The sequence below is a fragment of the Genypterus blacodes genome, unplaced genomic scaffold (assembly GCF_046128005.1).
Source record: "Genypterus blacodes isolate CSIRO-AG114 ecotype Tasmania unplaced genomic scaffold, CSIRO-AGI_Gbla_v1 ptg000156l_1, whole genome shotgun sequence".
In the NCBI taxonomy this organism is placed as follows: Eukaryota; Metazoa; Chordata; class Actinopteri; order Ophidiiformes; family Ophidiidae; genus Genypterus; species Genypterus blacodes.
The window spans coordinates 10214545-10281729 of record NW_027466957.1 but is presented as its reverse complement, the minus strand read 5'-3'; the positions used below and the strand labels follow the sequence as shown (position 1 = coordinate 10281729).

Genomic DNA, 67185 nt, shown 5'->3' with positions numbered 1-67185 from the left:
AATTCCATTATCAGCTCAGCCTTGGGGTTCATTATGTGTGTTCTTGATGAGAAAGAATTTGAAGCCGTTTCCAATGGTGAATTAAGGACTTAGGTACAAGGGCATACAGTATTTTCAAGCTTACAGCAAATTGTCATATTTTAATAAAGTATTCAGGCCGATCAATTGAAAACAAAAGAGTCCAATCAATCTGCCAAGGCAGTCCGATTGCTCTCAATCTCTTCGGTTAGTTTGTTCCTGTAATATTTAGCACGGTATTGCAAAAGAAAAGTATACAAATGTCAATGAAATAAGGAGGAATGTTTGCTCAAGCATCAGGGAAAATGCCTGCATCCAGAAGAATATGATACATTTCTGTTATTAGAATGGCATGTTTGTTTTTTGGGGGGTTTGGGGGATTGTGCATCATCTGTGAGGATTTAAATTCCAAAATCCAGCATCTGAATAACTGGGAGTTCACTCTTACAAAATAATTACAGGAAGGAAAGTGTGGCTCTGTATTCACAAGGATGTATTGTGTAACAGGTAGTGGTGGAAAAACAAAGCGCTTCAAAGCCTTTTTTGGTTCCCTGACAGACGAAACGGAGTCACCCGAGTGTGGCTGCGCCGCCGAGCTCCTCTGATGTGCGTTTCATGTTGCGTTGCGGTTGATGGAAGACGGTTTTCAGGCTCGCCATTAGCCGTCTTTCCCGCATTCCCCCAGTAGAGGATTGTTATTGATGGTTAGGGGGGGGAAACATACATAGTCAACAGAGAAAGAGAGAGAGAGAGAGAGAGTGAGGTTTGTGAGGTAAAAGTGGAGGCACGGCGAAAGATTGGAGACATGGCAGAGTCGTCTTTGCTGCCAATTAGCTGAACATCCCAGCTGGGGAGAAACAGTGCCAGAGGGTTGTATGAGGGAGTGAATGTGAACGCCTGTGCATGCTACATTGTGTGTGTATCTGTATTCTGCACTCTGTGTGTGTGTGTGTGTGTGTGTGTGTGTGTGTGTGTGTGTGTGTGTGTGTGTACATATAATCTGAGGAGTGGATTGAGCCACTCAATTAAAGTCTAGGTGTTTGGAGAGGCTCTCTCTGTAGTGTATGCAAAGGTCATGTACGGCCACAAAATGAATGAATTAACGCTGTCGTGATCAATGGAGGTACAGACACATACACACACACACACACCTACTCTCTCTCACTCACGCTTGCTCACACACATACATACACACTCTCAAAGGGGAGCTGGGAAAGGAGGTTTATACAGATTAATTTATTCCCCCGAGAGGCTAAACCTAACAATGAGACCAATCTAAGCACGTGTGCACACACATGGCCATGTGAACCTGTGTATGTGTGTGTGTGTGTGTGTGTGTGTGTGTGGAGAGACCTTTTCTGTATGTGTGTGTACGTGTGCGTGTGTGTTTGTGTTTTTGTGTTTTTGTAGAAGGCTGCACAGAATGGAGGGCTAGAGAATGGAGAGGGCTCTTTAGACAAGTACCTCAACAAAAAGAACACTCTTAAGCACACACACACACACACACACACACGCACACACACAGACACACACATTCAAATTAAGCTGTAAAAGTAGCATCATCCCTTGGCCCTGAAGGAGGTTGAACCTTAAGTCATCACTTATAAATTATTTCCCTTGTGTGTGTGTGTGTGTGTGTGTGTGTGTGTGTGTGTGTGTGTGTGTGTGTGTGTGTGTGTGTGTGTGTGTGTGTGAATTCGTGAGAGAGAGAGGATGAGAGAGAGAATGAATGATTGCATGTGTGTGTGTTTGCAATCAACTTTTCAATTGCTGCTTTCAGGCAAACATGACTGAGCCTCTGTTGACCTGAGAGAAACCCACAGTGTTTTAAAGAGGAGACATTGTGTTTCACGCCTCTTTCTCCTTCACCTCCCTATCACAGCTCCTCTCCCTCACTTCTGTCTCTCACACTCGCTGTCATTGATTTTATATTCTTTTTTTAGGTTCAACTTGAAGTAGAGGAAGCTTTGCCTTCACCCGACTTAGGCTGTATTTGTATTTGTTGTGTCTGTGTGTGTGTGTGCATATGTGTGTGTGTGTGCGCGTCCGTGAGTGTGTTTGTGTGCGTGTGTTTGTGTGTGTGAGTGAGTGCACACCAACTGGCCGGCACAGCTTTAGATTTAGTCACAAAGCCAGTATACACACACTCACACACGTACACACACGCACACATGCACACATGTATGCACACATACACCTTCTGTCTCACTTGGCACAGTTCCTTCAGTGTGTACATACTGTATACGTACTGTGTGTGTGTGTGTGTGTGTGTGTGTGTGTGTGTGTGTGTGTACCTGCAGGTCCTGCCACAGGCTATTTTGGTGTCTGAAAGAGCAAGTCTGTCAGCCAGAACATTGCATCATTGCTACGTGAGTCTCACACACAGACACACTGGCACACACACACACACACACACACACACACACACACACACACACTCACACAAATGTACACACTTTTTCTCGGGGAAAAAAAGGTGGCCCATTTCCCTGTGGACACACTTACTGTGCAGGCTCTCACAGACACACTCGCCTAATGAGGGGATAGGATATATAGTACAGATACACACACACACACACAAAGAGGGAGAAGGAATGATAGTTGAGAATGTATTTCTGACAGATTGTTGTGAGATTTAAATACAGGGACAGCATCACCTCGAATGTGTGTGTGTGTGTGTGTGCGTGTGTGTGTGTATGAGAGAGAGAGAGAGAGAGAGAGAATGTCCACATGGAACTGCTACAAGCTACAGCTACAACAATTTGGTGGGATTTATCTGTGAGCATCTGCAGTTAGAGTTGTGCTTCTCTCTGGGCAGATGTGATGAATTTTCATTAGAGCGTTTCCTTATTAAGCCTGTTTCTGGCCTTGTGTATGCCTTGTAGCCACACACACTCTCGATCTCTCTCACACTCTCTATGTATCACACACACACACACACACACACACACACACACACCAACACACAAACACACCGGTCTTGTGAGCAATAAGGAAACGAGTGTTTATAACAAGCTCAGAAAAGACCCCATGCTGTGAAGTCAGGAGAAGAAGCAAATGCAATGGGTATCAATGTACAGATCTCTCAACACTCATACACACACACACACACACACATTTGCAAGTTGTGTTGGTGTCTCCACATTTAGAATTATAATCCAATCATTCTCTATGTCACTCCAGTACCCTGTAGTGTGTTTGACTTTCACAAGCACAATATTACAGACAATTTCTCCTTTATCTCCTCTTCATCTCTCTCTCTCTCTCTCTCTCTCTCTCTCTCTCTCTCTCTCTCTCTCTCTCTCTCTCTCTCTCTCTCTCTCTCTCTCACACACACTCTCTCTCTCCTCTCACTTTGACTCGCAGCTCTTCTCTGCATATTCCACCATATCTGTGCAACTCCGCCGCCATTCATCTGTCCAAAATTTGACTTTTGAGTTCTACCTCGGGTCGCTCTGTGCTCCTCTCACCACGAGCAACACATGAATCGATGGCATTAAAGCCCCAGTTTCAGGTCATTACGCTCTTACAGGGAATGTGTTTTGTTGGGGAAATTGATATTAATGATAACATGAAAGTGCTCTCAGCGCCATCTAAAATATTTATTCTTATTATTTTCTAATTGCGGACTGCATAATTCTCACACAGCAGCTGTGCAAATGGAACAGGAAAGGCACCAACCTTTGCCCAAGTTCCAATCCAAAGACAGAGAGTAAAAAAGGGCATTTGGGTCGTGTTAACACGGTGTCAATCATAGAAGGGATTATGAATTGATCAATGATAGAAAGTGTGCAGCTGTCATGTCTTGTTACACACACACACACACACACACATACAGCAAAAGCAGGCTGAAACAAGTTGTAATTATCACTTATCTTATTCAGGCTGGGGAGCCTAATGGTGATGGTGGTCTCCTGTTCCCATTTGAGGGCTTTGGGGACTGTAGTACATTTCCTTCCCTCTCCTTGTTCAGACATGTGCGCTCGTCTGTGTCTGTCAAGAGTAAATATATTTAAAACATTTACTGTATTTTAGTGTAAAAATTGCTGTAGCTATAAGAGCAAGAGTCACATCTATCTCTCTCTATCTCTCTCTCTCTCTCTCTCTCTCTCTTTCTCTCTCTCTTTCTCTCTCTCTCTCTCTCTCACAGTGGGTTTAAGATGCAGCAATGATAAACACTTCCACATTCAGTTAAACAGTCCGTATCTGATGGACCGTCAGTATATCATAGGTAAAGCCCAATGTTCTCCTCTCCTGCTTCGCCATCGTTACGTAAACCCTCAGGAGCGGATTTCTGCTGTGACAGGCATGGAGAAGGGGAACAGCGTGAGATGAAAGCAGAGAAGAGGGGAAGTCAAACAGAGAGAGACTGAAAGATACAGAAGGACAAAGAGGCTTTTTAAGCGACGCTTTTTAACCCCCCTGTGTAGTTGAAAAGATAAGCATGTACATCCTGTAGCTTCACACACCTGCGCCCATGCTAGCGTGATAAGCCCAGGAGCATGCCATAGACTAATGAGGAACATATATGCGTCCCTGTCATGTAAGGACAGTCATGGGGGTGTTCACTGGGCCGTGTGATGTGTGAGAGGATGTTCATGTTCCGTGTGGGGGCTACACATTAGTGTGTATGTGTGTGTGTGTGTGTGTATGTGTGTAACTCAGGTGGTTAGTGCTCACATTGATTCTAACATGTGAGGCCTGTCATCTCTTGTTCACACGGGCAGAAGTAACAGGAAGTCAGCCATACACACCGCAATGCTCCGGCTCTTCTCTCGAGGCAAACGCACTCAGCCGTCAGACTTGTTCATATGCAATTTCTAAAAAAAAGCATCTCATCACTCCTGTCATGTCAAACATTCAATGTCCACCCAAGCAAAGCAAGTCAGGTCACGTCACGTAATCACGTTGTGTTTTTGATTTGCAAGGGAGTGTGTTCTAGTCTGTTTCGACAACACTCCTAACTTCACAGTAAGTGACAAAGCGGAAGTAATTTACAATTGCAACATGGCACATCAGTCTGTGAAATATTTACAACATGTACATTTGCAGTAATTATCAGCTTTCCTATTCATCAAAAGACACACAGAGGCTTGTCACACAATGCAGGAGGCCTATTTTCACTTAGCTTTAATACCATTTGCATATTTCATTGGGTGATGATCATCTTTTTAGTTGCTAAGTAGTGATACATTCCCTTAGAATTGGACAGAACATGCTCTGGGTTAAGAGGAAAGCGTTCTTAAAGAGATGAAATCCGGCGAAAATACTGACTTTCCTTCGAATAACCTTGACGCTGAGAGCCTCTTGAACAGTTTCCCTCCGCGCTGATAAAAAGATATTCTGTTCTATTCAATTCTCTTTGGAGCCTTGCTGCAGTCTAAACACAAAACCTGTGTATAAGCACAGACACTCAAACATGCACATATTTAAGTTGGCAAAGGTACGACGTGTGTGTTGGCGCCTGTGATTAATATACAATAAATCATGAAACTGTCAGGAACTTCTGAAGCAAGGCATGATTGCAAAATTCCTTTTTTTGTATTTATTGTAAAGGTGACATACACATTTTCATAATCCTCTTTACGTGTAGGTTCTACGTTGATGAGCAAAAACTCTTTTGATCTGATGCTCTCCCTTGCTGCAGCACCGTTGTCAATGCTGGGTGAAAACAGGCCTTTCTGATATTGTTTTTCAAGAAAAGTACAGCTGCTCTGATACTTGTTTGGTAGCCTTGCACTCTGTGTATGTGTGTCTTATCATGTACTGTATGTTCTGATTTGTTACATAGTCATGTCAGCATGTTACAGAAGTGAAGGACTAATCCAAAACAAAAGTCCTATGCATTTGGTTTACTTTGAAGTTGAAATTTCTAGCAAGTCTCTGAGCCAATCAGCTTCAACTTGCCTCAACTCCAATGAGACAAGATACACATACATGGGGAAGACTGAAAAATCTTAAAATATAACTGAAATATCTGAAAATGCTGAATGAGGGCCTGAAGTCTGAAGGCCAGAACAATGCTTGAATGGCTCCTTAGCCTGAAAGTATTAATACGTTTAAAGGGCCTGAAGAAAATTAAGGGAGAATTGAAGAGATGGGTTTAAGGATTTAAGCACAGCCACAGCTATACTAACAACAGGTACCGCCACACACAAAACACATGACTCATTTCATAAACATTGAACTCCCTTTAGGCTTAAATGTGATGAAAAAAAATGTGAAAAGCTCATTTTCCATCTGTGGGGTTTCTACCTTTCCATAATGTAGACACTTAACAACTTTACTTACAGAACATTTCCAAACGTATCCCAGATTGAGTGAAACAAACTTGACCTTCATTTTAATCTCTGTATAAAATTAAAATCAGTAATGTTTTTCTTAATTAAACTGTAAAACCTAATTAAAAATCTAAACAGTTCTTCATCAATCATATATTGTTATTCTCTTCATTCCCATGGTGGGTTGTGGTTAAATACTGAATAAATACTTGACTATTCTTGGAAATGAGCTTACTGTTCGATTGAGAACTGTTGATCGAGAGTCCCTAATCAATATCAAATCCTTCTCATCCCTCTATCAGCTGAGTGGCGTCTCATTTGATGTTTGGGGACAGCCCCTGGTGCTGATAAACAGGATTCACGTGACACACAGCTTGTTAACACACACAAACACTTGTACTTGCATGCACACAGAAGGACACACACTCACACACAGACATACTTGTGAAGCTGTGAGGTTGAGAGCTACCCTGCCTCTGTCGTGATGTGTCTTACACTTTTCTGCTGCTCACACATGCACTGTTTTGTCTGTGCAGCTATTTTATTTAGTCGCAGCTCTCCTCCCCTCTTTTCTCGCCATTTTACCCGCCTGACATCTTTTCCATTCCTACCCTCAGGGCTCCTCTCTTCTCAAATCCTCCCACATCGCCTCATATTCGCCCTCAAAGAAAGGAAGGTTCAGATTTTAACTTGACTCTCAGAACATCAGCAGTGACCTAACAGGGGGAAATTTTAGAAAGCTGTCTTGCAGGGTGCAAAGTTTGAGAACAAACAAAAACCAAAGTGGTTCAATGTCACAGTCTAAAAAAAGCATTAGTGTGGTGTGTGTGCTGACCCTTATTGATGAATGTTTGGTGCTTGGCAGGTTTTACTGTAATCCAGGAGTCTGTCCAAATCAAATGGGACAGCCTGGGTCCCTCAGGGATCAGCCTGCCCCATTCGCATCCAGCTACCACCTTTACTGTCCTGGATTCTGTTATGGGGATGTTGTTTTGCTTATGTAACCTTCTTGCAGAATGAGGCCTTTTCAATCCACCACCAGGATGCACACATACAAACAGAACACACATATGGAGTGTTGTGTACTCTAGCCCTTCTGTTTAGACTCTTATTTACACACGTGACATATTCACATCAACATTTTTATTTGATGCAGACACACAACTACACAAACACACACACACACACACACACACACACACAGTATCCTAGCAGCCTGGATTAGGGGTTCAGATTAGAGATTAGGGCCAGTGCTGGGATTACACAATTCTCTCCTGCCCCGCCTCCACCATAGACCAGAGGATCCTATGGCCATATCGTCTGTGATGGCACACACACACACACACACACACACACACACACACACACACACGTACACACACACACGTACACACACACAAATACACAAACGTATTTTGCATCAGTACTTGTGACTTCTCACCACTAAAGCAAAATCTATTCTAAATTTAAACTTGGATTCATTCAATATTCCTGTACTTCCTGGTGTGTTCCCCGGGATTCCATGACAAAACAAACAAAAATAATTTTGAGGCATCAGGTGGAGGGAAACACAACTTCAATGTGTGTGTGTGTGTGTGTGTGTGTGTATGTCGACCTTGTAAAAAGCAGAATTGTTTGCTAGCACAGCAGCAATTATAACATTATAAGACGATAATATTTCAGGGCTTTGTGTCAGTCAGCTGTTTTGGAGTTCTTCTACCACACAGTTGCCAAAAATTGCATCTTGGTCTTTAAAACCAAGTCTAACTAAAAGCCACCATCAGCAAAACTTTATTACTTTTATTACTTCTATTTTTATTCCACACATTATGCTGTCTGCTTCTCTCTACACCTCTCTTTCCCTCTCTTACACACACACACACAGCACAGGCCTGAGTTCGTCTATACAGTTGGATGTGGGAGTGAGCCGCCTCTAGCATCACTCACAGTAATCAAAGCCCCTCTCAAATGTCTCATTCGCTCCCATCACATCATTTCAGGACTGGGGTCATTTTCAGGGACTCCTCCTGCTGTGGTCTGAGAGACAGAGGACATACAGTAAGTAGAAATGTCTGCGGGAGATTTAAGAGGGACATAAGTAGTGAATTTTCCAGCTGGAGAGGGGAAGGCAGGTGTTTGGGAGCGGAGAGGAGCCTTGAGGATAGATTACTGAAGCAGTCGGGAATCTGTCTTCTACAGTAGATGGAGTGTTTAGAGGATGTGGGTGAGAATTGCCTGAGGACTGTGATGAGATGCTGGATCGATTGCTGATTCACTATCTACCATCTTGATTTTCTACCTGGGCGTTTGGAACCTCTGGTGGGGTCAGAAGCTGTTTTTAGGTGGACGTGAGTTGAGAAAGTAGCGGTAACATATGAACACATACTGTATGGATGTACACCAAACTATTGACTATTGAGGGGGATGTTTTACAGGCTCGTGGCTAATTGTTAAAAACTAAACGGGGGGAGAAGGGAAATTAAGAAGCATGCTGTGTGACCTGACAGCATGCTGCAAAAGGTCAAGATCACTGATTTAGAACAGTGGACTAAGCCAAATTCATGCACTGACACACACGCACAGAAGAGGAGACTGAAAGAGTCCCTTGGTGGTGAAGATAGCGGCTGCTGTAGGGACACAAGCATGCTGCCCTTTAGAAAAAAAAGTTTATCTTGAATTTGACAGACGTTAAGACAGAATCCACAGACTTTAGCAGAGTAGTGGGAAGCTTAGTGGCTAGCTTAGTATTTGTTGGTAGTACTGGCATGCAACCAGGCTGCCAGCATCAGGATTCATTTTGAGTTTGACTCTATCTGTACTTCTCCAATCTCTGTTTTTAACCACAGGAGTCTTTCATAATATTTCATCAGTAGCCCTCTTCGTCTTTAAAATGCTAGCCCACATTTCCCAGCCATCCCTTTATCCCTCTCTTGCCCCCGTTGGGAACCGTGGAAGTAATATGTGCTTTACGTTGTCTGCTTTGTAGGCTAGTGATTGACGTGGCTGTGTCTGTCTTTGTTCATCAGGTGAATGCCGTCATGCCATTTGGGTGCCTTGCCCTGCGAGATGGGCGGACGTACAGCAGCATAGCTGACATCACCGACAAATATGAGATTGGACAGGTCCTCAGAGCGTAAGTATGAGACATGCTCGCCTCCCGTATGGATTTCTGTTTTTCCCTCCTCGCTCGTTGGACATATTCCATCATTCCCAAATGGTCCTTTATTTTTTTCATCCACTTGGATCCTTTTCGCTCCGTCTTTGGTGTTGTTTCACAGTTTAGCTGAAGGAAGGACAGAAGGTAATACCATGAGTCTAGTGAATAACAGACTTAAGAGACACATTTTTCAGACAGTAGCCAAACGTTTGTCTGTATATTTTTGATCATCACAGTCGTCACAGTTCATGAAACACAGTGTCAGAAGTCTAGAATTTATTTAAATGCAATGGTTTGCCTCTTGCTATAAAGATCTTTTGGACGTATTTTCAAAGTGCAGTGAACAGTTTCCTCCGTCCTGACTGGATAAATACTGGCCTTCATCTTCACTTCTGTGTGCACTTGGAACCGGAGTACTTATTATTTTAGTCCTATACATCTGTGTGCTGAACAATAAACAATCTTCACTTTGACCTTGAACCTTCTTCTCGGTCAACACACACACAAGCACATGAACAATCTATAACACACGTGTGCCAATCAGTGCATGAGGCCATATGGTAACACCAGCATCTGGCCTCACACATTTCTCTTTGTCATTTATATAACATACACATCTACAGACGTTAATGCAAATGTTAATGCACACATACTTCATGTGTTGTTTACGGCGAAGAGGAATATAAAACCAGTAGGATGGAGGTCAAGGTCAGCTTTGAGTTTAGTGCTCTGTATTTTACATTCCGGGATCCATTGAATGTACCTGTGCATGGAATACATAAATATTTCCATGATTGCAATTATTTAAAGCAGGCACAAAGCCCTTGAATTTTCTTTGATGGTTGTTTTAATTAGAATGAATGCAAAAAAGTTGTACTTTAAAATGTGAATCACTTTAACCCCTCAGAACCCATTTGGGTGAAGTACACCCCACAGGCTCAATCAGCTGGAACTAGACGATGCCCAGCCAATAGCGGCAAAGGACCCGTTTCTGATTTGTTTTTTACGACCCCTTTTATTCTTCTTGTCTTATTTTTTTATTAGGTCCATTATTATGAATTTTGTTCGGCCTGAAGTACTGTACTTGAAATTCATTCCCCGCTGCTCGCCACGGCACCCAGGGTTCTTCATCTCTCTAATTTGAATATTCTGCTGTATGTTTCTCGGCCTCAGTATTGGATGCGATCGACTCTAAAAATCGCTAAATCGTGTTCTCCATCTTACTCTGCACTCTAACACATCTGTCTGACTTTCTGTCTATTTTTTCTCCCTGCGTAGGAAGGAGTTCTGCGAGCTGTGCCTGGCCAAGGACAGACAGACAGACAAGGTGTTTGTCTGTAAGAAATTCCTGAAGAAAGATGGAAGGAAAGTCCGCAAGGCTGCCAAGAACGAAATCATGATCCTGAAATTGTACGCAGTCAATCTGTAGACTGTAGATGGATATGTGGTGAATGAGGAATGGAGATTGAGAATGAGAATATATGAATTTATTGTAAATTATGCACAGATTCCCAACCATCCAATCCATTTTATAACTCTGCTTTTGAATTAACTAACAGGAATAAAGCCCGTATGATGTGAATGAACCAAAGCCCATGTAGTGTTTCGCTCTCATCTGCATGTACAAACCCCGTCTATTAAGTTAAAGCCTGTGAATCATTTTTGTCATTCCAGGGTCAACCACCCAAACATCCTCCAACTCATAGACACATATGAGACCCGAAAAGAATACTTCATCATCCAGGAGCTGTGAGTGTTTGCTGCACTCTCCCACTATTTATCTTTCCTGTGTAAGCATTCATATCGGTGTGTACATAACTGTGCGCGTGTCATAGTTGTGTGTGCGGCTTCATGTAACTTAACACAGGCAAATCCATCAGCTGGAGGGTCGTGGCTGAATCTATCCTCTTATTACTGTGTGCTCTGTTGCTCCCCAAAGCAACAAAGGATGGTGTTAGATTTGATGAGATATTTGCTCTTAGTAACACTCCACATTACTCAGTGCTTCTGAAGCGCTGCTTTGCCATAAGTGGGTCTCTACAGAGAGCGCAGGATCGATCCGCTGGAGCACGCCTCATCTGTACCACTTGTGACTTGTGCAAGTGCATTTGTCAGAGATTGCAACTTTATATCACAGAAAGACACAGGAAGAAACTCAACGAACTGAGTATTACGTATATATATCTCTGTCTACGTGTTTGTCTTTGTTCATATGTGTTGGTCCTTTATGGCCAATGTCTGTGCCAAGGCAATAATCCCCCTGCTGAGCATCATATATGATGATCACTCTAATCTGTTACACTCACAAAGTAAATCAAGTGTTTCAGAAGAGCAGAAGAGTGACACACACACTGCTATTTTTAATTGCTCAGCACTGTGTTAGCTTCAGGCCGGAACAACTTGATTGCTTCACTAAACTGAGGTCTGCAAAAAAACTGCAGCTCTGGGGTCTGGATAACTGTGTTACAGAGTGTCTAATGTGATTTACTGTGTCGCGACACATACTGTTGGTGACCGCAGAGCCAACTTGTAGAACTTCACGCTGATGCTGGCATGTGTTTGTGTGTGTGTGTGCCTGCGCTTTTCCAGTGCCACAGGAGGAGACGTGTTCGACTGGATTCTGGACCAAGGTAATTACACAGAGAGAGACGCGTCCAATGTGATCAGACAAGTCCTGGAGGCTGTGGCGTACCTGCACTCCCTCAACATAGTACACAGAAACCTGAAGGTATGCTCTCTCTTTCTCTTTCTCTCTCTCTTTCTCTCTCTCTCTCTCTCTCTCTCTCTCTCTCTCTCTCTGTCCTGTGTGATCCATGTGAGTCAAAAACAATTAAGCAAAACAAAATATAAATAAAGAATCCAAGAGAAATTTTATTGAGATGTAGTTGGCCTCTCCATCAAGAGATCTCTACTGCAGAAAGTAGGATTCATTATTTAGTCAATCAACAAACAGAATTTCTGCAGAGAGCCATCAAACCGTCGCAGTCCCATCTCAGGTAATGACTCAACTGTCTGTTTTTTAGCGAGGGAGCAAACACTGTCTTCATAGCCTAACGGAGTCTCCAGTGACAAACACAAGCACACTAATTCATATCTGAAGCTCATGATCAGTCCATTAGGGTGGGATCAAAGCGACACACAAGCTTCAGGCTCCCCCCTCTGGTGGAAAGTAGAACTTCTCTTGAAACTTTTTTCCCAACCCTCAGGGCTCTAGCAAACCTTTATAAATGAATTAAATAAGTATTAATGACACAGCAAGAATGCTTGTTGTCAAGGTGTGAGATTCGATTATTAATAACACAATATTACTTCTACTGCTACTCAATTTGAGGATTCATTTAAAAATGTGCTATGACCTTTTATCCAAAGTTCTGGATAAATCTGACCTCAGTCTGCTACTGACTACTGTAACACACCAAGAGAGCACTAGCTGAGAAAATCACTTCTGTGTGTGTGTGTGTGTGTGTGTGTGTGTGTGTGTGTGTGTGTGTGTGTGTGTGTGTGTGTGTGTGCCTGCGTGCGTGTGGCGTGCGTGCGTGTATTTGTGTGCACATGAATCATTTTTCAGTTGGAAAACCTGATGTACTACACAGAGAACAACCACAACAAAGTGGTCCTGCGGGATTTCTACTTGTCCAGGTTTGAGAATGGCCCCATCACAGAGCCCTGTGGAACGCCAGAGTACCTGGGTATGACAAATTTGACTGTGATTACAGCAAACTGGTTCTATTTTTTATCTCTCTCTCTCTCTGTCTCTCTCTCTCTCTATATATATATATATATATATATATATATACATATTTCTTTGTTCTTCTTCATGTCTCTTAACTCTTTTCCTATTAGGGTAACCTTCAATTGGGACTATGGTAATTTGATAGAGTTTGTAAGAGTTCTTAACTGCCATGTCATGCTTTTGAAGATGACAGAAATAAGTTGTTACAGGAAGAAATTTGAACCGTGAAACATATCTAGACTTGAAAGCACCCAACCCTCATCCTCCTCCTCCTCCCACCCCTGCTTTCATTTCATCTCAACTCATCTCCTGTGTACTCTCCGAGCGAGGTTCATGTGAGGGCATCTAGAAGTGCACAGCTCTGCTTAGGCCAGTTCATGCCAGTGAAAGGCCAGCAGAGTAATTCATAACGCTGTGGTGAGTAATTACACAAATAAATAAGGGAAAGGAGCCGATGCCCTGACAGAAAAGGAATTAGGAAAAGTCAGGGTGAAAAAATAGAGTAGGGAGGAATGAGAAATGGATTAGTAAATGAAAGCCTCCGTAATTTATCTCTCTCTCTCTCGCACTCTCTCTCTCACTCTGTCCTTCTTGACTCTTCACTTTGCTGTTTCTCAGCTCCAGAGGTTGTGGCCCGTCACCGGTATGGTCGCCCTGTGGACTGCTGGGCTGTGGGTGTCATTATGTACATACTGTGAGTCTCAATCGGTCATTACCAAAGTCAAACAGTTGTGGTAGTTATTTGCCTGGTTTCAACATGACTTGTGACATGACATGTCTTCTTCATTGTTCCCTTCCCATTCTTCAAGCTTATCAGGAAACCCTCCTTTTTACGATGAGACGGAGGAGGAGAATACAGATCTACATAATCGCATTATCTTCTGTCGTATTGTTGCTGGTGACTTTGAGTTTGACACACCTTACTGGGATGATATTTCCCCTGCAGGTACAGAGATCCACCACTTGATGGCAATAAATACTCAGTTGAAATTTCCATTCATGTTGGCCTTCATGTAGCCTCAGTTTAGGTGCAGTAATCAACATATTACCTGTCACATGCCACAAAATGACTCTCTTTTGATCCAGTATTTACAACTTCTTCTGTCCTTTGCGTTTCAGCCAAGGAGCTTGTCTGTCGACTTATGGAGGTAGACCAGATGCTGAGAATCACGGCACAAGATGCACTTTGGCATGAGTGGTAATTTTATGCACCCATACAGTGGACAGGAAACATTGTTGCACAGGTTAAGTGGTCACTTTTACGTCGTTTGTTTACTATGTTAGGATTTCCGGAAATGGTGCATCAGAGAAGAACCTAAAGGATGGTGTGTGTGCACAGTTTGAGAAGAACTTTGCCAAAGCCAAATGGCGGGTATGGACTATTTATTTATCCTTGATTATAAGTATATTTGTTGAATTTGAATGCATACTATAACGTGCTTCTTACTCAGCAAACAACTCTGCTGAGGTATGCTTATGATTTACAATATTATATTACTTGGGAAGTGCCATTGGGATGTTGTCTTGACGGTGGTGTGGATGTGAATGATGAAGACCGGGAAGGAGGAAGCCAAAATAAGTTAACAGTCTCAACACTCTTCTCTCTTTCTCCACGTGGTTCCCAGGATTTAAAGGTATTGTAGCTCATTGTGTGGGAGAGTGGAAGGACAGAGCGTTAGCAGGAGCTCCCATTTAACCTGGCATGACTCAATAACAAAGTATCGTTCACAGGGCTGGTTGTGCTCTTTTCTTTAAAAAGAGGGTTTACAGATGACTCATAATCAGTAATCGACAAACAAATGATACTATGGTTTGAGAGAGCCATGAGATGTTTTGGTCATGTTCGGGCTGGTGAAGCTCTCCTCATAAGCTCTGTTCCTGCCCACTGTCACTCCGCCTGTCCCAGAAGAGCTCCATCCAATCTGCCCTACTTTTTCTTCATTGGATTAGACTGAGATGTTCAGAGTGGCCTGCTCTTCCTTTCCTACTCCTCATCTGCACTCGTCTGTGAAAGCAGATCAGCAAAAACAAGATAATGATCAACAACTGGGAAGGGGGTTTGCTCATTACTTGTACATATTTTTGGATTGGTGTAGATAAGGAGAGGACGAAAGGGAAAGGATACAGGGGACGTAGGCCACTGTGAACTATTGAATTATTCAAATAACTGATCTGTCCCTTTCTCATTCCTTTTAATTGAATCCTGGCCCTTTGCCCCATACTGTACCTCAGTGTTACATTCAAGTCATACTTAGAGCCATACAGAAGCTGCTTAATCAGGCCATACTGTAAGTGTAGTGACATTTCTGTGTCCAAATGGCTTTCCACTTCCAGAGGATTGGTGCTGTGGTTTAGAAACAACTTCTGAGCTCAAAGGCTTTCCTTACTCCTTCAGTATTTGTAGATAAAATGAGTCAGATATGTGTAAGCCTGATGTCTTTCCCAAACTGACACGTATCTGTTCACCTGCCTCTTTCACTCAACAAATATTGAAGGGGTTGCTAGGGAACAATGAGTCTTGAGGTTGTTTTAAAGCAGGGTACAACATGCCACAGGCTCCTGGAAGTAAATTAAGGTCACTTGTCTCTCTGCAGTGGTCACAAGAATCACATCACAGCGCTTCGTGCGATGACGCAAAATCATGGTGTTTTGCCAAATGCTTGTCTTCAGAGCTTACTTTGATGCTTGCCAATAACCAACAATTACATGAAGTATTTTGTTTCTTTTAAGGAAATACATCAGTAGTGGCCTTTGTGGCAAGAAAACCACATGTAACTCACTTCCTTCACCCCTGTTACCGTTTCTGCTTTTTCTTTGCCTCTGTTTTGCAGAAAGCGATCCGTGTCACCACCTTCATGCAGCGGCTGAAGAATTCAGAAGCTTTAAATGACAGTTCATCAGAGGTACAGGGGGGTGGAGAGCTAGTAGAAGGGGAAGGAGGGGGTGCCCCCCAGGGCACAAAGGATGAGGCTCAGGGTGGAAGTGGGACAAGTGACGGAGGGGTGACTTCAAGCAGTGTGTCTCTAGAGGTCACTGTTGAAAATACACCAGCAGGTTTTGACCAGGAGGGGGGGAGGTTGAGTGCAGCTCCATCTTTGGGGATTTCCCCAACAGATATTCAAGAGCCTTTCTCTCAACACCCTCAGTTAAATGCAGCTCCTCGGCCTGCACACGTCGAGCCAGATAAGTTTGAGGCAACCAGGAAAATGGCTGCAAATTTCGGCCAAAATCAGTTTGCTACAGAATCAAAACCAACTCCAGTGGTGACTGCTGATCCGTCTAAGCTATCAGATCCTTCTTCATTTGCCTCCCCTGATACCAGCAGCAAACATAAGATGGCTACAACTCTCCGTGGCCCACCATCTGCAGCTTTGGCTGCCACAAAAGCCTCACCTGAGAGGAGAGCAACCACACAGAGGGAGGAAAATGGCAGGGCTGATGAAAGCTGGTGTCAGACCCAACTCCCAGAGGCAGTGGCAGAGAGGTCAGCTGGAGCATCAGTCGCATCAGAGATAGGGGCCGGAGATGGGATGGATGCAGAATTCAGGTTAAGGAGTAACGCTAGTCCCATTGTCAGAAGGGATAAAGATGAACAGAAAACAGACAGATACAGTGCTGAGTTGAGCATAGCCAGAGCATGCCCGACAACAGGACAAGGTTGTTATGCAATAGGCAGTTCACCTAGTCTGGGCCGTCATGCCACGCCATACAACCCAGAAATTGGGGCTGTAGGCTTGGGGGTTGCTGGGAGCTACGGTAGCCCCTACAGCACCCTGTACACAGGTGCAGGAGGGGTAGGGATGTATGGGACAGGGCTACCTCATGGAGCAGGTGGGAGCAGCACCACAAGCGACTGGCAAATGGACAGTGTGATAGAACAGATTGAAAAGCAAATGGCTGCTGTGCTGGAGAAGATCGAGGGAGACATGCCCTCCCTGCTAGAGCAAATCAGTGACTGCCCCCTTGAGGCACCACGCGCCCGGAGCACACACGCCTCACCTGCTACGTCCCGTGCAAGGTCTTCACACCACTCCTCAACCGCGACCTCCACCACACCTCCCCCTCTTCCTACCTCTCCTAGACCTGCACTTCCTGCTCTCCCTCACCTTAGCATCCCCCCACCTTCCTATCCCCCACCCTCCCCACCCACACAGGCCTCAGCCCAGGGCACAGGAGAGCACGAGGACAGGAATGGACAGAGGGGCGATGCTCGTTCCACTCAGTCACCCAGAGCTGGAATGGGCAGAGGTCTATGAAGCAGGAGTGTAATGTCTTGAACATTGGATATAAAGTTTTAACTTGAGGGATTAAAGACACCCATCAATATAAAATATGCCAATACACTTGATCCTTGCAAGAAAATTAAACACATCCTATTGTTTGATCTGGCTTTGTGGTCATATTGAGATGTCAGATACTTGTATGACTATGGGGGAGATGCTGATGCATTTCTCTGTACAACAAATGTCACAGAACAAAAATTTTGCTGAGACCGCAAATTGAGATTGTGTGCATGAAATGTTCACCACATAGCCTCCTTATTTTCCAAACTAAGCACTCAATGGTGATTCTGCCTATTCAGATTTTGCAGACAATTGTGAGAACGAAGATCTGAGCTGAGGAAGTGTTGTGATTTGCATTATTCCCTAGAAATTGTAAATACATTATAATTGATTTGGGTCCTCTGCCTTGCTCTACTTCCATGTTGTAAACCTCTCCATGTCCACACTGACATTAACTTATTTTAGATGAGCTCATTTCCTTTCGTTACTTTTCATTCCTTTTTATTTATGTAGCTAGTTATTTTTTTGTGATGGTCCAAAATCATTAACTCACAGCCACCACACAGTGATACAGAAGTCAAACTGAACTGAACATGTGAAAGACTTGGCACTGGCTGCAGCTGATTTGTTTAATACTGTATATTGTGTCTGTAAATGTGCACTGTCAAAATCTTGTAGGATGCTCTAATTTTGCGAGAGAGCTGGGGAGAAATATATAGATGCAAGATACTCTATTGTATAAAGGCTTTGCAATAAACACACACACAAGCATATATGCACAAGTTTTTCTCTCTTTTTCGCGACTTCTCAAAAGAAAATCTCACTGATTTTGTTTAAGATTTTCTTTGATTTTGTTAATGCGTCATTTGGTGCTGTTAAGTGGGCCGTGCTGTCTATTTGGTCTTTTTCAGCTTCAAGTCTGTAAAAAAGTGTTTCTGAGTTACATTCAGCTTTTGGATCAAATGAGGCAACAGGTTCTGTGCTTTTCTCCTGAATAAACTCTCCATTATTCTCGTGTCCCCATGTAAAATGTGCACTGTTTGCAAGTCTTTCAATAAAATAAAAGTGTAAAAGGAAGTAGCTTGTGTTGACTAAAACTCTTTTAACACTGATTAAAACTCTTGTAACACTGGTGTCATGTCTGGATAACACCGGCTCTGTGCTAAATAAACCGTTATTCAGAGCCTACATGTCCCATCTGGCCTTGCGTGCTATTTGGATTAATCCATCAACATGACAGCGTAGGAGGGGGGAAAGTTACCGTAATTATTAATAAGTATACATAACGACAACCCCATGTTGAAGCGTGGGGACAAACCGTATTTTTTTTAGTCATAATATCGCTGACAACTCAAGGCTGGTACATTTTATCAGCGGATACTATATATACTTCTTGGAGAGCTTTCAGCGAATCCTCCGGGCGGCACAATGGTTGCGCCTGTACCGTGCACATGTTGCTGCTTTGCTTTGCTTTGAGCTGATATAGAGTGAGGGGGAAACCGTGCGGGAAGAGCCGGCCAGGCAGCCGTCCAGCGGAAAAACTCACACAGAGCCCGCCACACTCACACACTTCTCAGTTGTCAAGTTGTTTGCCTGCTTTCTTGCTTCAATACAAGCCGCAATTTTGATACTACAGACCAGGCCGAGTAATATCGGATGTGGTAAGTTACGGCACACTCGTGTTAAGAGCTCACTATCGGTAACGTTAGCCTCAGTTAGTTGGCTAACGGTAGCTAGTTGGCTAACAGAGCGGCGCGAGAAAGGGAAAAAGTCGTTGGGGTGGCTACTAGCTGGGTAGCCTCACATGCTAGCTACACACAAGCTAACAACTACGCAGTCGTTTGATCTGCCATATCGGGCAGTCGTTCTGTGCCCTGGGTTAATGTCGGCCATCTGGAACGTTTGTGCTTTCAGTCTTGGCTAACCTACGTAGCTAACCGGCCCATGTCACGTAATAAGTTAGCATTTGTAGGTTTTATTGTGTGCGTAAAGGGGGCGATAATTGACGTTGTGTTCTACAAAATGTTAACTATCAATGGGGGATGTGATTTTGTACCAGCATGTAACAGGGCACAATGTTAAGGGGGCCAGAGTAATAAGTAAGTGTGGTCTATATTCTGGCAAGTGTTCTATCTGCTTCATGTTTTGCAAAGACAATTGATGTTCCCATAGTAATAGTGTCCAGTGTTTCCCCCTCTTCGCTAAGTTGGCTAAGCAGTTAGGTGACACTAACAATTTGCATACATTTTCGAGCCGCAGAACCCGGTGTTATACTACACACTCTTTGTGACCGTTCCTAATTAGAAGATGGTTCCCCCTCGACATGTGCACCCGAGTATATGCGGCCCACTTCTTTTTTTTCCTGGGCCTTTGTCATTTGCCAGACACCCCCTCCCCCAATACTCCTCTGCAAGGAATGCTCACCCCTAACCTCGGTACGCTCAGCATCACCTCGGCGAGCAAGTACACGAACTATCCTTCCAGCACTCATTGATCACTGCATTGCCGTTGATACTACGAATTGCTGAAATGGACATGAATTTGATTGCATCCCCCTGTGTTATCAATAGTTCTTGCAGCGAGGTATCAGTATCTTCTCTTTAGTTGTACCTTCAAGATCTAAGATATATGCACGAAACATCGCAGTTGTGGTTCTTTGATGGACGTCTTATAAATCGTAATGGTTTAAGCGTTGGCTGCTTTGTACGTTTGGCTGTCATGAAACAAAGATGCAGTTATCCCAGGATTGCACATCCCTTCCAAGCACGTAAAGACGCTTCTGTTCTGTTAATAGTCCCGTGATGCTTCGCGTTTCTGTTCTTTTCTCTCTCCTCGCAGTGTGGTGCTTTTGGTTGTCCTCCTTGTATGCTTTTAAGAAATATTAATATTAATGCGTGCTTTGCGTGGCTCGGTGGGACTCCCGTGGTTCATTGTACATGAGGAGTACACGGCACGCATCTTCTGGTCGTGCAGGGGGCGGAGTCTATGAACTGTAGTTTTTACTTCTCGGCCAATGAGCGTCGTCACCGGGCGGAGCCGCGCGCCGCCAGCCAGCCTCTCCTATTAAATAGCTCCGCTTCTGCGTCACAGTTGGCCCCGCCTCTTTCTCGCCATCTGCCATTTTGGTTTTGTTCCCGTCTGCAGTCGCAAAGCCAGCAACGAGATTACACAGAGACTCCGAGCATAACGGCATAGTGACTCGACATTATAGTGCAGACCATTTTGATCCCACATCGCTTTTCACTTTTTTCGAACACCGACGAATTTTACAATCTTCGTTACTGTTTACGGCTAGACATCACAGGACGCGGAGCGGGTTCGCTTTGGGGAAGGGACCGAGAAGGATTATTGGTAAGAAAAGACAAATCAATGGAGCACGAGTGTTATGCTAGTCTTTCGGTCGTACAAATTGCCTTTGGTGTGTGAAGTAAAGGGCTTTGGAGCTCGACTACCTAAGCGTTTAATGGATTTATGAAGGAATCTTTGTTACGGCCATCAAAATAAAGCCGCTGTCATCTGTAGAGCGCAGGTTGCAATAGCAGCTAGCTTGTAAAGTTGTTCCGCACTGGGTGTAAAACAGGCCTCGGCCGAGTGTGCTAATGTAGAGGCTGGTGTTCTCTTGCCTCCTAAGTTATTAATGTTCCGATCGTGTACACTTGCCAAAGAGCTCGCCTCAATTAGCGTTACACACCCCACTTGATGTCATCTCCGCGTTTAATTCTGATATCCATGTTCTCAGTTGAGTTCGCGGCGATAGGCGGAGGAGGAAACAGACCGGGATCCCAGGTGCTTTGCTGTATCATACCGGATGCCTTCATTTTCGTTTCATGCGAGAGCGGAGGTTGTTGGAAGTCGCAGTAACTTGGATGTCATTTTTTTCAGCCGTTATATTACTCGTTCATTCAAAGGGACGCTTGGTTTGACCTCGTTTTTTTGACGGGTGTACTCGATCCACGTTAACGATCATAAACGGGTAAGTTGGAGCTCGGGGGCGTAGGCAAGTTAGCTGCATTGGATGCGGAAATTGTGGTTAGCACTGCTCACCGTCCGCTGGGAATCCGAGTGTGCGGCCTGTTTTTTGTTACTGAAGTGGCTGACTGCCCCTTGACTTTGTCCCGATGAGAATCTAGTTGACGTCTTGTTATACAATAATAATCATGTTTTAACGTGTCTGTAGCTTTAGAGACATCGTAGTTTGGTGGCTCAGTCCGATCCGCGATCTACACCTGCTGACCGCTGTGGAGTGTCGCGCGGTTTACCGCAGTGAAGTTCTAATGATTCAGCTCTTTTAGTTCAAGCCAGTCTGGGTGCTTTTGCACGTGATATACAATGGCTTGCAGTACATAAACAAGCCAGGACTGTCTCTGGCTGTGAAAGGAGCAGATAATGCTGCTATTCATGGCTCTTCCCTGGCTCACTTGGTTTTCTAGCAGTTTGGTGTTTGGCCCACAGCCAGCCCAGCTGCTCCCAAGAATAGAAATCCTTCACCATCATGAACAGAACTTGGTAGCATTTCATTTGAATACGCATCAAAATCAAGCATAGGAGTGAATACATTTTATGCATTTGTTTGCGCTTGGTCATTTTTGTGCGTATCCCAATCCATTTCTATCTATGTAGTGCTTGGACACAATTCTATTATGTTAGCATACTCATGTCAGCATAGTTTCATTGAAGTTGTGAAACCTGATTTTTTTTCCCTTTTTTTTACAACAGCCAACCAAATATGATGCAGTGTAGACATTACATTAACCATTAGTTTAGTTGTAGTAATGGTATCGTTAATTATTTTAAGATATTAACGTTAATTCTTCACTGCCTAAATGTGGCAGCTTACTGATCTTTTGATTTATGATGACAGATGTCCAGCTCGCCGCTGTCCAAGAAGCGTCGCTTGTCAGGATCAGAGACGAAGACGGGATCCCACTGCTCCTCCTCTAACTCTGTCAGAACTGATCTGTCCCACGCACCTGCCAACGTAAGCATACTTGCATTCACTGTAATTTAGGCTGTATTCAAATCGAGCTCACTTGGAGCCGTTTTTTTTCCGAAACCTGGAACCCACCCCAGTTCGCTTGGGCATCTGTGAACACTGATGTGTTAGCCAGAGATGTACTGGGTGATTTCATGAAGTCCAATATGTACAATTTAGTAATGTATAGTGACACCATTATATCCGTTTGGATGTGGCATCATTGTTGTATCTGTTGGTTTGGATGCAACACCATTATTGTAACTTTTTTTTGGATGACCTCACATTGATGTATTTATGTAAGTAAGTCTATGCACTTTGATGTATTTATAAGTCTATGCTGAAGACGGCTGCAACATGCCACTAAATTTGGAGACCCGAATGTTTTTCAATTGCTGTTTTCCCCAGGGCATGGCGAAGAATGGTAATGATGCTGAGATCGATGAAGGCCTGTACTCCAGACAACTGTAAGTCTTCTGTTAGAATGCCTTTGTCCTTATCAACATAATCATCCTTAATTATTACAATGTATGTCATTGAGAATTAATGTTAAGTGTACTTTGTGTATTTCTGTAGTTATGTGCTGGGCCACGATGCTATGAAGCGCATGCAGAACTCCACTGTCCTCGTCTCTGGTATGAGAGGGCTGGGAGTGGAGATAGCCAAGAATGTCATTCTTGGAGGAGTCAGAAGTGTCGCTGTGCATGACCATGGAGTTGCTGAATGGAGAGACTTGTCCTCACAGGTGAGTGAGTGGGTGCATGCAAGCAGTGTGCCATTTCCCCTCTTCATTCAACTTTTAGACTCGCTGGTCACATGGTGATCTTTAACCCTTGAGCCAATGAGCAATATGGCACTCAAATGTACAAGTCCTTTTCTGGTTGTACTGTTGCCAGATTACCATGTTGGAACAGCCTTTTAATTGCTTTCATAGCTGTCAGTCATATTGGCACCTAGGTCTTGTTTGAGGACTTGCGCAAGGTTGAACTATTGCCTTAATCTGATATACTGAACACTGACTGCACAGTTTAAGGTCAAATAGATGTGTGGATAGATCGATTGGGTGTACTCGCTGTCGAAGCCTGCAGAGATCTTGAAACAATAGGAAACACGATCTACAGGAAGGGCTTCCATATCTGTGTTGGGTTCATTATAATTTGGAAAGCTTTCGAGGTTACAAAAGTAGCAAATGACTCTTCAGTCTTCACATCATGATGGTACAGGCTTCCATATTATAGGCACTACTAATTGAGTCAAGACTAAAAAAATATCAATAGAATAGTGGGTTAATAGAAAAAGACTGACTGTACAGTGGCGAAGACACCAGAATAATCTAAAGGTTAAAGCCACATACTGTATCATATAGCCAACATTGTCACGCTCGATTCAGTAGAGGTAAGCATAAACTTGTGTGACAGCTATTTGAAAGACATCTGTAACAGACAGCAAATAGATGTAAGATTCAGTTCTATTGCCTTCTGCCATGCATTTTCTTTTGTTATTGTTTGGCCTACTGTGTTTCCATTCTCCACTGACAAACCTCCTTCTGTTGTTAGTTTTACATTCGAGAGGAGGACCTTGGGAAGAACAGGGCAGAGGTGAGTCAGCCACGTTTGGCTGAACTCAACAGCTACGTTCCTGTGACTGCCTACACCGGCACACTCACTGAGGACTACCTAACCCAGTTCCAGGTAAAGCTTGGCAAGACACGAGTGCCCCTTTAGTGCCCATTATAGCCTATCTAATGATGCAAGCAAGTTAAATTATACCTCATGTGACATAGGTGGTAGTTCTGACAAACTCCAGTCTGGAAGAGCAGCATCGTCTGGGAGAGATCTGCCATGGCAAAGGAGTCAAGCTGGTTGTTGCAGACACGCGGGGGTTGTTTGGGTAAGACTCATCCCCTTATCTTGTCAGGACGACATCCCGCTTGTGCACTGCAAACAACAAAGAAATTTGATGTCACAAACCCGCCTCACTTCTGATCATGGCGTGTTGCCATAAATTGTGATCTGCGGTACCTTGGTACAGAGCAGGTTATGTTTGAGTTAAGTCCAGCTAAAATGTAAGCACTGCCCGATAAACAATCACCTCCTTTGGGAGAAAACAATCATCACCGTGCCTGCAGGATCCTTTTGAACTAAGCATGTATCATTACTCTCTGTAGGTCATGACAAGGATATTTGGATACTGGCAAAATCCACTTGATTTCCCTGAGGATACTCTTAACCAACGGCATACAGTATTTTTGTACTGTGTGTGTTCTTACTTGCTCTTCCGTCCATTTCATGCTGCCAAGATTTCAATTACATTTAGTAAAACGCTTAGTCCTTGGTTTTAATCACGGGTGATATTCAATCAACAAGATGCAGTAATGACACTGAAGACAGCTTTTTTGCGAATTAAATGAAATCAAGCTTTTTTTGAGTACACGGTTATGCTTCCTTTGTAGTACACCCCCGCCTGGCCCACCACTTTGTTGTTTGTCTAACAATTGTGTGCATTGTTTCTTTTTGTAGCCAGCTGTTCTGTGACTTTGGTGAGGAAATGGTTGTGTATGACACGAATGGCGAGCAGCCCCTCAGTGCTATGATTTCCATGATCACCAAGGTCAGTCTATATATCTGTGCCAATAGTTGAGAGATCAAGCTTTGAGGCGTTTCTTAATTTGACATGGAAAAATGTTGATCTTTTTGGCTATTTCAGGATGGTCCAGGTGTCGTGACATGTCTGGATGAAGCTCGCCATGGCTTTGAGAGTGGAGACCATGTCACCTTCTCAGAGGTTCAGGGTATGACCGACCTCAATGGCTGCCAGCCAGTGGAAATCAAAGTTCTAGGTAAAGCCTGCCATCATTTAAGAAATGTAATATATGTTTTGAATAGTCTGGAGATGGTATTTTCAATTGACATGTGTTTTTTCAGGTCCCTATACCTTCAGCATCTGTGACACAGCTGGCTTTACAGACTATGTAAGAGGAGGAATTGTCTCTCAGGTCAAGATGCCCAAGAAGATTGCATTTGTGAGTAGCTGCCATTTTGTACAATTTGGTATTATGGTCATTTGTATTTCAGGAGTCTTTCTAACTGTCACCAACAGAGCTAATTAGATCTGTGGGGAAAAAATTCTAGAGTCAATCATATAGTATAAACCATGTTGCGTTTTCTAAAGTTTGATGTATTTACGGGTGGGGCTGTTTTCATATTTCTGTAAACACGCAGCTCTCGGTCTTCAGATTTGAAGCATAAATAGAAATGCTGTTCTTTGGTAAATAAGGAACTAATGTTCAATGCTTTCAGTGAAAAATGCCCCATAAATCAAAGGCAGATGCACAGGTATTGCTGGTTGATGGGGTTAAGAAACATTAAAGAAAACTTATGCTGGAGTCCTTCCTGACTGTCGTGCGTCTTCCCCGTGCAGAAATCCATCTCTTCCTCCATGGCTGAGCCGGAGTTTGTGCTGACTGACTTTGCTAAGTTTGACCGTCCAGGACAACTGCATGTGGGTTTCCAGGCCATCCACACCTTCCAGAAGAAACACAGCCGCCTTCCCACACCTTGGAATCAGGTAATATACACTTGAAATGCTTTAAGTGTGCTGTCCCTGGAACGCAGCTCTCTATTTGGCTAAACTCCAGGTGATGAACAAATCCATCCACATTGTAGTACTGTTCTAGTCAATCATTTATCTGTTTTCAACCAGTGTAGGACTTCTAAATAAAAGGTCTGTTTTTAATCCATATAAACATAACCAGGGATAACTGTAACCATCTGTTACTGATTAGTGTGTCACCAAGTTTTATTGCATTTAATTGAAGATTTGAATATGCTGAGCTCTGTATTCCAGGCTGATGGTGACGAGCTGGCGACTTTGGCTAAGGAGCTGAACTCTGCCCTGACTGGATCAGCCAAAGTAGAGGAGCTGGATGAAGCTTTAATCAAAAAGCTGGCCTTTGTGTCTGCTGGAGACCTGGCACCCATCAACGCTTTCATTGGAGGTCTTGCCGCACAGGAAGTGATGAAGGTGAAATTTTGCAGTGGTGTTTTTGTCCTAAACTGATATAGTTGCCGTGTTGGTGAACAGGTATTAAGTCATGCAAGTAAAATCATTGGGTTATCAGTGTTTGTCTGCCTTACTCAGTCTAGACACGTTTGGACATGTATGCCTGCACGGCCTTGTGTTTAAACTACTCCAACTTGTTTTTATCTGCACTGTTAATGTGTTTACCATCTCTTTATTCCTTCAGGCGTGCACAGGAAAATTTATGCCCATAATGCAGTGGCTATACTTTGATGCCTTGGAGTGCCTGACCGAAGAGAATGGAGTCATACTCACAGAGGAAGAATGTGCTCCTGTAAGTGTTCAAGCTAAATGCATTCATGGTGATCAATGGGAATGAGAAACATGTGCATTCAACATCCCCCATTCTTTCTCCCAGAGGAACTGTAGATATGATGGCCAGATTGCAGTGTTTGGCACCAAGCTGCAGGATGCACTTGCCAAACAGCGTTACTTCCTGGTGAGTAGGCCAATCACAAACCTACTAGACAACTTCACTGTCATGACTGTGGAAATGTATAATGTACCATCTTTCTGACTTGCGATGCTCCGTCTTTGATCTCATAATTCCCAAGTCATGTATAGTCTTCCAACAGCGCACTAGATACTTGGATTACTCATGTGTAGTGTAAACGGGTGTTGAATAATTCCTGAACCATGAGCATGAAGTTCACTCGTTGACCTTGCCAGGTGGGAGCTGGTGCCATCGGCTGTGAACTGATGAAAAACTTTGCCATGATGGGACTCGCTAGTGGAGAGGGCGAGGTCATTGTGACAGACATGGACACCATTGAGAAGTCCAACCTCAACAGACAGTTCCTCTTCAGACCCTGGGATGTTACAGTCAGTATTGCTACCTTTGCATGCCTGTTTTGTGCTTTTAGTTTTTCCTATTTGAATCACTGTTGCCATTTGTTCAGAACTTGAGGGTGTTAATGTACCATCTGGTGCTTGTGTGTAAACAGAAAATGAAGAGTGAGACAGCTGCAGCAGCAGTGAAGCAGATGAACCCTTCAATGAAGATCACAGGTCACCAGAACAGGGTTGGACCCGACACAGAGAGGGTCTATGATGACGACTTCTTTGAAAGTCTTGATGGAGTGGCAAATGCACTGGACAATGTGGATGCACGTAAGAAACTTTGTTTATCAACACTTTGATCAATCGCTAAGTGAGGAATGTAATCCTTAGTTTAGCTCTTACAAAATACTTGCAATCATATTAGTATTGTCATTTCTCTTCTGCTGCTTCTGACCATTCATTGCCTTGTGTGTATGCTTATTGCATAGGTATGTACATGGATCGGAGATGCGTATATTACCGAAAACCCTTACTGGAGTCTGGTACTCTGGGTACCAAAGGCAACGTGCAGGTGGTCATCCCCTTCCTCACAGAGTCATACAGCTCCAGCCAAGACCCTCCTGAGAAGTCCATTCCCATCTGTACCCTCAAGAACTTCCCAAATGCTATTGAACACACACTACAAGTGAGTCTACACAAAAGTTTTTGTAAGGTTAAACACACAATTCACCCATTTCTAACGATTGGTTATTCTGGTCTGTCACTCTGTTTTGTTCAGTGGGCACGTGATGAGTTTGAGGGACTGTTCAAACAGCCACCAGAGAACGCCGTGCAGTACCTCACGTGAGTTGATTTGTTACCGGCCTCTGAAATTGAACTTTGCAAGTGACCTGTTTTGTTTTTTGTTTTTGTTTTTTAAACAGTTCCACCAAAAGTGAATTCCTTACACCTGCATGATGCTTTCCTGTCAAGGCTCACGTTCCTCTGCTAAACGTTTGATTTTTTTCCTCCAGAGACCCCAAGTTCATGGAGCGTACGCTGAAGCTTCCTGGAGCTCAGCCTGTTGAGGTGCTTGAAGCGGTCTTCAAGAGCCTTATCACAGATTGCCCTCACAGCTGGGCCGACTGCGTTGCCTGGGCGCGCAACCACTGGCAGTGCCAGTACAGCAACAACATTCGCCAGCTACTGCACAACTTCCCTCCAGATCAGGTACACGGGGACACTGCATGGCCCTTATGTAGAATTGTTTTGGTATGACTATCTAAATATTAGATAAAGAAAAAGACAATCAAATGTTTAATACTGTAAATGTTCATTTTAGCTCACCACCTCTGGCGCCCCCTTCTGGTCTGGCCCAAAGAGGTGTCCTCACCCCCTAGACTTCAGCACTAGCAATGTAAGTTTTGGTTCACTGTCTTTATGTGGCACTACTCTTTTCATATCTCAGTATGTCTCCAGTCTTTTGACAGAAGTATTTAATCCTTCATCTGTAGGAGCTGCACATGGACTACGTCGTGGCAGGCGCAAACCTGTTTGCTCAGACGTATGGTGTGCCTGGCAGCACTGACCGTGCAGGAGTGGTCAAGATCCTGCAGGAGGTCAATGTACCCGTGTTTACCCCCCGATCTGGAGTCAAAATCCATGTCTCTGATCAAGAGCTGCAGAACGCTAATTCCTCTGTTGGTAAGACGGACACACACACACGTGCTGATGTGAATAAAGATTCTTGATAACTTGTTGCGTGAAGTGAGGACATGGGGTCAATATTGATGAATTTGACTTGTCTCTTTGTATATAGATGACTCGAGGCTGGAGGAGCTGAAGTCCCAGTTGCCTAACTCTGAATCATCCCAGCAATTCAAACTCAGCACCATTGACTTTGAGAAGGTAAAAATAGTAATAATTTTTCAGATGTTTTTGCTTGCCATCACTTGTTATCCCACAATTGATACTGGATTAACTGTTGTGCTTATGTTTTCCAGGACGATGACTCAAACTTCCACATGGATTTCATTGTGGCAGCTTCCAACCTGCGAGCGGAAAATTATGACATTCCTCCTGCAGACAGACACAAGGTGTGACATATAAACTTATATTGTACAATACGTTGTGTGTGTGCGCCCTGGAAGGCTGTGAGGAGTATGCATGTTAAAAAAAGTGCTGCATGAACATTTGCTTATCTGACCCAAGGCAAGTCATTGTCTGATGTGCTTGATGGTCTTTCCAATTTCCTAAAAAATGACCTCCATTCTATTTCTCTTTGGTGCTACCGTCTTCCTGATCCCATCCAGAGCAAACTGATTGCTGGCAAGATCATTCCTGCCATCGCCACTACCACAGCCTCAGTGGTGGGTCTGGTGTGTCTTGAGCTCATCAAGATTGTCCAGGGACACAAGAAACTGGACACGTTCAAAAATGGCTTCATGAACCTGGCCTTACCTTTCTTCGCCTTCTCAGAGCCCATTGCTGCTCCCAGCCACAAGGTAAATGACTACATGTTTGTGTAAATGTCACATTTCTAGATAACAATCATTTGCACTGGAATATATTGTGTACTATACCATTGTTTCAAGTGTCCACTCCCAAAGTGTCCCTTAAAGGGTCAAGTGTAGTTGTTCCATTGTTCCATCTCCAATGATGATCCAGCCATGCTAATACTGATGCACCAGGCAGATGCAGAGCGTCTGCCTGGGTGCAAGTGAGTTCACTCACCTTCTCACGCTGACGTGATCAGCGTGTGCTGAGGAGAATGATGGGATTTCTGCTTGTTCTTCATAATGACATCTGCCCATTCTGACTGCATGCTGACGAGGGAAAGTTCTGTATGTCATGTCCTAACTGTTGACATCCCAAACCTGCTTTGGTCTACAGTACTACGAAATTGATTGGACGTTGTGGGATCGCTTCGAAGTCAAGGGAGTGCAGTCCAACGGGGAGGAGATGACACTCCAACAGTTCCTGGACTACTTTAAGGTACGTCACCACCAATTATTAATTACTCTTCAGTTTGCCACAGTGTTATTCTTGCCTGACGCCTGTTTGTTTTTCTCCTGTACGTTATCAGAACGAGCATAAGCTGGAGATCACCATGCTGTCTCAGGGAGTGTCCATGCTCTATTCCTTCTTCATGCCTGCTGCCAAACTCAAAGAGAGACTGGATCTGCCGTGAGTCTCATTCACACGCACACGCCTGCTTTTTAAAGTTCATTTGAATTCCAGCCCCGTAATCGTGTTCCTCTTTTGTGTCGTGCAGGATGACTGAGATTGTGACCAAGGTGTCCAAAAAGAAGCTCGGCAAGCACGTGAAAGCCCTGGTGTTTGAGCTCTGCTGTAACGACCTGTCAGACGAAGACGTTGAAGTGCCCTATGTCAGATACACCATCCGCTGAGCCCCACACTGAACCCACCCACCAGCAGGTGGGGATTTGCTGGGGTGGGTGTGGGTACGAGTAAGGAGTTGAGTTGGGGATTGGGTTGGGGTGGGGGGAGCGTTGATCCAAGTCAGCTATATGGGATCAATCAGTTTTCGGAGGCCTGTGGTGCGTTACCCTGTGCCTGATTGTACATAGCCCCAGCAAGCTGACTTAAGGATAACCTTTATGTGTGTTAGGGATACAGTTGGTTCTAGGCTGTAGGAATGGGGGTGTCTCTGGAGGAAGGGAGCATGTATACTGGACCTCTTATTCCCAGTAGCATAACCTCTCCCCTCAGTTTGGTTCTAAGCCTTAGTGTTTGTTATTGAAGCCCATTTCCCAGCTAGTTGTCTCTGAAAAGCTCTCTCACTTGCCTTCAGCACTAATGAAGGGGTCTTTAAATCCATCAAAGTCTCTCTTCCCCTCAACTTGCTCTCTTCCCTTCCACCACCCCTGTTTCTTGACACCTGGCCCCACATTGCATTTTATAACGGAACTGAGTCTTTAAAAAATATTCAACCAGCAATCCCCCCTCCACAAAAGCGATAAAGAAATCCATTTAGACCCAAGTCCATATCACAGCCTTTAAATACTCCCAGAGACTCCAAATTTTAACCCTTGGAAGCACCTGCAGGCGCATTTAAACCTGAAGTCACAGCCCTCTCCTGACTGTAAAATAACCCCACAGTGGTTCTCTGGGAGAGGGACACTGGAAGAATAAGTATCCTCCCCCGTTTGTGCAATGTTTAGGCAAGCTGACGCCCACCTCATCTCGCCCTCTGAGGCTTTGAAGGGGCGCTTGCACACGACATCAGTTTATATTCTTTATTTTTTTCCATTTGTTTTGTTTTCTATTTTATTTGAGGGGAAACCGAATTTTGGCACTCACACACAAACGCACACCTTGTCGTTCATAAACCTGTCTTCTTTCTACTTCCACTCCCAAATGTTATTACAGTGTAAGAGCGAAGCAACGAGTTGTATCCTGATCTGGGAGCACTTAGTGTTAGTGAATAAACATGTTCAAAATCTGGATTTGTGGGTTTCCTTTTTTGACATTGCCTGCTTAAAATGTACTGTTTTCATATTCTAGCTTTAAGAATTTCAGAATTAATACTATTAAACAATTTGGAGGTTAAACATTCATATTTGTCTGGTCTACTTCAGTATCCTTCAGAACTTTCTTTAATGTCTCCAGGAAGCAAAGCTTTCTGAATCAGCCATCACCACCTTTTACAATGTCAAAAACATACAATGTCAAAAACCTTATCAGATTGCCACGACTTAAATGAAAGGTGTCTTCAGCCATAGTTGTTTGCATAATGGTATGTTGCTCTCACTTCCTGTTTTGTCAAAGCACTTTAGTTTGAGAGGTCAGGATCTCATTATGAACTAATGGTTGAGTCATTTCAGAATGTTTCTGCTGCGATAGAGCAAACTCAACCTTGTCTACCTTCCAATGCAAAGAGAACGGATATACGAGTGTGTGCAACATTAAAGGATGTGGTCGGGTCTGAAACAAGAGGAAGAAGGTGTAGGGGAAGGACGGCACTGAACTTTTACAAGCTTGCTGCAAACAACTACGGGTAACAGACAAATACTTAATTTAGATTCTATTAAGGTTTCTTATTTGGGGAATGTGATTTTTGTGTGAAGATGCATTGACCAGGTGGGAGATGGAGATAGATGAGTCTGGTGAAGCGAGAACAAGGTATGTCTTTTACATTTCCTGACCTCGATATTATAAGCCTCAATTAAGGCACAAAGTTGAGTGCTTAAACTTAGTGAAAGAGTCTCTGTTCTTGGATAATTTTTGAATTTTCATTGTTTGAATTTTGTCATAATCCCAAAAGATCAAATGTGGAGCAAGACAAGTTGATGAATCTCAAAATTGTGGTATAGATAAAGCCTCATCATACTAAGGGCACAATTTAGTTTGAGCCGTTCCTGTTCCATGGTCCCACATCGATCGTTTTAGAGCAGGAAGAGCTCAAGTTAAGTGAGTGGTAAAGCACAAACTGACACCGTCGTGATATAGGAACTGCTGATCAATACTCGGATTGAAAGATGCAGTAGAAGCTTCACCTTGCTATCAATAATGCAAATGCTTTCTTATAGGACCACAATGTCATTTTTCATCTGCTGAATTCATTTCTCAACTGAAAAGCAAATACATAGTGTCTCCATGTCTGCTTGTTGTTCACTAACAGTTTTAACTTTTTAGGTCTTTATTTTCGGGGGACGTTCCCTCCATCCTCCATGACCATGCTGGGGTAGGTCGCTCTGTCTCTCTTACTTTCTCATCCGTCAAAACCCAAGCAACTCACATTTGCTCTTGTCTGCTTGCAGAAGAAGAGAAAACAAGATCCTTGCCGTGTGATAAGAATCGATGAAGTGAGTGATATCTGAGATGTGTTAGTGTGTTCCAGTGTCCCTTCTTCATTTTCACGTCTCTCACTCTTTCTTGTCTCTTGTAACTAGCGGATGTTAGTCAGCCATACCTATGTAACCACAATCTTCAGAGCAGTGTTGAAACTGGGTTAAGCTCTGCAGCCAGAGAAGAGCACAAACCACTTTTTTGTGTCACAGTTTGTCCTCATGTGGGTCGTCTCATACTGCTACAAATCATTTCTAAACTTCTTCTTGTACAAATCTTTAAATACTCTCAAGAATACTGATTCTAAATAAGCAACTGATGTGGCACACATCTTGTATTTTACGCTACGCAGACACAGTTTGAACCTTCTTCCTCTTTGAGAGTCACACAGGAAATGAGAGATCTGCACCATGCAACATCTCGCCCCACTCGTTTTCTCTCTTTCCACTCGCTGCATCTCTCTGTTTCACTTTATGTCCCTGTGTTTTGTGACTGCTTCTCTCGCATCAGGATGACGAGGAAGAGGAGGAGGGTGAAATGATGTCAAACCCCTCCAAGGATTCAGAGGTGATGGGAACTTGTTACTTTTTGAACACTTGTTTCATGTGCAGCCCTTTGATTGATGAGGATTCACTTGCATGAGTGTGACTCTCCTGTATACACATTGTCTTCTGTTTTAGGAGCCCAGCAATAAAAGGGTTAAGCCTGTGGTGAAGTCCAACAGCCTGACAGGCATGATAACCCCAGTGAAGACCCCCGCTCTGAAACGCATCGGACAGTCCATTTCGGTAACAAGCACACACAAACTCCTCTTGGTTACAGACAAATGAAACGTGCTGTTCCTTACCCGGACAAGCCGCTCTGCTCTGTTCACAGCGCTCCATTAGTTTTCGCACGGAGGCGCGACCTTTGCCCCCGGTGTCCTTGCTGAATCGCAACAAGGCCAAGTCGTTTCCACGGAGACGCAATAGCCAATGCTGGAGCGACACTGTGGAGAGCCACGACCTGACCGCCAAGGAGATCAAACGCCAAGAGGTAGCTTGTTCCGGAAATGAAAAACTCTCCAAAAATCTTAATGCAGTCTTATCAGATATAGGAATAGTCTAGCTTTTGGGTGATATATGGGTCAGCTATGAGGCCGTGGGTGTGGTGACGGGTATCTACTCTTCATTTCTCTGAAGCAGCCCGGCAGAACATTACGAAAGAGGATGTGAGTGGGCACTAGTGGCTCTGCTTCCTATTTTAAACAATCAGCTGTGAAACCTCACAGCGTGCATCTGTGTGTTTTTTTACGAGCGTGAGATTGCATGCAACACGTCTGCACCAGTCTTTTCCTGCCCAAGTGTGATCTTTAATTAATTAAAAATGTAAACCCCTTGTCTTGCTCTAGGTAATATATGAGCTGACGCAGGGAGAGAGACAACTTATAGATGATCTCGTCCTGGTGAAAAAGGTGATTATCAGCAAAACACATCTACCAAACCACACTGAATCTCCCCACAGCCCCACTTTTGATTTTCCTCTGTCTGAATCTAATGCTGTTCTTCCCTAACCATCATCCCCGTAACACCAGGCTTACTATGAACCCATGCTCAAGCTGGACATTCTGACAGAGAGTCAGCTGGGACAGATCTTTGGGACTCTGGATGCCCTTGTTCCCCTCCATGAAGGTAAAACAGACAAACTGTCTTGTGTGACCTCCGCCTGTGATTCAGTTGATCTGTGTTTGATCTGCGTTCGCTTCAGTCAAGAGTTTACGTGCGTTCTCTTGGCTCAGATCTTCTGACTCGACTTGAGAAGCTGAGGGGATCAGAGAAGACTGTCGGAGAGGTGGTGCCCACTCTGATGAATTGGGTAAGTATCTCCGTGGAAACCAAGGACGGGGAGAGAAGAAAAGGGGCAACCCAGTTTCAAGAGTTCAACTTTCTCGTTCTTGCTTCATTGGCGCTTCCTCTTCTTCTCTGCAGTTTCCTTGCTTGGAGGCTTACGTGACCTACTGCTGCAACCAGGTAGGAGCCAAAGCCTTGCTGGATCAGAAGAAGCATGAGAAAAGAGTGGACGAGTTCCTGCGCTTGTGTCAGGAGTCTGCATTCAGCCGGAAACTGGACCTGTGGAACTTCCTGGATCTTCCTCGCAGTCGATTAGTCAAATACCCCCTGTTGTTAAAGGAGATCCAGAAGTGCACGCCCTCAGAGCACCCTGATGAGGACATGTTACCTGCTGCTGTGAGTCAGGAACAAGGCACACACACCGCCTACGACGCTCATTTCAACAGACACACATCCACTACCTTGAGATACATTTACTTCAAAATCAGCAGCTCAGGAAATCCTGAAACGCGACATGAGAAGTGTCGTATTCATTTACTTACTTGTGCTTTATCTCCTCATCCACAGCTGGAGCTCATTCAAAGCATCATCGCAGAGGTGAACAGGAAGACAGGGGAGGCTGAGTGTCAGTTCTACCGCCGGGGTTTAAATTACCTGGAAGAGACCCAGAGACTGCAAGAGATACAACTGTCTCGCTTCCTCTATTGTCACGGAGAGCTCAAGAATAACAAAGGACAGGTAGGAGCTCGCTGTCTTTACCTCTCCTTCTCTCTGGGTGGCGCTAGAGTTTGGTTTTAGGCCTCTTTGTATTGCAATTACTTTTGTCTTCTCCAAGTTACTTTGAGTGAAATATAATCTAAATTCAGTTAAATCGCTGAGGTTGGATGTAATTGCACGTTGTTTGTGTCTGCCTCTATTCTGTTTTTATAAATATAATACCATAATTCTCTCCCTCTTTCTTTCTTTCTTTCCTTCTGTCTTTCTCTCTCTCTCTTTCTCCTTCGTCAGCGGCTGCATGTCTTTCTCTTTGAGCAGGCTTTGGTGCTCACCCGACCAGGCGAGTGCAAAGAGGGAGGTCAGGTGTTCCAGGTCTACAGGCAGCCTCTGCCTAATGCCTTGCTAAATCTGGAGGAGATCCCAGATGGAGAGCCTGGTGGCGGGAGCAGCTTCAGGGGAGCCTTCACTGGGGGAAACGATAAAGGTAGCACCTATGAACTACCAAAGATAGGCATGTTTATGTGGTTGAATCACGCATGTCATTCTAGTTTAGGTGAATTGAGAAATCGCAAAAGTTTCCACATGTATTAAAGAGGTTACTTCATTGTGTTGTCTCATGCCTGCTGAAACAGTCTCCACTAACTTCCTCCTCTCTCCTCTCCTAGTGAAGAACTGTTTCCGTGTGAGCAGCAGGGGGCGCTCCAAAGCCCACTCGCACAGCCTGCAGGCCAACGACTCGTTCAGCAAGCAGCAGTGGATCACCTGTCTGCGCCAGGCTATCATCCAATCACGAGACAGGACTGCTCAGACCAGCCAATCGCAGCTCTCCTCTCACCCTGACCCCGCCCTGTATCACATAGCCGACCTGAGTCTGGGCTCAGACACAGAGATGGCAGACCACACGAGCCGCTGACCGATAGACTGATCGCACGGGGAGGGGGAGGAGCCTGCACAGGGGCTGAAATGTGTTAATAGAGCAAATAAAATATGGACTTTTTGTGAAACATTACTTTGCTCAGATACAAACACACACAATTTGTAGCTTAGATTATTTACTTTTTTCTTTTGCTGATGGATTATGAGTGTGTGATTGTGGAGATGCTCACTGTACAGATTTGAAACGGTATTATTGAATGTGAATGTACCTTGTAAAGTGTATGTTGTTGTTTTTAATAAACTGACACAAAGGTGAGAAAAGTGCACAAAGACAACAAACGCAAGTCCACATACAGCCAATAAGATTTACAGAGAAAAGATTAGAGATTATCCACTTTCTCTCTCCATCCCTCCCTCTCTCTCTCTGTCCGTCTCTTTCTCTTCCTCTCTCTGTCTCTCTCTCCCTCCCTCTCTCTCTGTATGTCTCTCCTCCTCTCTCTGTCCCTCTCTGTCTCTTTCACACACACACACCACTCAGGCTGTGGAGGGAGGTAGACTTTCAGTGCAGGGCTACAGATACAGAGTGAAACTGTACCCGTCCCCTTATGCATTTTTAACAGCTCAGCAGGTGATGGGAACAGTTTGGATGGGAACAATTTGTGCGCAGATAGAGTGACCAAGTGATCAGGTGAGTCCGCATTCCTCTGCTTCCTTTGCTATTGTTATATTATTGGAGCTTTGCTTAAAAATAATTTTGTTTGTAAGTTGTTGTTGTTATTGAACTGCAGAGAACAGTACACTGTGTCTTCCTTGCGCCGGCATCTTGTCACTAAGTCTGTTTTGTAGCTTATGTAACTGACCTTTAAAGACGGGTTCAGTCCAGGTAGAGCCAAAGCAGTGAACGTTTGCAATGTTGTCTTTTTCTATATGTTAATCCTGAAGCATGAAGGTCTCTGTCAGACGTGGACTGACCCCCAGTGCATGATGTCATTAAAAGAGAGGATTCAGGGGATCAATTTTATCCATACAACACAGGGATTTACCCTGAAGAGAAGCTCTTTCGCGATTTAATCCCCTTCCCTTTCCTCACCTGTGAATTTTCCTGGCATCAAATATGTGTATTTTATTGAAAAGGGACTTCTTGTCTATCAGGCATGAACTGAACCTCCAGTCCTGCTCACCTTTGACCCTGCATGTGAAACCATTGAGGTGGTGCAACTTACCCGGTGCAAGCTGCAGCCCACCTGGCTTGCATTACCTGGGGAAGCCCGTCCCTCTGTCACAGGGTCCCTACTGGTAGACGATTGTACGGTGTAGTAGTCACACAGGATGCCTGGAGCCAGTGGTGGCAACACGGAGGGCTCTTGTGAGGCTCTGTGTCGGACTCTCGTGTCCCAGAATGGCCTCCAGAGAGAGACAGCGGACATCTCCCAGTCTGTCCTCTATACCTCACTCATGGGCCTGCTTCTGGTCACTGACGATGAGGTGTGTATAGTGTGTTAGTGGAAGCCTGCGTGTGTTGTTGTAGCATTTAGAGAAGATGTGCTGGATTTCCTTTGCTGAACTTCCTCTCACTCAGCAAGGGATACCTTTGAGATACAGCATCTAACCTGAATGTTTGAAGTAGTAGTGAGAAAACACTAAATCTGTATATGTTTCTTCAATTAATGGACTCTTGAAACATACAAAGACAGAAAACGTTGTAGAGAAATGATTGGTCACATTTAGCACGTGTTTAAGCACCTGTCAGCACTCCTTGAGGTCTCTAATAGGATGAATATATGACACTGACCTTCTTTTAGCCTCCCTTGCTATGTTAATGAGATAAGAAGGCTAAATCTGGCCTACCACTGTGTACACTCATACTCACAGGCATACACACATACAGACATGCACACACTGCCAAGGAGGTCAGCAGACGATACATGCTGTACGGGCACAGCGGTCAAACAGTAGGACACAAATACAATAAATAATGCACACAGGCTTTTCAAAGTCAGATACATCAGGGGTTTCACCACCTATTAGAACTCACCAGGTACTAGTTGTTGCTGTGGATGCTCTAGACAGCATCCGTAACATGGATATCTTTGCTTCCATGAGCATATTTCCTCATTTTTTTGCCAACACCAAAGCAGTTGCTCTCAGGAAATACTGTAAAGAATGGCTGTCATTTTTACATAAATAGGACAGTTATGACTAGCTAATTCCTATTCATCAAAACACTGACAACAGAATCTGGTACTGAACTGCACTGAATCTTTTCACAGAAAGAACAGCTGAACCTTGGAAGTGGAAGAGTTGGCCTTAGGAACATAGGAAACACGGTAAGTTTCAAGCCATAATATTGAAAGCATTACACACCTATAATATTCTATTATTCTATTTCAACTTTTATCTTCACCACTGGCAGTCATTTCTTGTCAATGAGCTCGCCTTCCTGTGTTGCTTACCCCTCAATCAGTGCTTCCTGAATGCAGTGGTCCAATGTTTGTCTCACACTCGTGGCCTAAGGGACTACAGCCTCCTCAAGTCCTACAGGCATGAGAAGTTCTCCCAAGACGAGGCTAAACTCATGGAGGGTATGTTTGCTCTCCACCTCTCCGTTCCTGGGATCCTTTCCCCTCGCTTGATGTTTCCCTCTTTTTTTCAACGCTTGAGCGTAATCGTGGCTCTTCTCATCTCTTGCCAGCGTTCTCTCAGGTGCTTTCAGGCCTTTGGGATGTGAATGGCGAAGACAGAGTGGTCAATCCGCGTCAGTTTTACAGTGTATTTAAAGAAGGAGTGCCTTACTTCAGTGGCTACAGGTAGATATTTTGTATTATACCATTAGAAGCATTTGTGTGTGAAGAATTACTGCAGTGGGACAGTCATTTGTATATTTGGATGAGAAGTTAATATGAAAAACTACTAAATAATTAAACAGATTTCCTGGCTTGCCACCACAGTCACAATTCTTTGATTTTGTAGGTGAGATCTGTGCACGGCTGGTTTTAAGATGGGCTTTACCACGTCTCTCTGCCTCTGTGTTTGACCTAGTCAGCAGGATGCTCAGGAGTTCCTCAGATTCCTGTTAGACAGGCTCCACACGGAAATCAACCGTCGACCATACGTGAGACGAACAGGAAAGGAGCTTGAACAAAAATATGCCAAATTTAGGTGTGTATGTTTAACTGGAATGGTAGATTAGATGGACTGTCCTCTTTTGTTTTACTGGCCTACATATGACCGCATCTTGTTCTCTCTCTTTCTCATATTTCCTCCTCTCTCAGGATTGCTGAGGAAGCAGCTGCCATGTGGAAGAAGCACTTGGAGAGAGATGACAGCAAAATAGTAGGTGAGGAAGGAATTGATTCTCTTTTTCAGTGCATATTTCATGTAGACCACCTACTTATACGCTTTCCCCCTGCACTCAGACATTTTCTCAGGCCAGCTGCGTAGCTCCTTGCACTGCTCAGTGTGCTCCCACTACTCTACCACGTTCGACGTGTTCTGCGATCTGTCCCTGCCCATCCCAAAGAGGAGTTCTGTCAGGGAGGTCACGCTGAGAGAGTGCCTGGACCTCTTCTCTCAGGAGGAGAAGCTGGACAAGGAGAATTCGCCTGTGAGTTCAGAGGGAATGCTGTATTTACTTCTAATTTCATTGATTAGTTATTGTATGCAAACATTTTTGTTGTAAGTACCCTTATTCGCATATTTTGAGGTTTCTCTCTGTGTTTGTGTTTCAGATGTGTGAGAGGTGTAACAGGCGAACAGAGAGCACCAAGCGCCTGTCCATTCAGAGGTTTCCCCAGGTTATCGTGATCCGTATCCTTAGCAACAGTGCTTATTTTTCAATCCAAGGACATCCACAAGTTCTTCATAGTATGAAGAACAGATAGGTTAATGATGCTTAACAGTTTCCATCAGATCTGAATCGCTTTACGACATCACGGTGGTCTATCAGTAAAAGCACAGTCTATGTGTCGTTCCCTCTCACTAAGCTGGACCTTGGACCCTACGGACCTGTGGACTGTGGTAAAACTACCTATTTATTTCTCAGTATTACTCATTGAAAACAAAGCACTTAGTACACAGGATGTTTATGATGATGACAGCATACACAACATACTGTATCTTTATATATGGTTGTGAATTTATTTAGTATGCAAGTCAAATACTAAGTATATGTGCATATATGTTGCTTTATGTGAATACAGGTCCAGTTCTGTATGATCTGTATGCAATATGTAACCACTCTGGGACAGTGAATATGGGCCACTACACAGCCTGCTGTTTGGAGCTAAAGGGTTGGTGCTTCTACAATGACTCCAGGTTAGTAGAAAGTAGTATTATTGAGAATTTAATAGAATCAGAAAACATTAGCAGCATTAATAAACTTTGGAGTAGGTTCTACTCCTGTGTTTATAGTTTTTGAGGTGAAGCAACCCTTTTGTTTAAATTAGGGTCACAGATTGCAGCTTTTAACACTTTAATATACATCTAGATCTGTTTCTCTGCCTTTCTACAGTGTGACCTCAATTTCAGAGAACCAGCTTCAAACCAATCAAGCCTATGTGCTCTTCTACCAGCGCAGCAACGGTACCGCCACCGTCAGGAAATAGACCTCAGACTGGCTGAGCCACCAGCCAATCAGAACAACTTTACCTCTGGTGTCCATCGAAACAAATAACAGCAGCATCTCTGTAATGCCAGCATCTATGCAATTCTCAATTGCAATAAGAAGGCTCTCAAAAATTATATAAGGAAGAGAAGAGCCCGAATGTGTGACCTCGCTCTGAAATCATGGACATGGGTTTGGACATAATCTATGTGAGGGTGTTGAGACTGCCAGGCAGCCTGTCGCCTGATTAGTCTCTGGGTCTTAGTTCTCAGGTTTGATTGTTTGATGATGATTGATGAGTGATTGATGATTGATGCTTACTTGCAATATACAAACATTAATCCAATAAACTGAAATAGCTCATGGAGATGTAGTAAATAGTCAAAAATGTCATGTCTCAGTTTGTTGCATGGGATATGTATGACTGCTGAAGTTCAAAATATTTAACTTCAGTTTAATGGTATACTTTTTCTACTTTAAACATGTACATTTCTCTAGCCTACAGTATGTTACATTCATGCTCGTTTTTTTATTATTATAATCTTAGCAAATAAACAACAGGTCTCTATCATATCCTGGTGACTTGAAAATATTTTAATGGATTTTACTTTCCTTCAAAATGAATTATAATTTCCATATTTTGTACATTTGTGTTCACTGATGTTGCACAAAACTAAAAGGAAATATTTTGTATATATGGGTGACTCACGTGAATGTACAGTACTGTAATGATCTCTAGAACAGCTAATAAAAGACCAATTTTAAGTGATGAAGATAAACATTCGTAGCATCCATATTAGTATTTGTGTTATAAACAAGCAGTATTCTAATTGCGGGGGCTCTATTGGGTTCTGGGGCCCCCCCATTAGAGCATCAAGTATAATCCCATTATTTCATTTCATTTCATTTCATTTTATTTTATTTTATTTTATTTTATTTTATTTTATTTTATTTTATTTTATTTTATTTTATTTTATTTTATTTTATTTTATTATTTTTTTACGACGTCACTTGTCACGTGTTTTTGGATGACACTATGCTGCGCATGCGTATGAGCAATGGGCGGAGTTTTCCAGTCGGTCAGGAAGAGGCAAAAGGCGGACATAGATACACCGAGCGGTACGTTCTTGTTATTTTGCTCACTTTTCTACTTTAGACATACTCGTGTCTCAGTCACAGAAGTATCACGACACTAACACAAACAGTATAGTTACATTTTCAGAAGGAAAACTTAAAATGTCAGTTCTTCTTACATTGATAAACAGGGGTCGCTCCGTGGTTAGCTAGTGTTAGCTGGTTTGACAGGCCCAGCCTGATGTGAAGCCTGTACGGGATGATAGAACACAGCACGGAAATGTGTCTGTTTACACCGCCGAGCTTCCTGTTCGCCAACCAGGCCTTTGTAGTCTAGAGTTATATCGTTTATCGAGTTCGTCATGATCATTCCCCAGAAATTTTTTCCGGTCTCCTAGCTTTCTTTTATATGAACACAAGAACACTAAACACCGTCCAACAGTTAAACACAAACTTCCATTCACTTCTGTGTATTAGACATTTATAACTCTGTCGCTTTCCCTGTTTGCCACAGATGGCAGCCATCAGAAAGAAGCTGGTGATAGTGGGTGATGGTGCCTGTGGGAAGACCTGCTTGCTCATCGTCTTCAGTAAGGACCAGTTCCCAGAAGTCTACGTCCCCACCGTGTTCGAGAACTATGTGGCTGACATTGAAGTGGATGGAAAACAGGTCAGACTTTGTCACATCAAACACTGGGTCTGTGAATATTAATGTCATAAACTTACCTGGAGCCAGACCACTTCTGGAATGTATGAGGGCCGGATCAATATTTACAAGGAAGTAAAACAGAGAAGGTCTCAGATTTATTCTAAATGAGTCATTGTTAAATGTCATTGTTGTTCATACTATAAAAGGGTACTACACCTAGTTCCCCCACTACACAGGTCATACTTCCAGTTCAACGGTATAAGAATGGACGGCTACGACAGTCCTAAGGGACGATATTTTCAATTTAAACACTAAATGCTCAAGGTCAAATATGGTGTTATTGGTTGTGACATAGTCTTTAAACAGTAAATATGCAAATGTAATTATTAGATGATACTTAAACATTAAACTCTGTTTTCCCTTCCATCTATACATCCATTTGTCTCCGTCTCTCTCTCTCTCTCTTAGGTTGAGCTTGCACTGTGGGATACAGCAGGACAGGAAGACTACGACCGACTGAGGCCTCTTTCCTACCCTGACACCGATGTTATCCTCATGTGCTTCTCTGTGGACAGCCCGGACAGTTTAGGTACTCTAAAGGGCAACGCTCACAACGATCCACTTCCAATTCCTTTTATATGAGAAACTGACTAAATGTTTTCTCTCCACACACTGTAGATAATATTCCAGAAAAGTGGACGCCTGAAGTGAAACATTTCTGTCCAAATGTCCCCATCATCCTTGTGGGCAATAAGAAAGACCTGCGCAACGATGAGCACACCAGACGAGAGCTTGCCAAAATGAAACAGGTGTGGTTTAGTTCAAACAGGTTTGTGTGTACGCGTCTTGTTAATGTGGCCATTTGTGTGACATAGTTTCTAACTTTTCTTTCAGGAACCGGTTAAACCTGAAGATGGCAAAGACATGGCCCACCGTATCAGTGCCCAAGGCTACCAAGAATGTTCTGCCAAATCCAAAGATGGCGTGAGGGAGGTGTTTGAGATGGCAACCAGGGCAGCACTGCAGGCCAAGAAACATAGCAATAACCCACGCTGCCTTCTGTTATAGGCTGCTGAGGAATATGAACACTGTCCTCTAGCACATTTAGAGAGGACAGTGTTCATTGTGGGGTTTGACCTCGGGGGGAGAATATTGGGGTGGGCCCAGAACAGTTAAGGGGGGAAATCAGGTTTCCAATCACTCTGTCACCCTCTGCGCATGTTGCTTGCATCGATCAGAAGTCTTCAGATCTAGAGGTGTGTAAGGGCAGGTGTCAGGGGGGGATTCAGAGTTGGGGGTTGATGAAGAGAAGTAAGATCCTAACCAGGCCAAAGACAATGGGGGACACAATAAACAGACAGAAAACAGACAAAAGATTTAGACAAGTTGCAATTAGGGACGCGTCTAAGTGGATCTTACACAGTATCGCCTATATGTAGTGCCTTGGGAGCTGTGATGAGGACGACTAAGTTGAGGGCTAGGGATTCATAATTTGTCAATTGTATTGTCCACATTTTGCCTTTGTGACGCTTTCTTGGTGTCACTGGCCCGGCTCTTTCAGGCCCATATTCTGACTCAGGCATTATGCAGGGTTACGGCCTAAACTAGATTGTAAGAGGTATTTTCCCGTACTTATTGTCTTGCCTGTACTTTGCAGTTTGTGTATATGTGTGTGTATGCATTTCGGGTCCGGACACAATTGTATGTTTTCTACAGTGCAGGGTCTGCGTGTGAGTGAGTGTGTGCGTGCGTGCGTGTAACGTACTGTATGTGTCTTATGTACTGTATGCATGGGATGGCCTCGTGCATCACTGATCTAACCCCAGTCTCCATGCCAAAGTTACCCCTTATTGCCACATTTCTTGGTTCAGGCGGGTAATGAATTAACAGCCACTCAGCGACATAGCAGCCTTCACTTTACTGAAAGATATTGTACTATAGCTAGAGGCACAGTCAGGTTAAATATATTGTACGTTTTTAGGACCTCTTTTATGGATACAAGACATTCATTTGATGGTGTTAATCTTTGGGTTAAAACACGAGTGGTGTAGGTGATAAGTTGAATTTGCTTTCACATAGATGATAGGCTATCTCATTACTATGTTAGCTATGTACTGTATGTCTTATAAGGACATGTTAATGATGTTTTTTTCACTTAAGCCTTTCACTCTCCCGCCACCTTTTAATACCAATTTTAATTGTTACATTATGGCTTCTTTTTTTATTATTGATGTCTAATTTCTTGTTTATTTTAATCATTTTACTTAATCCTGCTGTTACGATCATCGTATGTCCGTAAATGATTAATTGAACACAAGGTCAAGGCTGGAAGGAGGGCTGGGTTTATTTTGTTGTTTATGTGACATCTTTGATTTCCTTTTTTCCCCAAATAAAGCTGGTATAAGGGATGAAATTGTTTGTGTCTTTATTGAGCGACAGAAATCTTACCTTATCCCAATACAGCACTGCTGTGGCGTACACAGGTGCTGTCCTGTTTTGACACGGACTACGCGCTGTCCAATCACTGTCGACGTTCAATGTTCGCTCGCCACGCACCAATCATGTTCGAGTACACATCAGGAGCTCCCAATATGTAATGTTTCCTCTCTGTGGCCATTTTACTCCTGCTGCTTGTTAAAGAAATTTACCTTTTTCACTTGTCATTCTACGCAGTGTGTCAATGTTTGAACGTATAATTCCATAAACTGGTGGTAAGTTTTCTCTCCCTCCAGCCGCACACGCAGCCGTGCTTTTCGTGATGATTGTGACGACTGACACTCGGTTCGCAGCAGGACTCTGCCCCTGTGCTTTACCTTAGCTTACCCACTTAGCCGACCTCAGGCTAGTTAGCTTAGCCGCTAACAGACATTGACCGCAGATCGTCATTGCTTTTCACCCCCTGTACGATTGTAACCAAAGATCGTTGCGTGTGTGCTTTTGCCACGTCACGTTTGTCGCTATGTAGTATTATACGGTCACGTCTTTCTTTCGCAAACGGTGACGCAATTGAAGAGTTCTGCAAAGCAATGCCTCAAATGCTACATCCTCTAATGATGAAAAGTTGATGTAGGGACGTCTATGGTAACGTGTTCAGATGTACGGCTGCACATCACTGCTGTCGTTTTTTATGCTGTCTGAAAAGATTTTTTTTTTTTTTAGTGTATTAAAGAATAACGATCTCATGAAAATTGAAGGTATCTGATGCTGTGAGCAAGTGGAGGAGGGACAGAGACGGTCAGTGCATCAGCATGGACTACGAGCGACGGTAAGTAAAGCACACACTGTATATCTGTGAGCATATGTGGAGGAGAATATCCCTCAAATTGTCTTTCGTGGTCACCAGGAATGGGCGAGGTGACCGCTTAGGTCGCTATGGTAATACCACTAATGATCACAACTTCCGTGACATGGACTACCGAGGGTATGGCCAAGAAGAAGAGGAGATGGGAGCAGGTTACGATGTCAGAGCCGACGCAGACAGACAGTTTGGCCTGGACGAGCTGCCGCTGGGTGTCCATGACTTCTCACCGGGTCGTGTCCAAGATCGCTTAGCGTTTCACCAGCGTGGAGAGATGGGCTGCGAGGGGAAAGGGCTCTTGTGGCCCCCTCCTCGGACCCAGTCAGATCCGGCACTGCCCGCGCTCCCGAGAGACGAGGAGGCATCGAGATGGGAGTTTGAGCAGTTAAGGACAGGCCCACAGGAAAGGGGTCCGGGTCCGAAAGGTGTAAGAGACTACCCAGAAAACACTGACCCACAGTTAGGGGGCAGGGAAGACGGCTGGGGGCGTGGGGCAGTCCATCCAGAACAGAGGGAATTCGGTACAGTGAGGCAGAGAGAAGAGGACAGGTTTCTCAGGGGCCCAGGGAAGAGGAGGGTAAGAAGACCCATCTGCTTATAAGGTGGCTGCAGCTCCATGTTGTTGCCACGTGCTCATGTGTGATTGATGTGTTTAGACGTTTCCAGGAGGGGTAGAAGAGCGCGCTTGTGGGGGTGCCATTCTCGACCTGTCACTCGACGACTTGGATCAAAAGGACCAGGACTACCGAGCGGACCTGGACCACAACCAGAGGCCGAGCAACATCATAATGCTGCGCATGCTTCCACCCGCTGCCACCTCCAATGAGGTCAGTGCAGCTCTCTTGGCGCGCTCCTCTGCACGCCGGTGCCATGAAAACGATGCAAGGCTCTTATTGTCTGTTGGCTAATGATTAATGGCAGTTTTGCATGTGTGACATCAGATCCGGACACAGCTTCAGGAGCAGGGGATCCAGCCAAGGGAGGTTCGCCTCATGAGGAACAAATCTTCAGGTGAGAAACTGAGGTCTTTTGCCCACATTTTTGTTTTGTTTTTTTCCCTCTTTCCTCTCCTCTCTCACATTCTTTCACGCTTACTCATTACCAGCTCTTTCGCGTTCATCGCTGCGTTAAAATAGCTTTTTCTTATCCCGAGAGAAAATGAACACACTTAGATGTATATACTTGGGCTTCTGCTTACATCCCTGCTTTGCCTCTGTGATCCACCTGTGTCTGTGATGTCACAAGTACTTACAGAGCAACAAAACATCAACGCACGCGGCTAACGAGGCCTCCTTCCATAACTGCCACTGAGACAAACAGGAATGCACGGGCGCACCCGTAGTCTCCAGGTCTCCACCTCATGTCTCACCTTCCTCCTCCCCTCCCTCATTTCTTCTATTCTCCTCTTTTCATGACGCTGACTGATCCATGTTGATGTGAGGTGTGTGGGTCTGTGTGATTAGACAAACAATCCTCGCAGACTAACCGTGTCACATGAGAATGAGCAGTGGAAGTGGAATGTTTTTGTCAATGCAGGTGTGTGTGTGTGTGTGTCAATGCAAATGTCAAAGGTATCTCTCAGTGATGTGATGTCATTCATATTACTAAGCAAAGCTTCTCTCCTAAAGGTTTTCCATAAGGTTATTGCCTTAGCCTTCCCTCTCGCTTACTCACTGGTTGTCTGTAGTCTAGAGCTTATTTGACTCAGCCACACCTGCAGTGCTCTATGCTGCTCTGTCTGTCGCTCTCTCATTTCACATCACCTATTCTGATTGTATTTCTAGGACAGTCAAGTCATTCTACGTTATAAATGTTGAAATAATGCCCTTCTGTGACCCTCATTACTCCATGTGGTGTTACGAGTTGAACGAATCAACGTATCTAAAACAGTCCCACAAGGAATTTGTTGTTTTTGCAATTTTCCCAGTTCGACATTCCCTGATTAGCTTCCCAACAACGATTTAATTAGAAGACCATTACCATTTTCTCTATAAAATAATAAAATTGCCACATCATCAACCGTTTAAATGTGTTTTCTCAGAGAGGCTTTTAGGTTATGTCTTAGTAAAGTTCAACACTTATTAAATCAGCTGTTTCCAATGTTATACCTGAACCTCTCAAGCTGACCATTTTGTCCATGATGCAATAGGGGGCAGTAAAGTTAGTAAACTGCTGTTACAGGAACGCTTATCGACTTGCTCATGCTTAACCTACTGTACTCAGTCAATGACCTCATTGAATGAAGGACGGCTTAATTTGAACTTGTTTCTTATCTGTACAAACTGATACAGATAAAAAGTGGTAATAGTAGTTTTGTTGCATTTTCCACATTTTAATGGCAGGTTACCAGATTTGATGCAATTGAGATTTAGTAGAGAACAAATAAATGTCTCTATTATAAACATCTTATTAATGCAGTTTGAGTTTAAAATTAAACCCTTATCTATGAGTCTTCGTTGCATATTATAGTTAAAGAGCAAATGGTAATGATGCGGATTCATGTGTGCAGAAAGTGGAGTTCTCCCAGTTAAGCACAGTCCACCATGGTGCTACATGACTCAGGCTGCACCGTGTGTGTGTGTGTGTGTGTGTGTGTGTGTGTGTGTGTGTGTGTGTGTGTGTGTGTGTGTGTGTGTGTGTGTGTGTGTGTGTGTGTGTGTGTGTGTGTGTGTGTGTGTGTGTGTGTGTGTGTGTGTGTGTGTGTGTGTGTGTGTGTGTGTGTGTGTGTGTGTGTGTGTGTGTGTGTGTGTGTGTGTGTGTGTGTGTGTGTGTGTGTGTGTGTGTGTGTGTGGCATGAGTGTTGCATCTGTTGGTGCCTCACAGCCAAAGATCTCAGACTAATGGTTGGGCCAAGGTTCTCCCCCTCTCTCTCCTTCTCTCCTTGACCCTGATGAGACAACCTAACATTGCGTCCTCCCGCCCTTGTGGGAGAATTGGACTCTGGCTCTCCAAGTGGCTATCAAGTGTGTGAGACCTCCAAGGGAGAGAGGAGGCAATGGTGTAATTTATTAGTGCTGATACAGGGTCTCTCTCTCTCCTCTGTACATGAAGCACTAACCCCTCACTGCGTTGTTATGTTGTTGTTGTTGTTCGGTTACCATGGCGCTGGTCGGTGTCCAGGTCAGAGCCGAGGATTCGCCTTCGTCGAGTTTAATGTCATACAGGAGGCCACCCGCTGGATGGAGACCAACCAGGTCACTCTCCCATACACAGACACACATGCACATACACACACACACACACAGACACAGACACACACACACACAGACACACACTCTGGGACACATGGGTTGATATTGGCACCAATGCTCAGTCACATCACATGTCATGTGCACAATGATCTTACCTAATATTTTATACACACATAGACATTTTTGTCCCAACGGTTTGTATTTTTCTGGGCAAATTCATCTTTTCCATGCTGACATAGAAATCCACACAACAGCCAAGTTACACACATGACTGTCTAACTATATATACAGCATTTGCCCAAGTGCACCCTCATGCTTGTTAAACATGTAATGAAAGATCCTGGTTTTGACAGAGGACTTCCCTCAGTGACACGTGCTCACTCTCTCTCCACTTGCTCTGCCAAATTCACTGATATACTCCAAGATAACATTTGACACAGTCTAATTAATTCAGAACAAGCCTAATAGTCATTTTCCTGTGTTTGAACCGTGGACATCTGGATCATCTACTGTGCCATCTATAGGAGCTATTGTCTATTTGGGGGATGAATGTGGTGACAGTGGGATGGGAGGTGTGCAAAGCTGTGACAAAGTTTCCCCTTAAGGGGGGGGGAGTGACAAGATTTGAATAAAACACAACCTGTCCTTACAAAAGCGGACAGCACACACACATACACCATCTCAGTCCGTCCCAATTTCTCTAAAGCTGAAGGTTGCAATTCTCTCGTGTCCTCTTTCTTTCAAGCTCAGTTCTCTTCTCTCTCTGTCCCTCCCTGTCTTGTGTCCCTCTCTCTTTCTTTCTTTCTTTCTCATCTCTTGTGAGATGAGGCCTTTCTCTGTCATGTGTGGCCCAGTTATCGTCGATAATCATTCGCTGCCCCTCCCCTCCCCTTCCTCTCTCTCTTTTTCTCTTAGGGAGTGTTGTCCATTCTGGGACAGAGGGTGTCAATGCACTTCAGCGACCCAAAACCACGTGCCAACGAGGACTGGCTCTGCAACAAGGTGCTGTGTGACGTGTGTTCATGGCAGACACGCCTACAATATGTGACAATTCTGTTGTTCGTTCATTTAAAACGTCTTTTTAACCAGTTATGTCACATCTCAACAGTGTGGTGTGCAGAACTTTAAAAGGAGGGAGAAGTGTTTCAAATGCAGTGTACCCAAATCAGGTAAATCTAAACTTCATGAATATCTCCATTACATGACGGCACAAGCTTCATCCTGCTGTGCTGCTGTGTTTTACAAATGGCATGGTGTCATTTCCCCAGAGGCTGAACTGAAGCTGCCCCAGTTGCAGAGAGATTTGTCTCTTGGTCTTCAGAAGGAGGGAGCCCAAGGCTTACTGCCCCTGCCACCTCCCTACCACTCCTCTGCTCCAGGAGGAGTGGTCAATGCAGGTCAAGCTGCACAGCAGGCAGATGTGGCCAACGACAGTCAGTATTTTACCCCCATGACACTTGACATGTTACTAAGAGCCACTCTGATGACTGTATCTATTTACTTTGTAGTATCCACTAAGTATTCACAACAAAGCTCATCAATTTCAAATCTCGTTGGTTAGCTGTAGCTTTTATCAGTGTTGACATTCTCTCCCGTACTGTCTCACATTAGCTCTGATCCTGAGAAACCTTGGCCCACACACTTCAGTGGAAGCCATTCTAGCTGCTCTGGCTCCATTTGCCACGCTCTCCCCTTCTAATGTTCGCCTCATCAAGGACAAGCACACCCATCTCAACCGGGGTTTCGCCTTCCTGCAGCTCTCTACCATAGTGGTGAGACAGACAAACACGCTCAAGTTCTTTACAGATGTATTCAGTGTAATTATTCGTTAATATTTGACTATATTGTGATGATCTTGATGTTGGGATCATGAGTATGTGTAGTTACACATCTAAATGTGTACACACTCACTGGCCGGGCCTGTTTGTTATTTTCAGGAGGCATCTCAGCTGCTCCAGATCTTGCAGGCTCTCCAGCCAGCTCTCTCTATTGATGGGAAGGCTATCGTGGTGGAGTTTGCCAAGGGCTCCAAACGGTAAACACTCACACACACAAACTCAGTGGCTTGGAAAGCACAAGAGCATTTTTCATCATATAAGTATTGCAAAAAGAGGAATACTGTAACATCATTGAGGCGTTTGCATGTAAACCTTAGCCTTGAAACAGGATGCATTTTGTGAAATGCCTTCACCGCATGTTGCAAAAATGATTTGAGCATCTTGAGAGAAGTAACTATGAAATGGAGCTCACCAGGCAAAAGTGTGAAATCAATGAAAGCCTCTCTGTGTCCCTCTTCTGTGTCAGTGATGTGTTCTTGACCGATGGTAGCAGAGTGAGCGCCGCTACGGTGGCCAGCACAGCCATAGCTGCTGCCCAGTGGGCTGTCACACAGGTAACCTGTCTCTGCCATATACAGTATGAGAACACAAACAAACACAATCGGCTGCAACAAGTGTTTTCCTTATTGTGCCTGTAATTAATTGGCTTGTTTTTTTTATCCTTATTACCCTTGGGTCTCTTCCACTCTCAGACGGCTCAGAATGGATCAGGTGGAGGCCAGAGCTTAGATGCAGCGGTGTATCAGCAGGGGGCAGCAGTGACATACAACCAGGAAGGGCATGAAAGCTCTGGGTGTGATGGCACAGCCTTCAAGGCCCTGACAGACCCCAAAGCTGCTGCTCTGCCCAGCACAGGAGGGGCCCTGATAGGAGCATACGCAGCAGGAGCAACTCAAGGTGGGAAGCATTCAAGCTCAAATGAGAACATAATCTAAATATTTACCTTTAGAAATGAATGCATGTATTAAGAGGTGTGCATGTGTGTGTGTTTGCAAGCAGTTGGGATTTCTTCTGAGGCAATGGCGTCAGGAGCAGGGGGACTGCTGCAGCCTCTCACACAGACGGCTCTCATGGCAACGGCTACCACCACAACAGCTGCTCAGGTAGAATAAACTGCTGAATAGTGCTGCATACTTTACTTTTACTGTCCTCTTCTTCTTTTAAAGAGTGTTATCTTTCATCAGGTTGAGATAGTGGGGAAACCACAGCCAGCTATTCCCAGCCAGCCTGCTACCCCGGGCACTGAACACGAGCTCGAGCAATACCGTAAGTGTGTGTTTAGGTCTGTGTGTGTGTTTGATACAGAGAGTGGAAGAAGGTGATGCTTCTCCTATACAAGGCAGGTTTTAAATGTAATCTTTGGCCCTGAATATATGTCCTTTCTTTGTCCGTAGCTGTCCCAGATGTGTCCACATACCAGTATGATGAAAGCTCGGGCTACTATTACGACCCAATCACAGGACTTTACTATGACCCTAACTCCCAGGTAAAGCTTGATTGCAGGATAAGGTACTCCAGTCTAGATATTGAGCCGACACTGTTGCAACATTTCCCTGAGCGTGTCCCCTCTTCCTCTACGTCTCTCCTTCCCTGTAGTACTACTACAACGCTCACACACAGCAATACATGTACTGGGACGGAGAGAAGAACACCTACATTCCCGCCGATCAGGCGAGCGCTGAAGGTGCTGCCGGAGATAATGCAGACCCTCTCTCTGCTACCGCTGGAGGCAAAGAGAAGAAGGACAAACCCAAGAGCAAAACGGCTCAGCAGGTAGACACACCTCTGCAAAATGATGAAGACCAAAACCACTTCCTCGCATGAATTCACACTTTATAACACCGTCCGAGAGGGCAAAAACAACATAAACCAGTTCAGACCTGGACAACAAAGACTTTGCTCTTCTGTCTGACCTGTACGTTTTACATGAATAGATTGCCAAAGATATGGAGCGCTGGGCTAAGAGTCTCAACAGACAGAAGGAGAACATGCGCACGGCCTCGTCCTCGCCGGCCGTCAGCTCCACAGCTGTGCCCTCCGGTTACACAAGGGCGCCCGGCCACAGTCGCCCCGACGACCGCCGAGAGTCCGCCAGTGCTGACGCAGGCTATGCAGTTCTGGAGAAAAAGGTGACCCCCCTCTCACTAACATTAACAGTGCTATTTTGAGTGATACTTCAATTAAGGGGAAATGACATCCCAACTAGGTGACTGCGTTTCTGGTGATATTAGCCCTTGTTATCCCACTGACCGGGCCCTTTGTGCCTTATAGGGAGCGCTGTCTGAACGGCCTCAGATTTTCTTGGACCAGATCCGACATGCCACAGAAGTAAGGATATATATTGTTGCATATTGTCTTTGTTACCCTTGGGTTTCCTCCAAATGTCTCTTAGCGTAGCTGTATCAGTGTTTTCTCTTGCTCTAACACTCTGCCATTGTATCGTTTGTTCTGTAGCATTCCCCTCCTCACCTGCAGGGTCTGGTGCCGGCCTACAGCGGAGAAACCGACAGTGAAGAAGAAGGGGGCGAGAAAGACGACAAGGAGGGGAGAATGACAGACTGGGTTAAACTGGCTTGTCTGCTGTGTCGGCGGCAGTTCCCCAGTAAAGAGGCTCTCATCAGGCACCAGCAGCTGTCTGAACTCCATAAGGTACTTATGCCATTGGTTTAGATAACACTTGACTATCCTTTATCTAGGAGACTTCACAGAATGGCCAAGGTGCAGCCTATTGATTTACTGTCCTATGTCCTATACGCACAGCTACATTTTGACCTCTTTATGTGTCATCAGCAAAACCTGGAGCAGAGAAGAATGCACCAAGATGCAGGAGGGAAAGAGGTCAGTCAGGCCTTGTGGCTGGTCAGTATCAGTAGACGAATGCAGGCAGTGGTAATGGTTATCACTGGATTGAGGTAATTGATTATCCTCATTGACTTCTGTTGCAGAGGCCTGCAGATGGACCCGACACTAAGAAGAGGAAGATGTAAGCAGACTCGCATTTGTCACTAGTAGTGGATCATATTAATCTAGTTACATCTGTGCGTCTATGTGTTCAACACGTTGTATTCTTCTCTCACTGTAGCGATGCCGTCTCAGGCTCTAGTCTCGGTGCCCGGATGCTTCAGGGAGGTGTGAAAAAGGGGCTTCTGTTGCGCAATATGCAAGTGGAGTGATCCATTACCCTCAAAACTCAATCCCCTGACTCGCCCAGGACAAGGACAAAAGCCGCAGCACTTCACCATTAACGTCACTTAGATGTCAATAGTAAAACCTCATACTTAATTTTGGTTTGAAATTAAACTTACCTCAGCTGTGTTCATACGCTCATTGTGAACTGATCCTGTAGCAGTGGATGTCAGGATATTGCACAAATTGCACCTTTTGCTTTCTCCCTGAATGACGCAGTTTTGAGCGCTCTCTTTTTTCAGAGCTTGTGTGTGAGAAACAGGCTTTAATCGATGGGGAGACATTTGCTGTTGGAAAAATGAAAGATCAGTATGGATCTTTATGGCAGCAGATGGCATTTTCTAATATTACCGTCTATGCAGCATAGATTGTTTTATTTGTCATATGCCTTGTCATTCAGTGAATGACTGATCTGGACATAAGCTGTGTATACATTTTGGAGTGAGCATTTTATACCTGCTGTGGGAGCTCAGACTGTCCTCATGAGATGGACAGGGTCACATTAACAGTAGTGTGTAGATAAACATGTTCTCATATTTCTGGTATGAATGCATAATACATATTTATGTCTGGAGAAGGCAATTTTTTTATTTCTGTATAAAATACTGTTGATCCATGAAGCTTGTGTAAATTCATAATAACACCATTATAAAGCGAGTTTGTTTGAGTGTTTTGTATGAGAAAGCCACTGAACAGAAGCCCATATCTTTCAACATATGGATGTAGGATTTCCAAAGCTGCTTTTGCATAAGTAGTGGGTAAAAAAAAGAGGAATATGTGAAATCCTTTTGTCATGAGACCTCTAACGCAACATATGGCCTCCAGAAGCCAGAGGCACTAGTGAATCTCACGCCTCTGCACTTTACGGCCACTGGTTTCCATGGTTACCACAACAAGCGCTGTGCCGGGTGTAGAAGCTTGGACTTAAACGTACAGACGTATATTACATTAAATCCTCCTCTTAAGGTAGCAGGGTAAGTTAATTAAAGATACAGTATTTGTATTAAACTCATTAGTTTTATCGAGCTTATATTAACTAATTGAACTCCATTGGTAGGTGGCTAACTGTTGACGCTACCATCATTAGGGCCATAATAACCCGTCGATACTGTTTTTTAATGAAATTTTAGCTGGATTTAGCATTACATTATTTCACTTGGTTCGTCTTACTGAGAAACAAAATAAATATCTAACTCTAAGGACTGGCGTCATTTCGTTTTGGCTGCTCACGCTGTAAACAGTAGGTGACTTTCTACGCCTCAACTTGGAAATTCGCTTTCATGAATACTTATTGATGACAGCAACAGGTATACTCGCTGTTAAAACACATAGCCGTGACCATGTCGCTCGTGTTCTGGGTTAATTCACACTACATTTTTATCACGCAAATTGGGAGCAAACAGACGCTTTCTTACATGTTTTGTCCTACTTGTGTTGCTCCAAGTACAACTGATAGTCCCAAAATGACGCAATTCCGAGTATATCCCACTTCAGAGTTGAATATGTACGCCACACAACAGTGACGTCATCGTGAATGCAAACGTATAATGTTGCATATTTCGCATTCATTCCAATTAATTAACTAGCAGGCTGTCAGCGCACTTTGTTAACCTTGTATATTCTGCTCTATGCAATATTCAGCTTTGGTCATAAAAGGTCATACGGTCCATGATGTCTGACTCCGAAGAAGCCTTGTCGGAGGAAGAGGAAAGGACACAGAATGAAGAACCTGGGCAGGATGCACAGGTACAGTTGTGGTAGTGACAACTACTTTTACCAACTCAGAAAAACTTATTTTAATACTCTATTGTAGGTAGGGACACCTTGTTTGTCTTGTTTATTTACATTTATGCTGGATACAACTACCAAGGGGGGATTTAGTCTTTAACCAAAGTGTTGATATAGTGCCTCCACAGGATTGTGGTGTAACAGGTGGAGTTTACCTTGTTGCTTCCTCTAATCTTTGAAACCCGCTGCCTCCTTTCACATCCCTAATAGCTCAAACAACAGGACAGCTTGCAACTGCAGAGGCTCCAGTTCGTTTTAATTTCATGTATTTTTGGGAATATGTGTGTATCAATCATAAGCACAACATTGTGATTGTGCTAAGCTTGCACTCTCTAAACTGTTTGTTGCCAGTTTCTAATAGAGAACAAAGATCTTTAAGTGTAGCCTGAGGCTCCTTCAAAGCAAACCAGGTGGGATTGTTTCTTTCCTGCTCATGGGACAAAAAAAAGTACAAACTGTGATCTTGGATCTGTGCCGGGTATCTGGAATCCATACGCAAACCATCTGGAGCTATAAATGTTGACTTCCCCACTGGGATAAATCCTTTGATCGCCTCCTTCTTTGTACTACACACTTACAGGATTGTCCCTTGACCAAAGCAACCATAGTGAAGGGGCTTTCGCTACTTTGTCGCACAGGAAATGGTCTAGGACACGCATTTATCAGACTCAGCGTGGATAACAGGTAAGTGTATAGTTAAATGTTAAAGAAAATTCCTTCCCTTTATTCTGTCCAATCCCTTGTTATCTTTGACCTGTTCTCCCTTTGTCATTGCTCTGTTTGACAGTCATCTCACAGACATAAATGCGATCAGCAGGTATATCCACATACGTTTCCTAGATTTGTCTAAGAACCGCCTGACAGATCTTTCTCCTCTGGCAGCACTGAACCAACTGCTTTGGCTAAAGGCAAGAAGCTCTTTGTTCATATAGAAGGACATGCCTGGGATTGTCACAATCATTGTGTTTATTCAATGGTAAATCTAAGTCTCTGTTGTCTTCCTGTTTTTCTGTAGGCTGACTATAATTCTCTGACATGTTTGAAAGAGCAACCTTTGGATAAGATGGCCTATCTGCAGTGGCTGAGTTTGGAAGGGAACCAGTTGAAAGACCTGGAGGGCCTGGCTGGTCCCGCCTTAGAGACCCTCAATCTTAGTGGTTGGTGTGATAATTTTGTGTCAGGCTGGCTTAGACCAATCAGCTGTTGTTGATTTTCATTAAAAGACAAGACATTGGAATGACTTATTGATCAGATGGGATGTTTCAGTCTTCGGTTAATTTACTCTCAAAAATATAGCAATCAAGGGTCTGAGTGGTTTTGACATGAAAACATTTGGGAACCTCTGTGGCAGGTAACGGCATCCAGAGAGTGGTTGGTCTCAACAGTAGTGCTTTGAATAACTTGGTAACTCTGGAGCTGAGAGGAAACCTCTTGGAGACCACTGGCGGTATCAACCTTCCCAATCTGCAGCGACTATATCTGGTAAGAAAACTGGAAAAAATTGTGAATTTGCAATATAACACAAACACCTGGTGATTCAGTATAGAAACATCTCTGCCTGATTTGTAACATTAGGACAGTCTCATAGAATACTCTGTTACTCTCTTTGTACTGTGCACAGGCCAAAAACACTATCAACCGTCTGGAGGGTTTGGATAGACTTGAGCGCCTCACCACCCTTCACCTGCGTGACAACCAGGTGGATAGCCTGGAAGGCCTCAGCTTGAAAATGAAGAGTCTACGGTACCTCAATATCAGGTACAGTTAGAACAGAGCGGAGCAGTAATTAGACTCATTAACTGCATTTATCTTGTTTGGTATTTTAGTTACTGCTCAATCACTAACACCAATACAAATCCAACCCCAAACAAGATCGGTACTGTTAGAAATGACAGTGTAACCATTCACCACATCTGTCACTTATGTCTCTCACAGAGGTAATACAATCACTGATCAGAATATCCTGCGAGACCTCAGGAATGTGTCACACTGTCTGAGAACCTTGGTCCTTTCTGATAATCCAATTGTGGAAATAGTAAACCACCGCCTGTGGGTGCTGATGTACCTGCCGCACGTGAATAGAATTGACAAAGACACCGTGTACCCTGATGAGAGGGCGGAAGCCTTGGAGAAACTCAAGGTAAAGCTGATACTACCTACAGTACACAAAACATGTCAGTACCTCAGTGCCTTTTTTACAGGATTTCATTTAATTTCAGGAATTAGAAGAAGAGGAACTTTAATGGTCAACATGAGGAAGTGTTCAAATCTCGATTTTCTTGAAATGATGGGCTTGGTCTGAGAATGTGGGTGGCTGTGACACAGACAATAGATTATACAATCAACACATGAAAACAACAGGCATATGTTTGTAAGTTTCCAAATGTAAATCCCATGTATTGTTTTCGTAAAAATAAAACTGAAAATGTTGTCTTTTGTGTTTATTGACATGGACAGCTGAAGTTACAGGCCTGTGTCAGGATGAATTAGGAATAAGAAAGGAGATATTTGAACTGTCTGCCAAGCTGTCCTGTGTTTCCCTGAGTAAGGATGAGAGGGCAAATTCAGCCATTTCCCTGTTGGCAGGCATCCAGCTACAGCTTCAGCCGCCTTAAAGGGCCAGAGTTCTGTCTGAAAATCAACCCAGAACTGTCCAGAACTAGAAGTTATTGAAGACTTTAACAGTAGTCAGTAGAGGTAGAAATAAGCTTTAACTGCTGTTTGCTGTTGCCAAAGCTAAGAAGTGAACTGTGCAGGTCAATGAAATGCAACATTTCTTAACGTTTGTGTTTTTAGGGACAGTTTTTTAACCATTCCTGCTTTCCCATGTTTGAATATTTGTGAGTTGCTGATAAAGAAAAAGTAAAAAACAATATTAAGTCAAGATTTGTTTCCATGTGTCACTGTTGGTGCGGTAAGAATTTGTGTAAAAAAGAAAGAAGTATCTTCCTCGCAGTTTATGCCACCGCCATTCCTCCAATTGCTGGCCGGGGTGGGCGTGACTGTTGGTGGGGAGATAAACCCCGCTCCTCCTGGACGGTCCTCCTCCTTGCCTGTCTCACTGACACCGGGTAGCTAACTGGTCTGTCGCAGCATAGAACCTGCACTACCTGTGTGATTCAACAACCCCCATAATTCATATTTCACCTTTGAAGCGGACGCGACAGAGAGCTACCGAGCAGCCATGACTAGCTACCACAAACCCGACGAGAAGACCCTGCAGGGGCTAAAAGACATCGCGAACAAGCTGCGGATCAACTCCATCAAGGCGACATGCGCCTCTAACTCCGGGTAAGTCATGAAAAGTTAGCCATGTTTACCGAAAATGTATTAAAAAATAAACTAAGGCCACACGCGAAGAGAAGATGGCGTAAGTGTAGCTGTAACAGACCCAAGTTCCACCTGCGTGGCCTGGCTGCACGTGCCGCCCACAGATTGTCTTCACGCGGGGCCGATTATGGAGTCACGACAGAACAGTAAGGTACCGGGAGATTAGAACGCGTAACTGTTTACTTTTTCACCGGATAAGTTGTAAAGAGATGCGTATCAGTCTAGGCTAATATTAGCACTCGGTGGATAGTTGTGTTTGTGTTTATGCTCGAGTATTAATGGTTTAAAATGCTTAGTCTCGTTGTGAAGCACTTGAGTCGTACAAAAGCATCGAGTCTCATTCTACTGGCTACATACAATCACATGATCGAGTGAAATCAAAGTCTCGCGGTTGGTTCGAGGCTGTGACAAAGTTGCAGCCGAAGAACATATTGTGGACATGCTGATAAACGCAGAGCAGCACTGTTTCATGCTATATGTCCAAAATCCCCTGATTAATAAGTGATGTCTAAAATCTGCACCTTTTAAGATTATACAGATTCTATTCGGGGGGGAAAGTGTTTCGAGTCTGCGCAGAAAAGCAGCTTGTCCTGGAAAATAGTTTTGTGTATGGTGCATTGTCCACATTGCATCACCTTACTGTAAGGCATTACTGTATATTTGCACTACTTCCTTGAAGAAATCCTACCTTGTGCACCTTTCACCTTATGATGTAACAGAAAAGGAAATGTCAGTTGGAAAACCTGTTTTTGTTATCACTTCCTTGTAGCATTAAAGAGGGAAATGGAGGAAGCTCTCGGCTGCCCTGAGCATGAACCATGAATCTGAACTCGCCCGTAGAGATCATTTGATATGGCCACCTCCTCTAACAAAGGGTGCCTCTCATTTGACGCCATATGTATGAAGCATGCACAGTTCCTCATTCAACTTGAAATGCAGGAGAACAATACCTTGATTGTTTTCACAATGCCTCTGATAGCTTACATTTATTTCTCAGCAGGTCTTCAACAGAAGCACCAGGGGTAAACTGAGGGATGCCTGACGTTTTACTTTAACACTCGCTTTGATGAATGTTTGAATAAGATAACATGTTGTGTTGTGTTTCTAGTGTGTGTGTGTGATTTGACACCATGTGTATTTTAACCCACTTAGGGAAGCTGAGCTGTTCTTGAGTAACGCATGGGGGAATTTCTAAACCCACCGATTACAATACTCAGACCACTGTTCAGCAACAGATAATTATGCAATTTCACGCTGAAGTGTAATGGCATAACTTGTCTGAACATGGTACACAGTAACAATCTGACATGAGTGACGTTCCTAATCCCAAAAGATAATGGGCTCAAAGAATGCGATTGTGCTCTCCTGGAATGACTCTGACACAGACTCTGGAATGACAGATGTGTTTCGGCAATTGTGGGTCAGTAGTATCAACGGTCTTGAATAGTCATTAACCTGTATGGATTCAGGAATGCTGTAACAACGTGCATGAGTGTGTGTTTCTTTTAAAACGGGGGCTTGTTTGTTACGGTGAGCTGTAACGTTTGAACTCTCTGTCCCTCAGCCACCCCACATCATGTTGCAGCGCAGCAGAGCTCATGTCTGTGCTCTTCTTCAACACCATGCGTTACAAAGCAAAAGATCCTCGCAACCAGTGCAACGACCGCTTTGTCATGTCAAAGGTTGGGGCCCTCCTTTTTATTTATTTTTTCATTGTGAAAATTTGGAGCACCTGAGAATGTGACCGTCGGTGGCTGTGACGTGTGTTTTTAATTTCAGGGTCATGCTGCTCCGATCCTGTATGCTGCCTGGGCTGAGGCAGGTTTCGTGAAGGAAGCTGATCTGCTCAACCTGCGCAAGATTGACAATGACCTGGAAGGCCACCCCACACCTGTAAGTTTGGGAATCATTGTCATTGACTCTGGGAATATGTCCATCACATTCCATCCAGTGTCTTTGTACAACTGTTAATGGGGTTTTTTTTGCGATTTTTCAGAAACTGGAATTCGTGGATGTGGCTACAGGGTCTCTGGGGCAGGGCCTGGGGGCCGCCTGCGGGATGGCCTACACTGGGAAACACTTTGACAAATCCAGGTGCGTAGTTGCACAAAAGTGACCTTTGTTGCATGTACGCAAACAAAGGGTGGGGGCGGGGCTGGTTGGATCAGTCATGTTGACATAACTGCTGTTGCACCACTGTTCAGCTTTCTGTATTAGATCATTTTGAAGCTGCCGCACAGTAACTGTCACTAATGTGGCATCTTGAGTCGATGCTAATATTCCGTACGACCTGCTTGTCCTTCTTCATTGTGTTTCAGTTACCGTGTGTACTGCATGCTGGGCGATGGCGAGTGCTCCGAGGGCTCTGTGTGGGAGGCCATGGCCTTTGCCTCCTACTATAAGTTGGACAACTTGGTGGCCATCTTGGATATTAACCGGCTTGGTCAGAGTGAGGCTGCACCCCTGAAGCATGACATGGACGTCTACCGCCATCGCTGTGAAGCCTTTGGGTCAGTGCCCAAACCACTACTACCACTACTTTTTTCATGATGCCATAACAACGCCAAGGCTTCACCTCTTTTGTCTTCTTCTATCTTCCGCTCGGTCTATGCACCTCAAAGTTATTTACACACCAAGTTAATACAGTTTATGCTTAACATGTCTGGGCATTCATTCATATGCATGTAGGTTAATTTGGTGTGTTGAGTTTTATGCTTCATCTTTGTGCAGGTGGAACACGTATGTTGTGGATGGACATGATGTGGAGGAGCTGTGCAAAGCTTTCTGGCAGGCTCAGCAAGTGAAGGGGAAACCCACCTGCATTGTTGCCAAGACATTCAAGGGCAAAGGACTCAAAAGTGAGTGACTTTCATCGTTCCATCTGCCCCACCTTTATTCTAATCTTGTACGAACTTGGTTTTGAGACCTCTAACCCCTTTGCTGTAGACATTGAGGACAAAGATAATTGGCACGGCAAACCCATCCCCAAGGATCGCTTGGACGCGATCCTGAATGACCTGAAGGCTCAGATCCAGGTCCCCAACAAGACCCTGTCTCCCGAGTTGCCCACTGAGGACACTGCTCCTGCAGACCTCAGCACCATCTCCCTGCCATCGCCCCCAGCCTACAAACTAGGAGACAAGGTAGCTTGGGGTTATAATAGTTGTATACTGCATGAAATGAACATTTGACCATCAGCAGGTTAAAGTTCGGTGTGACCCGTTTGTTGGCTGAGTGGGTTGTGGCCTTGCCATGTATGGATATGAAGCCGAATAGGTAATAGTTTAACCTACATGTGGAGCGTTGGTCTGCAGTGGTAATTGCCTGCGTTATCTTGTCGCTCACACTGCTTTGTCCCGTCCTGTCAGATGGCGACCCGGCGTGCATACGGCACGGCACTGGCCAGGCTTGGCCAGTCCAGTCAGAGAGTGGTGGCCCTGGACGGAGACACCAAGAACTCCACATTCTCCGAGACCTTCAAGAAGGCCTTCCCCGAACGCTACATCGAGTGTTTCATTGCTGAACAGAACATGGTACAGAATAAAAAGTGTTACCTTAACTCCTGCTCACCAAGCTTAAAGGACAGTTATGGAAGAGGGATGAACTCTAACTCTCTCCATACTCTTGTCCCATAATCTGCTCCAAATTGGTCTAATCTGTTACTATTCATTCTCTGGAGTGATAATCCCTGCTCGTCTCCTTGGGACTGGTTCAAGTGCTTCTTCATGGAGAAGTGGGCTTTAATCCCTTCCACTGTCAGTAAAATAAACTCATGTGGCTGTTTGGTTGTTTACGGCAGGTTGGAGTCGCCATAGGCTGTGCCACCCGCGACCGCACGGTTGCATTTGCCAGCACATTTTCGGCCTTCCTGTCCAGAGCATATGACCAGATCAGAATGGGAGCCATCTCCCAGACAAATGTCAACCTGGTGGGCTCCCACTGTGGAGTTTCCATTGGTGAGAGTCCTGTTAAACATCAAACTTGTCAATTGGATGCACTTTGTCCTGTCTGCAAACTGACCTCCCTCTGCCCTCAGGTGAGGACGGCCCCTCCCAGATGGCGCTAGAGGACCTGGCCATGTTCCGGGCTATCCCAACATGCACCGTGTTCTACCCCAGCGATGCCGTGTCTACAGAGAGGGCTGTGGAGCTCGCAGCTAACACAAAGGTGGGTTGTCTTGGTTGGTCTAGCTGTTTTTTCACGGCTGGAGGCGTTATGTTCCTGACGGTGTCACTCTTCACTCGCAGGGTATCTGTTTCATCCGCACCAGCAGACCAGAAACTGCAGTCATCTACTCTCCAGATGAGAAGTTTGGACTTGGTTTGGCCAAGGTAAAGCCTGGTGGTTATACAAAAGAATGCTGGCTTGCATATTGATGCTGAACCATTTATTCTAATAACTCTGTATACATTGCCAGGTGGTGCGGCAGTCTGACAGTGACCATGTGACTGTGGTTGGCGCTGGAATCACTCTGCATGAGGCCCTTGCTGCTGCTGATATCCTGGCTGGTGAAGGTGAGCTCATATTGCCCTCTAGTGGACGCATGTAGTAATTAATCTGAAGGCCACGTGTTTGTTACAACTGTAAGGTTGATTAAATGCAGCTGCCGACCCTCAGCTGCTACAGCCTAATGACAGATCTGTAAAGTAATGACTTCCTAATGGTTTTCCTGTAGGGAAGAACATTCGCGTGATTGACCCATTCACCATCAAGCCCCTGGACGCCGCTACCATCTTGGCCAGTGCCAGAGCCACAGGAGGACGCATCATCACCGTGGAGGATCACTACAAGGAGGGTGGGTGGCTGTTTGTTTTTGGCGTCAGTTAAGGAACACGCCCGTCTCTGCAGGGTGTGTTGCTGGATCGTTATACGATGTGAGCCAGTCTGATGCTCTGCCTCCTTCTGTCCAGGTGGTCTCGGTGAGGCGGTGCTCTCAGCAGTGGGTGAGGAGCCCGGCATCGTGGTGACCCGGCTGGCGGTGAGCGGCGTGCCCCGCAGCGGGAAATCCCAGGAGCTGCTCGACATGTTCGGCATCAGCGCCAAGTGTATCGCCAAGGCTGTGCGTCAAACCTTTGCGAACTGAGAGCTGATCTCTCCACACTTTGCTGTGTTCCTCTGTAGCCATCTTACTAACTTGAACCTTTCTGTGCTGGAGCCATCTCGTGGTTTGGAGTGTGGTGTGATGACCCCTTTTATATTAGCTAGCTTTCTATCCCAGTAGGAGAGATGGGAACAGTATGGTTCAGTGCTTTGTGTGCACCTTGCCTCACCCTCTGCTCAACACGGGTTGTACTCTTCACTTCCAGCTCATCAGCATTCCTGTTTGTGTCCCATTTGTTCTTCGTGAATGGTGTCTTAACGGCTCAGACAAAGGCAACAATGAATTGTGTAATATTGCATGTTGTGGTTTGTATTTAGATCATGCAGTACATACCAGCAGTGTGTCCCGCCTGCGGTATGATCCAGGCCCAATCTTCCTCAACATTCCAGTCATTGTATTTTCTGTTCTTCACAATTGTCCATTGTCATCATGAAGTCACTGTTTCACAGTCTAATAGGTTTTGTACGGTCACAGTCTTTAAGGTGTGAGCTGTGGTACAGAAGTGTTTCCCATGACTTTGTGTTGTTATCCAGCTGATTAATGAACCGTGAGCATTTTCTGCAATGACTCCTAACCGCAGGTGTGTCAGTGTTACTGAAAGTAGCGAGGATTCCTGGTCACCTGTGTCGTCCTGTTACTGCTGTGGTGTGCTGAAATAAAAAAATACATGACCCCAAGCCACTGGTGGTGTTTTTCCATAATATATTTTGAAATAGACATGTTTGCTAAGCACATGGTTTTTGCAGTTAAGTGTCAGACATGTTGTTAGGTTGGCAGTGGTCAGACTGTCTAGGACACATGTATCAGTATCAGTGATTGCAAAACAGGTGCTGGATCCCTGTTGCGGCGTTCCAGAGGAGACACTGGGTCACAGGGGGACAGTGGGAAAGTTGAGCACAATGTGGCAGCACCCAGTATAGACGTAGAATGAGTTGTAGACCTGGTTGCCGCTCTGCAGTGGAAGGTGTCAATCAAGGGTGATGTCAGACTGAGGTTAGGTAAGGGGCTGCCTGTGGTCAGTAGCGTACTGCGTGTTCCTGTCAACACTGAAATGGATTGAGTCATATCACTATTTACCTTGGAAGAGCACATTCGGACTTGTGTGTTGAGTGTTAAATTGTCTACTTGGCCATTTGGAACATGTCTGCACTCCACTGTCAGCAGATGTCCTTCAATCGTACACTGACCAACCAACAAACATTTGATTGTATATCCAGCTCTGAAGCTATTGACAGAAAATAAATTAACTGCTAATGTCACATCATGTATATATTGTATGTGGATTTTGTCGTTTACTACTGCTAAACCTTTCCCAAAAGGAAGTGTAGCTCAGACATAATTCCTTACAGGGGGTAGTGTTGTAGTATACACATATGTATACTTATTTTGTAATGTGCTTTGACTGTATAACTGTTGGATCTGTTGAACTGTTGAATTTTATTTGGGCCTCCAGCTGGAGCAACAAGCCAACCAACCCAGGCTTCTCTAACCACTGCTGCTGAGTGAAGCTTTTGTTTACTTTGTCGTGTGTGTAACATGGTAGACTATTTATTCAAGAAATCATTTTACGTGTTAATTGTCAAGGGTTGCCGTACAGAGGGGGGTTGCTCCATCATTTTTCTTGGTTAACAGATATTTTCTGGTTCTTTTTTCAATCTCCAGAATGTTAACGGCTTCTTCCCCAAATCTCCAATTCAATTTGATTGAAATCCATCAATAACCTTTTGAGTTAACCTGGTAAAAAAACAAAGACGACTGAGAACATGACCTTCTTGGCAGACGTTCCAATTGAAAACAGAGATATGTCTTGTCAGTTGTATTTGACATCTGGGACATGAACACACACACACACACACACACACACACACACACATGTTGGCACACCCATTGTGTGTATGTGGTTATTGAGCAAATAACGAGGCGCTGTCAGCAAATTTCACCCCACAGTGAAAATCCTAGTTTGGCTCCACACTCGGCCAGTGGCACCTGCTTGGCTCCTGGTTGAGTGTGAGGATGGACGCACCCTGGAGTACATGACTAAGTGTTACAGAGAGAGTGTGTGTGTGTATGTGTACATACAACATGTATAGACGGGCGTGTTGTTCATCTCCCAGTGGTTGTGTTGGTTTTCATACATGGACGCTAGTGGAGCCTGGCCAAACAAGGTTGACTCCAAACTGAACTGTGACCGTCTATCAACCCTGTCTGGAGCTGGAGGATCAAAGACAAAGTTGAGCCGGATCAGGAGAAAAGAACAAAGCCATTATATCAGAGAGAATTATTCTGTGAGCTTCAATCCACTACAATTATTCAGAACTGTATTGTTTTGCACTTTCTGTCTCACACACCCTGGCTCTACTCTCTCCCCCTCTCTTTCTCCCTCTCTTTCTCCCTCTCCCTCTCCTTCTCTTTCTCTCTCCCTAGTGTTAAGAGACTGTTTTGTGCGGACGAGGAGAAGGGCGGGTCTGTGTACTTCATGGTATGAAGATCGAGGGCCTTTATTAAGAAAGTGAGAGTTTACTTTTTTTTCCACCTCTGGCTCCTAGATATTCCCTCTCGTCCTCCTGCTTGCTCTCTATTTCATCATTCACGCTGTGTGGGGCAGGTGCGA

General features: G+C 44.3%; 8 protein-coding genes and 1 non-coding gene across 16 annotated transcripts; all 9 read left to right on the top strand.

Annotated features, from left to right (window-relative positions):
- The first annotated feature begins 9337 nt into the window (after positions 1–9337).
- On the top strand, positions 9338–17445 carry camkvl (CaM kinase-like vesicle-associated, like). Its single transcript, XM_076166272.1, has 10 exons — positions 9338–9432; positions 10735–10866; positions 11131–11205; positions 12046–12184; positions 13025–13145; positions 13808–13883; positions 13999–14135; positions 14309–14387; positions 14474–14561; positions 16021–17445. Exons 1-10 carry the CDS (start codon positions 9338–9340, stop codon positions 17443–17445), a joined length of 2367 nt encoding a protein of 788 aa, XP_076022387.1.
- A 1497-nt stretch (positions 17446–18942) lies between these two features.
- uba1 (ubiquitin-like modifier activating enzyme 1) lies at positions 18943–31750 on the top strand. 3 transcript variants are annotated; one of them, XM_076166412.1, is made up of 26 exons: positions 18943–19133; positions 22334–22450; positions 22853–22911; positions 23021–23189; positions 24001–24135; positions 24228–24334; positions 24964–25054; positions 25151–25283; positions 25369–25466; positions 25865–26011; positions 26291–26467; positions 26691–26798; positions 26883–26963; positions 27194–27346; positions 27469–27634; positions 27793–27989; positions 28083–28147; positions 28318–28513; positions 28626–28700; positions 28798–28987; positions 29103–29191; positions 29287–29379; positions 29596–29787; positions 30176–30277; positions 30369–30469; positions 30558–31750. In XM_076166412.1, exons 2-26 carry the CDS (start codon positions 22334–22336, stop codon positions 30691–30693), a joined length of 3177 nt encoding a protein of 1058 aa, XP_076022527.1. In that variant the 5' UTR covers positions 18943–19133; the 3' UTR covers positions 30694–31750. The 3 variants fall into 3 exon arrangements, with proteins under 3 accessions (XP_076022527.1, XP_076022526.1, XP_076022528.1); XM_076166411.1 differs by lacking the exon at positions 18943–19133 and adding an exon at positions 20586–20823; XM_076166413.1 differs by lacking the exon at positions 18943–19133 and adding an exon at positions 21290–21445.
- LOC143013574 (small nucleolar RNA U6-53/MBII-28) lies at positions 29934–30034 on the top strand. The gene has a single exon (XR_012965155.1). It is a non-coding gene; the product is annotated as a small nucleolar RNA U6-53/MBII-28 (small nucleolar RNA).
- Positions 31751–32073: 323 nt separating the features above from the next.
- arhgef3l (Rho guanine nucleotide exchange factor (GEF) 3, like) lies at positions 32074–36675 on the top strand. 2 transcript variants are annotated; one of them, XM_076166214.1, is made up of 13 exons: positions 32074–32303; positions 32942–32990; positions 33067–33111; positions 33605–33661; positions 33775–33882; positions 33971–34129; positions 34485–34547; positions 34668–34764; positions 34872–34948; positions 35062–35319; positions 35491–35661; positions 35932–36124; positions 36306–36675. In XM_076166214.1, exons 1-13 carry the CDS (start codon positions 32113–32115, stop codon positions 36551–36553), a joined length of 1716 nt encoding a protein of 571 aa, XP_076022329.1. In that variant the 5' UTR covers positions 32074–32112; the 3' UTR covers positions 36554–36675. The 2 variants fall into 2 exon arrangements, with proteins under 2 accessions (XP_076022329.1, XP_076022330.1); XM_076166215.1 differs by having other exon boundaries at positions 32188–32428.
- A 1007-nt stretch (positions 36676–37682) lies between these two features.
- Positions 37683–41869, top strand: usp21 (ubiquitin specific peptidase 21). Its single transcript, XM_076166850.1, has 11 exons — positions 37683–38001; positions 38787–38843; positions 38981–39098; positions 39209–39323; positions 39556–39675; positions 39789–39853; positions 39933–40120; positions 40245–40323; positions 40426–40533; positions 40716–40830; positions 41027–41869. Exons 1-11 carry the CDS (start codon positions 37846–37848, stop codon positions 41118–41120), a joined length of 1215 nt encoding a protein of 404 aa, XP_076022965.1. The 5' UTR covers positions 37683–37845; the 3' UTR covers positions 41121–41869.
- Positions 41870–42157: 288 nt separating this feature from the next.
- On the top strand, positions 42158–45255 carry LOC143012884 (rho-related GTP-binding protein RhoA-C-like). Its single transcript, XM_076166216.1, has 5 exons — positions 42158–42238; positions 42708–42863; positions 43311–43431; positions 43521–43651; positions 43737–45255. Exons 2-5 carry the CDS (start codon positions 42708–42710, stop codon positions 43908–43910), a joined length of 582 nt encoding a protein of 193 aa, XP_076022331.1. The 5' UTR covers positions 42158–42238; the 3' UTR covers positions 43911–45255.
- A 168-nt stretch (positions 45256–45423) lies between these two features.
- rbm10 (RNA binding motif protein 10) lies at positions 45424–54641 on the top strand. 5 transcript variants are annotated; one of them, XM_076166558.1, is made up of 23 exons: positions 45424–45553; positions 46037–46107; positions 46186–46717; positions 46797–46967; positions 47082–47151; positions 49261–49334; positions 50247–50333; positions 50440–50500; positions 50600–50764; positions 50943–51103; positions 51269–51366; positions 51636–51723; positions 51862–52066; positions 52166–52272; positions 52354–52435; positions 52564–52655; positions 52766–52942; positions 53104–53298; positions 53441–53497; positions 53624–53818; positions 53960–54028; positions 54115–54152; positions 54252–54641. In XM_076166558.1, the coding sequence occupies exons 2-23, from the start codon at positions 46091–46093 to the stop codon at positions 54340–54342; spliced, it is 2832 nt and encodes a 943-aa protein (XP_076022673.1). In that variant the 5' UTR covers positions 45424–45553; positions 46037–46090; the 3' UTR covers positions 54343–54641. The 5 variants fall into 5 exon arrangements, with proteins under 5 accessions (XP_076022673.1, XP_076022674.1, XP_076022677.1 ...); XM_076166559.1 differs by having other exon boundaries at positions 46002–46107; XM_076166562.1 differs by having other exon boundaries at positions 45425–45553; positions 52169–52272; positions 53960–54007.
- Positions 54642–54877: 236 nt separating this feature from the next.
- Positions 54878–58592, top strand: lrrc23 (leucine rich repeat containing 23). The gene is made up of 9 exons (XM_076166563.1): positions 54878–55329; positions 55997–56101; positions 56724–56827; positions 56931–57051; positions 57159–57300; positions 57495–57625; positions 57765–57901; positions 58079–58283; positions 58363–58592. Exons 2-9 carry the CDS (start codon positions 56024–56026, stop codon positions 58384–58386), a joined length of 942 nt encoding a protein of 313 aa, XP_076022678.1. The 5' UTR covers positions 54878–55329; positions 55997–56023; the 3' UTR covers positions 58387–58592.
- Positions 58593–59168: 576 nt separating this feature from the next.
- tktb (transketolase b) lies at positions 59169–65251 on the top strand. Its single transcript, XM_076166416.1, has 14 exons — positions 59169–59434; positions 61038–61155; positions 61253–61366; positions 61470–61567; positions 61792–61983; positions 62204–62331; positions 62420–62616; positions 62842–63006; positions 63273–63429; positions 63510–63640; positions 63721–63804; positions 63891–63987; positions 64149–64268; positions 64384–65251. The coding sequence occupies exons 1-14, from the start codon at positions 59328–59330 to the stop codon at positions 64554–64556; spliced, it is 1881 nt and encodes a 626-aa protein (XP_076022531.1). The 5' UTR covers positions 59169–59327; the 3' UTR covers positions 64557–65251.
- Positions 65252–67185: the final 1934 nt, after the last annotated feature.

What these genes read in the sequence shown, in the direction of transcription:
- camkvl (XM_076166272.1), top strand. Translation starts at nt 9,338, where the DNA reads ATGCCATTTGGGTGCCTTGCCCTGCGAGATGGGCGGACGTACAGCAGC. An exon ending in TACTTCATCATCCAGGAGCT is followed by an intron (nt 11,206 to 12,045) that starts GTGAGTGTTTGC and finishes GCGCTTTTCCAG; the next exon opens with TGCCACAGGAGGAGACGTGT. An exon ending in TAGTACACAGAAACCTGAAG is followed by an intron (nt 12,185 to 13,024) that starts GTATGCTCTCTC and finishes ATCATTTTTCAG; the next exon opens with TTGGAAAACCTGATGTACTA.
- uba1 (XM_076166412.1), top strand. Translation starts at nt 22,334, where the DNA reads ATGTCCAGCTCGCCGCTGTCCAAGAAGCGTCGCTTGTCAGGATCAGAG. An exon ending in ACTGGACAATGTGGATGCAC is followed by an intron (nt 27,635 to 27,792) that starts GTAAGAAACTTT and finishes CTTATTGCATAG; the next exon opens with GTATGTACATGGATCGGAGA. An exon ending in ACAACTTCCCTCCAGATCAG is followed by an intron (nt 28,514 to 28,625) that starts GTACACGGGGAC and finishes TGTTCATTTTAG; the next exon opens with CTCACCACCTCTGGCGCCCC.
- arhgef3l (XM_076166214.1), top strand. Translation starts at nt 32,113, where the DNA reads ATGGTTGAGTCATTTCAGAATGTTTCTGCTGCGATAGAGCAAACTCAA. An exon ending in GTGTGATAAGAATCGATGAA is followed by an intron (nt 33,112 to 33,604) that starts GTGAGTGATATC and finishes CTCTCGCATCAG; the next exon opens with GATGACGAGGAAGAGGAGGA. An exon ending in AGGAGATCAAACGCCAAGAG is followed by an intron (nt 34,130 to 34,484) that starts GTAGCTTGTTCC and finishes GTCTTGCTCTAG; the next exon opens with GTAATATATGAGCTGACGCA.
- usp21 (XM_076166850.1), top strand. Translation starts at nt 37,846, where the DNA reads ATGCCTGGAGCCAGTGGTGGCAACACGGAGGGCTCTTGTGAGGCTCTG. An exon ending in TTCTGGTCACTGACGATGAG is followed by an intron (nt 38,002 to 38,786) that starts GTGTGTATAGTG and finishes ATCTTTTCACAG; the next exon opens with AAAGAACAGCTGAACCTTGG. An exon ending in TCCCCAGGTTATCGTGATCC is followed by an intron (nt 40,324 to 40,425) that starts GTATCCTTAGCA and finishes AGTTTCCATCAG; the next exon opens with ATCTGAATCGCTTTACGACA.
- LOC143012884 (XM_076166216.1), top strand. Translation starts at nt 42,708, where the DNA reads ATGGCAGCCATCAGAAAGAAGCTGGTGATAGTGGGTGATGGTGCCTGT. An exon ending in TTGAAGTGGATGGAAAACAG is followed by an intron (nt 42,864 to 43,310) that starts GTCAGACTTTGT and finishes TCTCTCTCTTAG; the next exon opens with GTTGAGCTTGCACTGTGGGA. An exon ending in AGCTTGCCAAAATGAAACAG is followed by an intron (nt 43,652 to 43,736) that starts GTGTGGTTTAGT and finishes CTTTTCTTTCAG; the next exon opens with GAACCGGTTAAACCTGAAGA.
- rbm10 (XM_076166558.1), top strand. An exon ending in CCGCTGCCACCTCCAATGAG is followed by an intron (nt 46,968 to 47,081) that starts GTCAGTGCAGCT and finishes GTGTGACATCAG; the next exon opens with ATCCGGACACAGCTTCAGGA. An exon ending in ACTATGACCCTAACTCCCAG is followed by an intron (nt 52,656 to 52,765) that starts GTAAAGCTTGAT and finishes CCTTCCCTGTAG; the next exon opens with TACTACTACAACGCTCACAC.
- lrrc23 (XM_076166563.1), top strand. Translation starts at nt 56,024, where the DNA reads ATGATGTCTGACTCCGAAGAAGCCTTGTCGGAGGAAGAGGAAAGGACA. An exon ending in AGACTCAGCGTGGATAACAG is followed by an intron (nt 56,828 to 56,930) that starts GTAAGTGTATAG and finishes TCTGTTTGACAG; the next exon opens with TCATCTCACAGACATAAATG. An exon ending in ACCAACTGCTTTGGCTAAAG is followed by an intron (nt 57,052 to 57,158) that starts GCAAGAAGCTCT and finishes GTTTTTCTGTAG; the next exon opens with GCTGACTATAATTCTCTGAC.
- tktb (XM_076166416.1), top strand. Translation starts at nt 59,328, where the DNA reads ATGACTAGCTACCACAAACCCGACGAGAAGACCCTGCAGGGGCTAAAA. An exon ending in AAACACTTTGACAAATCCAG is followed by an intron (nt 61,568 to 61,791) that starts GTGCGTAGTTGC and finishes ATTGTGTTTCAG; the next exon opens with TTACCGTGTGTACTGCATGC. An exon ending in TGATATCCTGGCTGGTGAAG is followed by an intron (nt 63,988 to 64,148) that starts GTGAGCTCATAT and finishes GTTTTCCTGTAG; the next exon opens with GGAAGAACATTCGCGTGATT.